The 50,733-nt window shown below is 47.1% G+C and overlaps 2 protein-coding genes across 4 annotated transcripts; one reads left to right on the top strand and one right to left on the bottom strand.

Annotated features, from left to right (window-relative positions):
- The first annotated feature begins 7,379 nt into the window (after window positions 1-7,379).
- HPCA (hippocalcin) lies at window positions 7,380-35,786 on the top strand. Its single transcript, XM_014075852.2, has 4 exons — window positions 7,380-7,535; window positions 22,795-23,191; window positions 29,763-29,868; window positions 34,493-35,786. The coding sequence occupies exons 2-4, from the start codon at window positions 22,814-22,816 to the stop codon at window positions 34,588-34,590; spliced, it is 582 nt and encodes a 193-aa protein (XP_013931327.1). The 5' UTR covers window positions 7,380-7,535; window positions 22,795-22,813; the 3' UTR covers window positions 34,591-35,786.
- A 1,250-nt stretch (window positions 35,787-37,036) lies between these two features.
- Window positions 37,037-47,522, bottom strand: TMEM54 (transmembrane protein 54). 3 transcript variants are annotated; one of them, XM_014075855.2, is made up of 6 exons: window positions 47,033-47,340; window positions 42,536-42,729; window positions 41,851-41,910; window positions 39,660-39,848; window positions 39,241-39,375; window positions 37,037-37,932 (listed from the first exon to the last, which is right to left on the bottom strand). In XM_014075855.2, exons 2-6 carry the CDS (start codon window positions 42,725-42,727, stop codon window positions 37,840-37,842), a joined length of 669 nt encoding a protein of 222 aa, XP_013931330.1. In that variant the 5' UTR covers window positions 42,728-42,729; window positions 47,033-47,340; the 3' UTR covers window positions 37,037-37,839. The 3 variants fall into 3 exon arrangements, with proteins under 3 accessions (XP_013931330.1, XP_013931329.1, XP_087583311.1); XM_014075854.2 differs by lacking the exon at window positions 47,033-47,340 and adding an exon at window positions 46,927-47,023; XM_087727185.1 differs by lacking the exons at window positions 39,241-39,375; window positions 39,660-39,848 and having other exon boundaries at window positions 47,033-47,522.
- Between the last annotated feature and the right edge of the window lie 3,211 nt (window positions 47,523-50,733).

Below are 50,733 nucleotides of genomic sequence, written 5' to 3' on the forward strand. Positions count from 1 at the left end.
TGCTTTTGAATCATGGCAAGTTTGTAAAACCATTGCTCACAGGGGGGCAGGTACATATAATTTTGCCCCTACCCAGGCTAGCCTGGGTACACAGATCTTTGTGAGCTTTTAACCATTCATCATCTTTTAAGGCAGTTCTCAGTTTGTCTAGCATTTCACAGGAAATGTCAGGCTTGGTTTTCCAAAGAGTGCGTGGTTACTGCTGCTGCCAACTGGTTTGCTGGAATAACCAATTGTACTATTGCGGGTCTGGTTGCATTGTGGTAGTCCAGACAAGGCATCTACTAAAAGTTTTCCCCTCCAGGATATAGTGCAGGGTAAAATTAAAATTAATTGAAATACTGTGCCCAGTGGGCTTGTTTAGGGGATAGCTTCTGCAGGTTTTTGAAAGCTTCCAAGTTCTTGTGGTCTGTCCACACTTCAAATGGCTGTTGAGACCCCTCTAGGAAGTGCCGCCATTAGCAATGCACATATGCGAACTGCATAAGCCTCCTTTTCCCACACTGCCCATGTTCATTCTGTGTCAGTTAGCTTTTTGGAAGTGTAGGCTGCTGCGAACAGCAACTTAATTTCTTGAAGGCTGCCTGGCACTCCATAGTCCACTTCAAGGGTTGACTAGGCTTGGGCTTTTCCTCCCTTTTCGTTTTTAATACATTCATGAACTTGTGCAAAGGAGGACATAAACTGCCAGTAAAAGTTTGTGAACCCCAGGAAGCGTTGGAGTTGGAGTTGGTTCCTTGTATGAGGGGGCCCCCACTTGGGGACCCACCCTAGTACTGCTTTTACCTTTTCTGGGTCCATCTCCACCCCCTCATATGAGATCTGATATCCCAGGTATTTGATTTTGTCCTGATGGAATTTGCATTTGGAGAGTTTAGTGTGCATTTCTGCTGCCCACAGTTTCTTTAACACTGCTTGCAGGAGTTTAACATTTTTTCCCTTGTCTCAGTGTAAACCAGAATGTCATCCAGTTACACCAGCACCCCTTTGTATAGGTGTTCATGTAGGATTTCGTTTATTAGCTCATGAATACAACCAGAGCCCCAGGGGTACACCTTGAAGTGGAAGCACCGCAGGGGGCAGTTAAAGGCTTTTTCCACTCATCTCCCTCCTTAATCCTGACATGGTAGTACGTGTCACGTAAGTCCAGTTTTGTAAAAATCTTTCCGTTGGCTAGGTGGTCTAACATATCCTTCATGAGTGGCAAGGGGTAAACTTTCCACACAAACTGCATTAAGCCCATGACAATCCATGCACAAGCAGAGGGAGCCATCTTTCTTTTCTTGGAACAAAATCAGGGCAGCTACCTAGGGCTTGGCCAGCTGGATGAACCCACATAGATTTTTTTCTATAAATGCACAGAGTCACGGAGTACAGCTTAGGTTTTGGCAGTTTTGCTCTGGGGAGGGTCTCAATGGCATAGTCAGTAAGATGAGAGTGTATCAGACCCCTTCTTGCTTAAAGACGTCCCTCAGGTCCCAATATTCCTTGGGGATTCTTGGGTCCCCTTTGGTTGATTCTGTGCACAGCGGCCAATTCCATTGTGCCCCGAAATTCAGACTACTAGTTTTCTGAGGGAAAGTTTCCTCTGATTCTCCCCCCTCGGATCTTTAACCACCAGTTAATGTGCGGGTTCCACTTTTGAAGCCATGCCAGCTCCAGCAAGAGGGGTCTCTCCATTCCCAGAGCCACAATAAAGCTTAGGGTCTTTCCCATCTGCACCTCCACCAGCTCCATAATAAAGTAAGCCGGGGTTTCCCTGGCCATGGTAACACCTAGTTGCCAGAATGCTATAGGTACCTTCAGCTGTCAGAACCTCAGTCTCAGTTTCTCCAGGGCTCACCAGACATCTGGTACATTCTGAGTCCAACGCCTTCCCCTGGGCGCCTGATGACGGCACATTCAGTTCGACTGAGATGGTGGTAGGGCGACTGACTAAGGGTTGGAGTCAGAGTCGGTGTCAGTGTCACTGTTCTCTGGGGTAATTAGAGTTCCCCAATCTCCGTAGTCAGGAGGTGGAGACAACTCATCTATGTTTTTACATCTGAGATAGAGTTGCAATTCATCAATCTTTCCTTTCTGTATTTCGCACTTATAATTTCCCTCCGCACTCGATTTGCTGTCAGTGCCAACAATTTTCTTATCACTTTCATATGTCTCTGTGTTTTTTTGAACTCTGTCCTCAAATTTCATCTTTGAAATCAATATGGTCAAGTGTCTGGCTTTAAAATAAACTTAGGGAAAATGAAAATATTAGCCATGAATATGAATACTAAACAAAAGGAAGAATTAGGAGGAATGTTAGGATGTGAAGTAGTCAAAAAGGTCAAATATCTTGGAGTTAATATTTCAATCTCAAATGGGAAATTATACAAGTATAATTATGAACCACTCTGGCATAGTATACAGATAGAGATGAAAAAATGGGAGAAGTTACATTTATCTTTGCTGGGAAGAATCGCGGCAGTGAAAATGAATATCTTACCAAAATTCTTATTTCTTTTCCAAATGTTACCTATACTTAAAAAGGATGCGAATCTTTTAGAATGGCAGAAGGGTATCAATAAATTTGTATGGGCAGGAAAGAAACCGAGAGTAAAGCTGAAAATAATGCAAGATACACGTGAGAGGGGAGGTTTGAAACTACCCAATCTAAAACTATATTATGATGCAGTGGTATTGTCCGTAATTAGTGATTGGATCAATTTAACCAATGATAGGATATTGAACCTTGAGGGATATGATCTGGTATATGGATGGCATGCTTACCTGTTATTTAACAAAAAACTAGACAAAAACTTTAAAAGTCATATTTTAAGAAATGCTTTACTGCGGGTTTGGAAAAAATATCAACATAAACTAAATGATAAGATACCTATGTGGGCAATTCCTAGACATGCAATTGAAAATATGAATATAGCACAAAAACAGGATAGAATTATTTATAGACAGCTTCTTATTTTGGAAAGGGGGGCACTACAACTAAAATCCTTAGAGGTAATAAAAGAGGAGAAGGCAGTTCAAACATGGTTCCAGTATGGGCAATTACAGGCCAGGTGGAAAATAGATCAAAAAATTGGTTTCATCCAAGTTGAGGATAACCTATTTAAACAAATAAGAGATCAAAGTTTAATGCATATAAAGAGGATATATAATGTATTAATACAGATAGATTCGGAAACAGAGTTAGTTAAAGATTGTATGGTAAAGTGGGCTCAAAATATTGAAGAGCCAATAATGTTGGATACATGGGAAAAAATTTGGGTAAGAAATGTGAAATTTACACAAGTTTAAAACCTGAGAGAAAATTTTTACAAGATGTTCTATAGATGGCATTTAGATCCTAAAAAGTTGGCTTCTATGTATCCGAATTTACAACCCAAATGTTGGAGATGTGGTTCTCTCGATGCTACATATTTCCATATATGGTGGACTTGCCAAAAGGTTAAGGCATTTTGGATAAAAATATGGTGGATTATGCAAAATATCTTTAAAAGAAGGATAAAGTTTACTCCTCAGTTATTTTTGCTAGGTATAAGTACTGACTTTACAGCGGTAGAGACTAACTTGATGCTGTACTTAATAACGGCAGCAAGACTGTTGGTGGCGCAATACTGGAAGAAGAAAGACCTGCCTACAACTCAAGAATGGACATTGAAAGTTACAAATTTAGCCGAGATGGCTAAAATATCGGCATATCCTAAAGACCACTCAAATGAGAGATATAAACGAGACTGGAAAAAATGGATTGACTATATACAAAATAAATATGGGACTAAGAACTTCCAGATAGCATATGCTTAAGATCAGGAATGATTTAAATTGTTTAAAGTTAGCTGAGCAAGAAGAAGCTAAGATCAATGTAGAGATGTTACTAATTTTTTTATTTCTTTTTTCTCAATATATTTTAGACTGTGTTTGTTAAAAATCTATACCGTGTACGGGTTCTGGGAAGTCGGGGGGGGGGGGAAGGAGGTGGGGGGGAGGGGGGAGGGGGGGAAGGGAGGGATAAATATTAGGTTAGATACGATGTGTTAGATCTTAATGTAATGTGACTTCACATGTATACTGTTCTTCTTTAATTTTTCTTTAAAAATAGGATAAGCCAAGTATATTGACATATAGTGGAAATACACCAAGGGGAGGAGGAGTAGGAAAGAAGAAAGGTGGGCAGAGAGGGATGGGAGAGAGGGTAGGGGGGGAAGGTGAGGAGGAAGGGGGGGAGTGGATGTGGAGAGAGGAGTGGAAGAGGGGGAGGGGAAGTAGGGTAGAGGGGGATGATGGAGGGAAGATAGAAAGTTGGAGGGTAGTGGAAGAAAGAGGTGTATGGAGAGTGGAAGAGGTATATTGGGTTTCTATTTTCTGGGGCATTGTTGACAAGAGGAACTGATGCAATTATTGTTTAATGCTGTATGGTGTTGGCTATGCACAGTATACATGTGAGTGTATGAAAATGAAAATAAAAAACATTATTTCAAATATATATATGTATGTATGTATGTATGTATGTATGTGTGTGTTTTTTTATTTGTGCTGATAAATAAATAAAGGGAGACTAATTAGGCCACAGGCTCTTATCCGTTATCAGCGAAGCCAGGGTGAAAGGTATCTATTAGGTTTTTACAACCCCTGATAAGCCCCAATTATGGGAGGGAGCTAACTGCTTCCATCATCTGTCAATCGGCTTGTCACAAGAGTCCATCACGACGGAAACCCAATATTTTTACTGTTGCCTTTAAAATATTGGGTTTCTGCCGTGATGGACTCTTGTGACGAGCCGATTGACAGATGATGGAAGCAGTTAGCTCCCTCCCATAATTGGGGCTTACCAGGGGTTGTAAAAATCTAATAGATACCTTTCACCCTGGCTTCACTGATAATGGATAAGAGCCTGTGGCCTAATGGCTAAGTTCTCTGCCTAGTATGCAATATAGCTCAGGTTCAAATCCCAGTAAGGGTATGGCTAGCTGATGAGAGCTAAATAGCTTGAAATAGATCTATACTAGTCTCCCTTTATTTATTTATCAGCACAAATAAAAAAACACAAATATAACAAAGGCAACAGTAAAAATATTGGGTTTCTGTCGCGATGGAGTCTTGTGACGAGCCGATTGACAGATGATGGAAGCAGTTAGCTCCCTCCCATAATTGGGGCTTACCAGGGGTTGTAAAAATCATATATATATATATATATATATATATATATATATATATATATATATATATATGTATATGTATATGTATATGTATATGTATATGTATATGTATATGTATATGTATATGTATATGTATATGTATATGTATATGTATATGTATATGTATATGTATATGTATATGTATATGTATATGTATATGTATATGTATATGATGTATATGTATATGTATATGTATATGTATATGTATATGTATATGTATATGTATATGTATATGTATATGTATATGTATATGTATATGTATATGTATATGTATATGTATATGTATACATACATACATACATACACATACATACACACATATACAAAAAAAATTTCATCATTGTTTTATAAGTATTCTCAACTCTTCCCTCCGTACTTTCTGTATTTTGATCTATAATTTCAAGTCTCTTTTCAATTCTCTCTGTGATTATTAAGACTTTTTGAATTTCTAACATAATTTTTTGCAATGTTAATTCCTTTTCTTCTTCACATTGCACCATTTTTCCAAGTTATAAACACTGCCACTAAAACATCCAAGACTTTTGCTAGGTTTCAAACAAATTCACCACTAAGGGCCCCCCTTGCCTGGCACACAAACACCCAGGCTCTTCTGGGAAATAGAAAAAGGAGAGGAACAAAAGGATGTCCATGCTTAAATTTATACCATCACAACCAGCCTTTCCTGCCTGGTCACCTGGCAGAAGACCTGTAGATTATTTTTTTGAACAGGTTATTTAGAAAGTCTGCTTGGACTATCATCATCCTGACAGGATTGATGCGGATCAAAATAAGGTGAGTGAGAAAAGGGTGAGTGGAATTAAATTCCAATTGTTCCATATTCTGAAGTTTAATGATGACTACAAAACTACAGGTAGTCCTTGACCTATTACCATAATTGAGTCTGAAATTTCCATTGCTAAGCAAGTTAAGAGAGTTTTGTCCCATGTTTCATCATTTGTGTGGATTCATTTGAAGTTATGAATGCCCTGAAAACAGTGACTTACAGCCTGTCCTTACATGACCATCACAGCATCCTTGCAGTCACATGATCAAAACTTGATCATGTCCAAAAGGTGACCAACTGATTTGCTTAAGACAGCAGCGATTCACTTAACAACTGTGGCAAAAAAGGTAATAAAATCAGGTATGACTCACAATGACCACATCATTTAGCAACAGACATTCTGGTCCCAATTCTGATTGCAATTCAAGGTCTATAGTCACTTTATGCAAAAGGCCGAGGGGAAGCCACTCAGGGACCCCTCTGCTCTGGGCTTCCAGGTGCAATTCAAGGGGCTGGCTGTTACATGGAAAGCCTTCATGGCTCCGGACCCTCTCTCCAACTGGTGCCTACCTGTAGGGGCAGATGAGGCAAGAGCCAGGTGCCCCCTGTAAAAGAACCCACCTGGCCGGACTCCGGAGGGCCTGCGCTGCCCTTTGGAACGTACCCCAACTTTGCTGGCCCCTGCAAGTGATAAAACGTCGCTTCTGGAATCGGTTGCTGGATAGACGGGATTTTTCTCCATTTCAGCTGTTTCTAGTGGTGGCGTTTTACTCCCGTTTTAGCGTTAATCGACAGCCGCCTACTACGCAGCGCCACCGGCCCTTCCCGGGAAGCCACCCTCACTGCCGACGTCGGGCGAGGGGAAGGCAGCCATCCCGGGCGGACCAAGCGGCTAGCGCCACCGGCAGTAGCGCCGAATCCTCCACGGACTCACTCGGGGCCCGTCCGGAGAGCCTGGCCAAGGGCCGTGGGGGCCGGCGGGCGGGATCCGGCGAAGGAGCCTCTTTGGCCGGCGGGGAAGGGCGTCGTACCCTCTGAGCTGCAGCTTCTTTTGCCAGGACCCGGCGCGCCTCCTGCCAGACCCTTCGCGCTCCCGCTCGCCCTCCCGCCTCCGGCCACCCGTGAGCGAGGGAAGGGCTGCCGGCGGCGCGAACCCTCGGCAGGCGCGCGGAGGTGGGGAGGTGGGGACGAGGGCAAGTCTTCCCCGGAGTCATGAGGGGGGGCGCTCCGTTCCCGCCGGACTGTACCACCTCAGCCCGCAGGGAGAGGGGCGCTGGGGGGGGGGAGGTCTGCGGGCTCGGAACTCCCTGGGCGGGACCGGGCTTGGCGGGAGGGGAGATTCCGGGGAGCCCCGCCGGGGGGAGCTGCAGGGACATCCTCCCCCCTTCCCGCTTTTGCGCGAGCCCCTCCTTTTCGCCCCCGCCCAGCAGCCCGGGCGGGCAGCGCGTGCCGCTCCGGCTCCAGCGGTTGTAAGGAGGCGGCGGAAGATGCGGCAGGAGTGGCTGGCGCTCGCTTAGCAGCCGTCGCGATCATCGGGATATCCCAGCCTTGGTCAGGTAGATCGCGCGGGGAGGCGGCGCGCTCTGCTCTCGGCACACCGGCCAGGAGGAGCTGCAGTTGGCGGGGGGCCCCTTTACCCGGGGATGGCCCCGTCGGAGCGCGCGAAAGAGGCAGCGTGCTCCAAACTCCGTCCCCCTCCCGTCCCCCGATACCCCTCCCCGGCCTTGGTTGGGGAAAACGCTTTCCTAGGATCGCTGCGGGAAGCAGCGCAAGGAATGGGGGTCGCCCTTTGCGGAGGGCGGGAGACCCCCGACTGCCCACCTCCGCCGCCACACCGGCCGAAGGGGCGGGAGCGGCGCCTCGCAAGGTGCCCGACTGGCGTTGGCCGCCGTTGCCCCTGCCCGAGAGGAAGCGGGTGGCCGGCTGTCCCCCGGGGACTGCGGGGGGGGACGCCTTTGCAGAGATCCCTGGGGCAGGAGGGTTGGGGAGATCTGCCGCCCTCCGCGGGGACTCTGCTACGGCTGCCTGTCCTGGGGATGGGTGGAAAGTTGAACTGGGGGCCGGGACGAGCAGCGATTTCCACTGCACACAAAGAGATGCGTGCTAATCCGCCCCACCGGGGGCGACTCCAGCTGCAATGGGCTGCCCCTTCCCTGCTCCTGGGCAGCCATCCCCTGGAAGAGCAGGTGAGGGAGAGCCCCATCAGCGCCGCTTGTAGCCGTGTGCTGCCTGCTGGCAGATGGGGAGAACCCGCAGGGGGGGGGCATCCTCATCTCCCCCCTGCCGGTGGAACTGCCCAAAGAAGGAGCGTAAGATCCCCCTCCCGCTGCGCTTGCCTGCCCAGGATCAGCAGCCACAGCTGGAGCTGGACAGAGATCCTCCCTACCCAGCATAGATCAGGGATCATGGCAGGGAGAAGGGGGGGGAGCTGCTGGTGGTACCAGTTCCTGGATGCTTCTGAAAGCATCCTTTGCTTCCACCCCACCCCAGCCTTTCACCCCAGTCCTCTGGAATTTTCATGGTTATTTTTATTACAATATGCCATTTGTGCGTGGGGCATTTTGTAGGGTGAAGAGGGAAAAGCTGGGTTCCTTGCATTTCATGGACAGCTGAAGCAGTTTTCTTGGTAGCTTCAGGGAAACCTGCCTGCCTTTTCACCTCCTCCTTTCTAATTCCCTAGCCTGGCCTTCAGCCGCCTCCCCCTCCCCATTTCCTTCTGAGACTAGCCAGGTCTCGCCCTTCTCCCATCAACTGTGTCAGCCCCAATGGATTGAAATGAGAGCAGGGTCCCCTGCTCCAAAGGGCTTATAATCTCTCCTGCTGGCTCTGCTGGTACTGTGCCTGGTATTTATTGGTTCAATTTGTTCTCTGTGCAAGAGGCGGGGAGGACTTCAGCTTAGGTGGATTGGAAAAGGAGTCTGTACGTTTGTGATTTCCTTATTACATTTGTCTTATTTTTGCCATGGGATTCCCATCCAGTCACTTCTCCCCTGCAAACAGTCCCAGAGGCAGTAATTGTCCTGACAATGAGCATGCCCACTAAGGCATAATGGCCACATCCCTCACCCTGAAGGACCCATTGGTGATGACCGCTGCCCAGATCTCTTTAGAGGACCCAGTTGGGTTCTGCAATTGCTGGGAATGCAGGCAACCTCTGAGGCTCCTTAGAGAAAGGAGAGAAATGAAATTGACCAATTGACAATTGGTTGTGAGACCAGACTTGGATATATGTTGTCCTTGCCTCACACTGGAGAAGTGTGCAGCAAAAGCCCTCTGGAGCCATTTGCATCTGGAGACAAAAAAAAGACCCATTTTGGTCCTTTGGCTTAAGAAAAAACAATTCAGGGTTGGGGAAGGGGTTCTAGAGTTTCACCATGAAAGTGACCTGCAGGGAAAATCATTGATTTTATTCATGTGCTGCCCCAGGATAGATGGATTGCTCTTCTGTTGGATGGTTACAAAATGGATGGCAACCGTTAGCCCCGTAGCTGCAGGTACATCCACCCACCCTCCACGGTCATCATCAGCCCTAGGATTCTATGATCATACAATATTGCATCCTTGAAAAAGAATGGTAGATGGCCACTCCCTCCTTTATTGGCTTTCAACCAGGTTGCAACACCTGCTGACTTGGCTGATCCTGAAGTAGGTGCATGGGTGAGAAGGAGCTGGAGGCCTTTGATGTCATGCATGACCTTTTCATGCAGATAAAGCTTCTGGAATGGCATGATCAAAGAATCTTCTTCTGCTCTTCTTTCTGCCTTGGACTTCCTGAAAGGGGAAAAAAGAGTTTGGTTTGACATTAGGGAGCAGTAATAATTTGCATGTTTCATTTGGAGTGAATTCTGCCTGAAATCAACTTCCTTGAATAGGAATGGCTACATGTTGGTGAGTAAAAATTTTGGAGGGCAATTTCAAATGGGCTTCAGGGAAGGACCAGCATTTTGAAGTAACTATTTCCTCAGGTCTTTTCTCCACTCTCAGAGGGACAATGTTTCTGAAGGAGCAAAGGCTGCCTCCTCATTTCCACCAGAAATGAAAGAATTGCAGTCCAACTTTACTGTAATGTATGCCCTTTTGCATTAATTATGCTTACTCAGGTAAGAAAGTGAGACCATTAAAATTTCTTATTTAAAGGATAGTCTTCATCCTCATCTTTCTGGCTTTAGTTGGAGAGATGCAGAATTGGGGAAGAAAATAGTTGGACACAGCTGGATCTTTATTTTGGGTCCTTCCAGCTCCATCCTGATGCTGAAGGATGCTTTGGATGGCCAGAGTTTCTGTTAATCAAGGAACTGCCTCTGTTTTTCCATAAATTATTACATACCATGTCTTGGTTTCCGAAAAGAGGAGAAATATTGCCGGGGATTCGAGGATCTTCGACTTGTTTATGCTTTCAAGTGCCATAAATATTCATGCCCACTTTCTTAGATAAAGGAGAAATTAAGGCACCACCAAAATTTTAAAAGTCGCCCCCATTCTAACCTCAGACAGTTGGAGAAAAGCAGAACACAAATTGGTATTGAAAAATTGAGAGAAAGAGCATGAACAATTAGAAAAACTGAACAAGTTATGAAAGGAAGTATTCTGCAAATTTGAGAGATATAAACTAACCTCAGTTTTCTCCTTAAGGAGAAAGGAAAGGAGCTGTCTAGAATTTAATAGCTCCAGTTTTATTGTACTACAATTCCAATCAGCCCCTGCCTGCTTAAAAAAAGTATTGATGTGCACTAGGATGAGTTTTGTGACAAGGCATTTCATAATTGTTTCAGACCGAGAAACACTTTAATGGATTTATTTAAACTGCATGAATAAAACATCAGAGATTTGTTTAAAAGAATACAAGAAAGAAAGCAAAAAAAAACTAAACAAAAGTTTTAAAAATCCCCCCCCCACACACACAATAATTTCGGAATAAATAAATTACCTTGTACCTCTAAGGCGAGATGACATCTTATACATCCATGAAAAATATTTTGATCCAGAGGAATTTTTGAATAGTGGAAATAATATTTTAGAAATTTCTTTGGTGATGTAACTAAAACGCCAAGGAGAAGGAGAACATTTTACTGATGTGTAAATTTCTGAGCGACATCTATTTTCCATACCCTGGCAAAGAAAAGTATGTTTTCCTTGTCCTGTGTTGTGCCAACGCCTGGGGGGTGGCATTTTGAGTGGGTGACATGCCACTGTTCATTCTGGGGAAGGAGAGGGGGCTGTGAGGATGGCCCCAAGCCTGATCCCAGGACTTCTGATTTGTGCTTCCATCAACAACCTGCCTGCTCTCGGGGCATCTCCCCTCTTTCACCCTGGGAAAACTCTCAGCATCTGGTAGCACTTTTTTCTTGGCCTGATTTTTGGCTTATTCCCATCCTAAGTGGAGGATGTGCACTTGATGAGGAGAGAAGATATGAGGGTAGCAGATCTGGCATATTGCCGCCATTTGCTGCCACTTGGCATCAATTTTCACTTTTCAGTGCCCAGATTGCTTCCCTCTAGTTCCTCTTCTGTGGGCCAAGGCTGGAAGAGAGCCAAGTAGGCTGCATCCTAAGGAGGGAGCAACCTGTGTCTTGAATACTGAGGACGATCTAGATGTTGGAACAGCTGTGCAGGGTCAGAGAGGCGCTTCTGTGTCCTCTTTGGAGCAGCCACAGTTGAAAAGTCAAGCGTGCAAAGAGGCATATCTAATATATCTAATACGCCCTGAAGGGACGATTGGTTCTGTGAAGACGTGGACCAGGTGGAGAAACACCACTGGAACCTTTTGACTAAGGGCAAAAGAAGCCTTTGCCTCAGTCTGCTCTCCCTGGGCTAGAAAGGGCATGTGGGCCTTAGAGCAATGGGGACCAAAGGAGGCCAGTTTGATGCGAGGGGCTGGTGCGGAGACAAGCAAGCAGGCACCCCTCGGACATTCATGGCTCAGCTGGGGAACCAAACTCAGGATATCTGCCTGTGGAGGGAAATCCCTCTGCCAATATTGGATGCTAGATCAAAAAGAGCAAACCTTTTGCTGAAAGAGAGAGTTGGGTACCAGGCAGGGTGGATGGTTGGGGGAGAGCTGGGATGCCAGGGAATCTGGATTGCCAGGCTGTTCAAAATCACAGCATCCTTCATTGCTCTTTGGATTAACTCCTTGGTCATTTGGACTGCAATTACAGACAGGCTGCAGGGAGCGAAAGTAAAATATTAATGAAGCAGCAGTGCTTCCCCACCCTCCCTCCCTCTCTCTACAGTCTTGCCTTTTTCTGCTGCAAAAAGGTTTCTCAAAAGGGAGGTGACCCACTTAACGCAAGAACACAAAGTGATCGTTCTCAGCTTTCCTCCAGGGTGGGGCCAACCTAGGCTTCTCCCCCAAGGACCACTCAACTGCCCTCATGATACAACTCAAACCTCCCCCTCCAAAATGGGTTTAGAAAGTCCAGAATCCAATCAGCCCAGACTTCCAGGGGGTCAGTGGCCTTCCCTCTTCGAGGGCAAGTGCTTGGGTGACTGGGGGCTGCTGGTTTTCAGAGAGAAGGACTTCCTTTACTTGCAGCTCCAAACACTCTGTTATCAAACTCTGTCATTGAAGTCCCAAAGATGCTTTTCTCAAGAGGCAGCTGGACTTTCTGGTTTTTCTTTGAAGATGTTTCGCTTCTTATCCAAGAAGCTTCTTTAGCTCTCAGAAGCTAAACATTTTCAAAAATAAACCCAGAAAGTCTAGCTGCCTCTTGAAAAAGCATTTTTGGGACAACTATGCCCTGGATGGCTGAGACTCCACATTCTTTCTTCCTCTGGTGGTTGGGTCTCTTGCAGTCTCTGGACTCCAAAGCCAGAAGCTTGACTTTGAACACATCTCATGGTCGCTTAAACTCCAGCCTCACCTGGCTCAGCCTCCGGTCTCCAATGGTGGCCAGTCCTCTGCCTACAGAGGCTCACGGCCAGTGGTTACATCTGGAGCATCCCTGGGTTTGAGCTTTCAGAAAAATGCCAGCCTGGAGAAGGGAAAGCCCCTTTTGGAACCAACTGATGTCACCTTGCACTTCCCAGGAGTGAAAGAGATGCATCTTTGGGGAAAACGGTTCCTGCAGAACAGCAGACTCGGAAATTCTGGACTGGACCTTCAGCAGCACCTCTGGCTGAAAAAGAGCAGTGAGCAGCTGACAGGAAAGCCGCCTCTTGCCTAAGATGGGGGTCCAGCCACTGGGCCTTTCTCTGGCTTGGCCTGGAAAGGGGCCTCCTCCTGCAACTGCCTCAGATGTTCCCCAGTTGAGCATTTGGGGCTGGGCGGTTTCCCCTGTTTAGGGGAGGGAATTCCTGTTCCGAGGATCCCTAGTGCTGCTTGTAAACTGAATAGTAGCTGCAGTTGAAATGGGCTCCCAGTGGATGGGGAGAAGCCTCCTTGTGTGGATCAGCCCAAACCACACTGGTCCCACAGTCATCCTTTCCCTTTTGCAATCTCTCTCTACGGAATTCCTATGGGAATGGTCAAAAAATCATGGTGGTGGTTGCAACCTTGTGTTAATGTCTAGCTACCCTCTGTGCTTTCTGGCTGGAGCCCATGTTCCCCCCCCCCTCAAAAGCCCCCTCCCACGCTTTGCGCAGCACGTCTCCGGTTCCACTCCAAAAGCAGGTAGATCCAGGGGCCATTATAGGAGGGGGCTTCATAGGGTGAAATGGATGAGTCCATTCCCAGGTGCCCAAGGGAGGGGGGCATGCGCTTTAGCTCCCTGTCTTCAGCTGACATTTCAGGTGAAAGTTCTGCCTGTCTTGTTCTCCTGGCTGCTATTTTCAGTCCTTGGCCATCAGGGTGCCCATCTGCTGCCTGGGTGAGTGAGGAGCCGTGCTGCCACCCTTTCCTAGAGCAGGATTTTGCAACGGGGGAAGGTCTGGAGGGAGATACTGCGGAAAGTCTTCCCGAGACTTTCAGGCTGGAGAAGCCAGAGCCATTTTTGCTTTGTTTCCAATAAGAAACATTGCCTGAGCTTCCAAACTCTCAACTTTGAAACAGCTTCCGGAATGGGGGGCTTTTGCCAACTCCACTCAATTGAGCGCCTTCTGTCATTCCCCTTTTCATCCCTTCCTTTTCTTGCATCCAGGATTATCTGCAAGGGCTGATTTAAAAAAAAACCCAAAATGGTGGGCACCACACCATGATGCAAGTTAAGCTCATGTTTTTTTTAATGTGTGTTGCATGTCTGTTTTGACCCACTTGTGGATTCCCTGCTGAAATCCCTCCTCACTGTTCCTCAGAGGGGTTCTTGCAGCAGAACAAGCAGCAAAGGGCAGCTCCCAAGAAAAGCTCCTTTAGGTGGGACACCCTTTACAGATCCCTGACAAATGATCTTGGCTGCCAGATGGGCAATACTCTCCATTACATTGGAATCAGAATACCAATTATTTGATAAGAGCAATAGCAACAACAACAAAAACACCAAATGTTGTAATGGTTATAAAACAAGACAATCCCCTGACCGACCTGATCTTTTTGCAGTGAATGCCATGGCTATAAAGCCAATGCCATGGTGGTTAAGCAAACCAATGCTTCACTGTAGGCATGGTTTTCTTGAAAATCACAAGTGCTGGTTTTCAGCAAAAGTGTTATAAAATGTGGTCATACAACCGTGGGACACTGCAAACGGCCCTAAATGCAGTTAGAATAGAATCGCATGGAATGGCATGGAATAGAATAGAATAACAGAGTTGGAAGGGACCTTGGAGGTCTTCTCGTCCAACCCCCTGCTTAGGCAGGAGAACCCTATAGCATTTCAGCCAAAGGGTTATCCAACCTCTTCTTAATAACGTCCAGTGTTGAAGCATTGTGTTTCTAAGTGCTCAAAGTCGGACATGTGATGGTGGAGAGGGCCCTAAATGCCCTTTTTCAGGTTAGTCATAACTTCAATTGCTAAGCAACTGGCCATAAGTTGAAAATTACCTGTAAACTAAGCAAATAGTTTGCAAACTATCAAATGCAGATGATTGCGAGGAAGGGTCAGACAAAAGAAAACGCTGGCAGCTAGATCATTTTTTTTCAAAACTGATAACCAGAAGACAATGCTCATTCACAGAGTATGGTCAGAAACATCCAGATGGTCACTCCTAAGAAAGAGGGAGAGCATTGACTGCACATCAATGCTCTTGGCTTTGTTGTGGAGACGCCTGCAGAAGAGGGGCCTCTGGGAGCCCAGGAGAATAATGCAGGTTAGAAAGCTCACCCTGGTCAGCCTGGAACATAAAACACAGAACCATAAAGCTGCAAGGGACCTTCTAGTCCAACTACCTACTCAAGGAGGAGACTTTATACCATCCCAGTTAGATGGCTGCCCAGTCTATTTTTGGAAGCCTCCCGGGATGGAGCACTCACAACCCCAGGAGGACAGCTATTCTGTTGATTAATTGTGCTCACTGTCAGAAAATTTGGTCTTCTAGGTTGGATCTCTGTTTAATAAGCTTCCACTCATTACTTCTTGTCCTGCCCTCAGGTGCTTTGGAGAATAAGTCAATCCCTTTTTCTCTGCAACAATCCCACAAGGACTGGAAGACAGTTATGATCCCTCCCAATCCTTCTCTTTGATAGGATAGACATAACTAGCTGCCTCAACTGTTCATCATACGGCTTGGCCTCCAGCCTTTGCCATCTTTGTTGCTTTTCCCTCCAGTCTTTTTAGAGTCGTATCAGAATATTCAGAACTGTACAGAATATTCAGGTATGGCCTCTCCAGCGCAGGGTAACGTAGGGCTATCACTTGATTCTATTGCTCTGTTGATGCAGCCCAGGATGGCATTGGCTTTTTCTGCAGCTGCAGCACACGGCTGGCTCATATTTAAGTGGTTGCCTACTAGGACTCCTACCTTGTGTGTGAGAGGGACGTTGGGGAGGGAAACCTCACCATTCGCCTGCTGATAAATAGGTATCTATAATGGACTTTTTGTGAAAATGTGAACAGGCCCTGCTTCCTCCCACCGCTGGGCAGAGCTGTCCTTCATGGTTCCAGCATTCAGTCGTGCTTTTCACCCTTACACAGATGTGATCCAAGGACGGAGGGAGGGGCCCATTTTCTTGCAGGGGAAAAGCATTAGAGGCCAGGATAGGATCCTCAATGGGGCTTCAGGCCAGCCTTTTCTGCTGAGATGAAGTTAACCCTGTCAGGGCAGGAAACCATTGCCCAGGCCGCCTTTGGCCCAAGGTTTCCATTTCTGAGCTCTTTGCCTCTCTCTGGTGACTGTCAGGGTCTGCCAATGCACAGCAGGCTTGGATGGTGCCGTTTTGATTTCCTCTTGGCCACACCAACCCACTGGGCTTTAACTTTGCTGGAACTATGAATCTGCAAACTTCATAGAGAGAAACAAAAGTTAGAAAATGGGGAAAAATTGTTTTTCCCTTCTGGTTTGAAGGTAATAAACACAGGTGGAGGGGATATCAGTTCAAAGGACAGCAGCTGAGTTGGTAGATATCCTGGCCCTGGGCTGAGGGGAAACGGTGGGCTCATGAGGAAGAGCCAGTTTGGTCTCTAATGGTTAAGATTTGTTTTTTTTTAATTCATGTCAGAAGCATCACAATAAAAATAAGGAATACCATGTGACATAAAATTTAAAATATAAAGTACAAGATTAAATTATGTACAAATTAAACAGATCTTGCCCTGATTAGTTAAGCAGTTAAAATGATGGCCTAGAAACCAGGAGTCAGTGAATTTTAGTCCTGCCTTAGGCATGAGAGTGAAATCTCAATATCTCCCTCCCTCCCTCCCTCCCTCCCTCCCTCCCTCTCTCTCTCTCTCTCTCTCTCTCCCCAACTCACTTCACAGGGTTGTTGTGAGGAGAATAGAAGGAGGATTAGGTAACTGCCTTGAGTTGTTTATAAAGTAATAAAGCTAGAGTCAAAATCTAATAAATAAATAACCAGGAATAAATGCAAATAATATTAGGTATTTTGCTACCTAGAGCTATCTATAGAAGTAATAAAAACGGGATAAAAATAAATAAATAATCTGGTACACTTCTAACATTAATGGTACATTGTAATCATGTTTCTAAATGCTTTGCACTCTGTGGTCAGAAAGCCAGAAGCTGGCAGAGGAGCCAAGTGACACAAAATGTCCTCTGTCTTCTTATCTCCACGGACAGGAGGCTAATTTCTGAAATACCACAAATCCAGAGCAGATTTCCAATCAGTCCATGACCTCCTTTTGGAAAGCTGAGCTACCGGCAGCAAAATGTTCTCTCCAGTCGGTTCTGCTTCAAGCGCAAGCAGGAGTTGAGCATTGTGGACACATCCTGCACACGCATTTCCCAGAATCCCCCCACTCTAACGAGTGCTCTGAAGGGAAGTTGTGACACAGGAAAGTGGGAGCTGGGCAGTTGTCTGGGATTGGCAATGGGGCCCATTTCCCATTTCTGTTCTGGATGGGTAGGCACCTCCCCCCCACCCCTTAGCCTAATCAAAGGCAAATGTTGTTTTTTGTTGAGGAGATCAACATTTGGGGGCTGGCATGTGGAGCTAGTTGTGCTGGGCTAGCACAGCTGAGCTTTTATGAAATGCAGCGCAACAGCTGCTGAGAGAAATTGATGGAGAGGAAGTGAATGTGCTGGGAAAGGCTGCATTTTCTCCCTTCCCAAAAGAATCAGAAAGCTGGTCAGCGCAGGAGAAGCAAAGCTTTCCATCTCCCACCCCCACCATCCTTGGTGTTATGCAACGGTTTTGCTGATGAGTCCAAATGAGGCAACAACCTGTGAGGACACAAGATGGCCACGTCTCCATTCCGGAATGTGATAAGGATCAGGGCAACAAAAGAGCCATGGCTAACCAAAAAAAGTGACCAGCGGCCTTTTAAGTGTGCATGGTGGGGCTCTTCTTCCCCAAATCTCTGCAAAGGGGTGGGGTGGGGAGCTCCTGCAGGGACAGCCCTCAAGGACTGGCAACCAAATTTGCCAACTCTTGGCCCCCATCACCGCAAGGGCAAAATCAGAGAATAGGATCTTGTGTAGTCAAGAGTCAGGTCATAACTTAAAAATTTGAACCTAACTACTGTAGATGTAGTTAATACATAATAGCTACCTTTGTACTGTGGGGAGATAGAAAAATGTTTTTTTTCCCTTTCCCTTTATTCTTTTTACAGTATACATCATATTTCTGGTTAGTTTTATCACTATTTTATTTCACATATTTATAAAATTTACAGACCACTCATCTTACTTCAATATAACTTCATGGCCGTTTGCTAGTTTGTTATTCATAGATTATATATAATGTTTGTTCAGGTTTTATACTTTTTATTTACAGTACTTATATTAAAAATAAGTTTTGTTGGTCTTGCAATTCAGCTCCCAATAAGGTGGATGGAATATTTTTTTAGTGCTTCACTTTTCTGAAGTATGTATATTGTTGAATAGTAATGAATGGATACCAAGAGCAGAGAGAATGTTTAGGAAATTTGAATGTTTCCTGTGTGATTTTCCCCAGCAGATTTGTTAGTGATCGCAACTTGCAAAGTTCCGATGCAAATTGCTCCATGACAAAAAGTACAGCTTGCCTAAGGTATTTTTTCCAGAAGAAATTCCACAGAGCAACAAAAATTATTAGGAGCCTAGAGGCTAAAACATGAACAGTTGCAGAAAGTGGGTATGTCTAGTTTAATGAAAAGAAGGAGTACTGGCGACAGGATAGCAGTGTTTCAATATTTGAGGGGCTGCCATAAAGAAGTGGGGGGAGGATCAACCTATTTTCCATAGCTCCAGAAGGCAGGACGGAAAGCAATGGATGGAAACTAATCAAGGAGAAAACCATCGTAGAACTAAGGAGAAATTTCCTGACAGAACAATTTCTGACAGTGAAAACCAACTTTTGCCTTCAGAGGTTGTGGGTGCTCCATCATTGGAGGCTTTCAAGGAGAGTGGACAGCCATTTGTTCGGAATGGTATAGGGTCTCTTGCCTGAGGTTGGACTAGATGACCGCCTAGGCACCTCCTATTCTGTTATACTATGTTCTATGTCCATTCCACCAACCCTTAGCAATAATTAGCTATTGCAAATTGTTTTTCAAGGCAGCCAGTGGCAGATCAAGACTCACTGGTGTCTTAAGCACTGACAAATCTTGATGACCCTCCTTTGTATATACTGTACAAATCTTCATTGTTTTTTTTTTTCTTTCTCATCTTTGTGGTGCCCCCTTTGGGCCTGATGCTCTAAGCACATGCTTAGTCTGCTTAATGGCTAATACACCACTGAAGGCAGCGGAGCAGCCTCTGGTCCCCTTCATTGGGAAGGAAGAGCCTCTGCCCCTTAAAGAGAGAAAGCTGCAGATTCTAGCTTCACCCCATCAGAACTCTGCCTGCCTGGCTTAGAGGGAAATATTAGGGGACCATTACTTAAACAATTTGTTAACAGCTAATAGGACAGTCAGTGATAAGTAAGTGTGTGTGTGTGTTTGTGTGTGTGTGTGTGTGTGTGTTGGCCAGGAACAAGGGAAAGTTGGCTGTCCCTTGTAACACTTTGCACACGGAAAACTCAGATCCTTCTTTGCTTCTTCTGTACCCACGTTGGCTTTAGTAAAGCATACTTTTGGTTAACCATGGATAGAATGTTTTTAAGTCAAGGGCACGTGTAAATAAATAATATAATGAGCAATATAGAGAAGTTAAAAGAAATTAAACAACACTGTTGTTCCAAAATAACAGGAAACCTGGTTGTCTATGGAGATTTTCTGTCATCCAGGCCATGATTGTCCCAAAGCCCAAAGGTGCTTTTTCAAGAGGCAACTGGACTTCCTTGTTTTTCTTTGAAGAGCTGAAGAAACTTCTTGGATGAGAAGCAAAACGTCTTCAAAGCAAGGCAAGAAAGTCCAGTTGCCTCTTGAAAAAGTACTTTTAGAAAATCTGGTTCTTTTTCAAAATTGGGAATACTACTACTTTTCCAGTTTCTTAAAGCAATTTTCTTAACAGTAACCTCTGCCTGATACAGCTGTAATTCCATACAGTCAAATTTCAAAGTATGAGGATAAAATTTACTATGAAATTAACCTTTCTAATGTTCAGATCTTTATAATACTTGTAGACCAGTTTAAAGAAGGTGAGGTACAGTAAAAATATAAATATAAAAAACCCCTATAAAATGCTAGAAGACATAAAATATACATGAATTAAAAACTGAAAGTATATAAAAGGTACTGGATGATCATGTAAAAAAGGGAAAGGCTTCCCTGTCGTGTCTGACTCTAAAGGGTGTGTGTGCTTATCTCTGTTTCCTAGCCAAGGGAGCCAGCGGGTTCCAAAGACATTTCTGTGGTCATGTGGCCACCATGACTGTATGCCAGAGGTGCACAGAACGCTATTACATCCACACCGAAGTGGTACCTATTTATCTACTCACACTTGCATGCTTTTGAACTGATAGGTTGGTAGGAACTGGAGCTCACCCCATCGAATGGCGCTCAGGTCTCAAACCTAGGCTGCTGGCTTTTCAATTGACAACCTCACCTTTAACCGCTAAGCCATCACAGCCCCCTTGGATTTAGGGGAGCATAAAGGCTTCTATGTGGAAGGATATCAAGTTACAAGGCATTCTAATGTGGCAAACTAGGAGCCCATTAAATCCAGTTTATAACACAAGTCACCACCCAACCAATTTTGAGCAATGCTGCACAGAACTCGGCAATACCGTATGTTATACAGCTAGACAGGATAGTCATAAAGTGGGTCAACCAGATGACCACCCCAATTTTACAGCCTTTTTAGCAGCAGTTATTAAGTGCATGCAGCGGTCGTAATGTGAAGCCATTGTTCACAGTGAGGCATTTTTATCAAGAACCCAAAGTAAACATCAGTTTTTGTCAAATTGTGGCCATGTTACCACTGAATGCTGCAAGTGAGCATAAATGAGGGCCAGTTGTGGGGCTCCCAAAATGCAGTCCCATGACCGTGGGGGGGAGGGGGGATCATTGGAACTAAGTGGTAAGTAGCCTTACCAGAAGTCCCTCATAACTTTAAACAGTCGCTAACCAATTGGTCATAAGTCAAGGACCACCTATAGCAGGGTTAATGACTGAAAAAAAATGTTAAAATATTTGTCCATAAATGTACATACAGTATTATTTTAAAAAGGTGTCAAACTCTCATAAGACCAAATCAAATGAATCAATGAGTCCACAAATGTTTTGCATCACCAACCCAAAAAAAATCTAGCATTTGTCTTGTATAAATTTTAAGTTTTAAAAAGAACATAAAACCTATGGACAAAGACAGAGAGAGGGAGAGAAAGAAAAAGAAAGAAGGAAGGAAGGAAATATTCAGAAAGAAGGAATAAAAAAGAAATAGAAGCTCCCAATTTCCTTTGCAGCAAATATAAATCCAATTTACAAAATTTTCTCTTATTCTATGATTACAAAAAAGCTCACTTTTTTCCTATTATCTAGTGTTTTCTTCTAATCAAAACCACAAATCATTAATGCATTTTTTCTGTTTCATGCAAAAGGATTATAAGGGTTTCCAGTCAGCCATCAATGTAGATATTGTGTTTTCTCTGATCAAGGTCAACTCAAGTTCTTCCACCCTCACCAACCTTTCCTCCATTGTGGGTAGGATTGAACCTTTTCTTTAATAGTGCCACTGCAGTTATCATACATAAAAAAAAACAAAGTTCTATGACTTTTCTAGTTACTTATCCACTAGTTCAAAAAGTTTCTGGTTTCAATTGAACTTTAAAATGTTCTGAATTAATATGTGTATTTGTATCCTTGGGGAGGGGGGGGGGAATAGGACATCTGTCCTTCCAGATCTGTGTTTTGCAATCTCAGCAATTCTGGGAGTTGAAGTTGATATATCTTAAAACTGCTGAGGCTGAGAAACATGGTTGTAAAGGAATTCTTTGGATCATCCAGCAAACTTGAAATAAAATCAAATGAATCCATTTTAGCCATCAAGACTAAATTCCATACAGGATGGATTCACATAGCTGTGGATGCAGTGGGGAGCCCCCCCCCCCCAAACCTGCGGTTGGGTCCCCAGGAACCAACAGTTTTGAAGGATTTGGGGCTGGTTCAGATTCTGGTGCTTCTGGTTTGTTGTCTCCTGGGGCAGAAAGTGGCCAGGATTGTCAGTTTTGTGGGAGCCCAGCAATCCTGGCCAGGTCAGGCTGCTGGGTTCCCTCAGGCATGAAGCCAAGACGGCTTTATTTTTGTAAGCCTGAGATGTGCCTTGCATAAAATATTTCTATTAATTTTGCTGCTGCTGCTTCTGATGCCATGGTGAGAGCTTGTTTCTGGCTGTTTCTATTGGACTGCATTTTATTCATCCACACTGATTTCTTTTGCATTCCCAAGTCACGAATTGCCTGTGAAAATTCTGAGTAAAACAAACACAATTCCTTGCAGGAGGGAGAGCCAGGGTGCATTTTGTGGTGGATGCGTTGAAGTTTCTTCTCCAGAATGGGGATGAGGTAGAGGTATTTTCTGCTGGAGGAAGATGCTGTGTGTTTTTCCTCCAAAGGACCAAAATCGATGGATCAGACATAGCGTTTTTAGCCTTTCAAAGAGTCGTGATGTTCCTTCCTGCTTTCTTCAAAGCACATTTGATAATCTAACAGAAACAGGAATTCTCATATTTTCTGGCCTGTCTGTGTTCTGTGTCCTATGACCTCATAGAGCACAGAGCTGAGTTGTTGAACATCCAAATTACATTTTAAAACCCAGAAGCAAGTTTCTAGCACTCAATGTTGCCCACAGAAGTCCATATAAACAAGCGTGCAACCTGCGTGGGGTTCCCCTGGAGAGTCGGCCAGAGAAATGGCCAGGTTTGTGGGCCTAGTCGATGCCAAGGTTCTCTTTGCTCCTTATGTTTCAGCTCGCAACCCGCTTCAGTCATGGGGAAGCAGAACAGCAAACTGCGTCCAGAAATGCTCCAAGACCTGCGGGAGAACACCGAATTCTCCGACCTGGAGCTCCAGGAGTGGTACAAGGGCTTCTTGAAAGATTGCCCCACGGGCATCCTCAACGTGGAGGAGTTCAAGAAAATCTATGCCAACTTCTTCCCTTACGGGGATGCCTCCAAGTTTGCCGAGCACGTCTTCCGCACTTTTGACACCAATGGCGACGGCACCATCGACTTCCGAGAGTTCATCATCGCGCTGAGCGTCACTTCCCGGGGGAAATTGGAGCAGAAACTGATGTGGGCATTCAGCATGTACGACCTCGATGGCAATGGCTACATCAGCAGGGAAGAGATGCTGGAGATTGTCCAGGTGAGCCACCAGCCCTCCTTCTCCCCCAGCAAAGTCCTGACACCTCCCAAGAGAAACCTTGGCTGATCTCTTTGGCCAACCCACAATAGCAGAATCTTCATGGGTTGCTAGAGCTGAAGTCAGAGGCCCAGATCTGTGAGCCAGCCAGGGAGGCATCTTTCAACAGCTTTTAGCATAAGGCTGACGGCAAGATGCAAACACCCATAGCATCCCAGCTCCCAGAGGATTGCAAGCCTGAAATACGGGGGTGGGGGTTGCTAGTTTTTAAAAGAGGCATAGTAAAATTTAACATGTTATGTGAACTCAACACAGGGCATGAAGGTTCAGTGAACTGGCAGTCATGAAATCATAAATTACACTGTAGGGCTCACCCATTCATTCGTTCCCTCCCTTCCTCCTTCCTTCCCACAAGCTCTGGGCAGCTGCCCCAACAGCAGGCTCTTCTGCAGTCAAGATGAAAGGGGAAAGGATGAATGGTGGGAAGAACTGAGGAATTCATAGCCCCTTTTGGCCTAATTTTTGAATCTTGTCCTTTTAAAACAGCATCTTCCTGACTTCCGGGAACCCCAATATACAGCTAAAACAGACATCATCAGTGAATGGGCCATGAAGTTGGCCATCCTGGTTCTTAAAATTGTTATTTCCACCTACCCCCCCCAAAAGATCTTCTCCTCCACAATTAATCAACTAAAGCCATGGGTTAATATGCTGAGTGAAGTGATTAAAGCGGGGACCCTAATTACTGAGTGGGAAAATCTAGTCTGCAAAGGGTAACTAATCTTAAATGTGCTGTTAATGTCGCAATTAAACTGATGAAAGCTTTTAGCTTTCAGGCTGAGCCAGAGCCGGTCAGAAGAGGGCTGGGAGCTGCAGAGGTTTCTACCAATTTTCCTCTGGTTTGTTCTCCCTCTCAGCTGTTTTGCCTCTGGCTGCTTCCATTGCAGAGGTGCCAGCCCTGTCGGCTGAGGGGGATGCGGCTCTTGTGCCATTCCTTCCTTCAAGACTTCTGGGGAATGAAAGGAGAAGCAGAAGCTGCGTGGGAGAACAGGATGCTGAGGGTGGGAGGCAGCAGAGCCATCTAGAAATTCCCTGGAAAAAATGTCTTTGGATACCCCTGAGACTCTCTTCATTGGCTCAGAAGGAAAGCCCCTCCTCCTTCGCCCCTGGGAGCTCCGTAAATGCAGGTTGCGTTGGGTGGAGGCAGAGCTGCAGGCAGAGGGGGGCAGATTAGAGGAAGGGAATTGGGGGAGAGTATAGGGCACTCATGTTCTCGCTCTCCTACAGTTCTCCTCTGCTCCCTCAAATGAGCTTTTGCAGGCAGTAGAGGTTCAGTTTATGCACATGCAGAATGGAATAGACTTGCAAAGGGTCCAAGGTTATATCTCTGGATATTGGCAGCTTCCAGAACTGATTCCCAGGTAGGAACAGGGATGACAGAGGCATCACCTGAAGCCAGGGGGCCTCAAATGTTTTAAACGGGGCCAATTCACAGTCTTTCAGATTGTTGGGGGGGGCAGACCGGCTGGGTGGGCGTGGCTAGGTGGTCATGTAACTGGATGGGCATGACTAGGTCATGTGACTAGGTGGGTGCGTCCAGTTTAACAACACATCAAACAATGCACACAAATTAAACTTTAATTTGTTTTAGCAAATCTTCTCAGCCCCAAGGAGCTTCAGAAATATCTATCAATCAATCAATCAATCAATCAATCTATCTATCTATCTCTGTCTGTCTGTCTATCTATCTATCTATCTATCTATCTATCTATCTATCTATCTATCTATCTATCTATCTATCTATCTATCTATCTATCTATCTATCTTCTGGAGGCAGGGGAGGTGAAAAACAGGCCATTTTCACCTGTTTTTTGACCTCTTGTGACCTCCTATGCATCCCTTTTTTCACCTCCCCTGCCTCCAGAGTGTCTCTGCAGGCGAAAGTTGTTGGCCTTACCTTTCCAGCCCACAGGGCTCCTGAAGGTAAGTCTTGTGCTTGGCTGAAGGGTGGGTGGGGCGATGTGGGTGAGGCAGCGTTGTCCTGGGCAGGCCAGATTAATGGCTTCAATGGGCCACATGTGGCCCCCGGGCCGTAGTTTGAGGACCCATACATTAAGCTATAATTTGTTTAGGGCTGGTTTAAGCACCGTTAATGTACACGGTGCCAAGCATGCAGTTTAATACATTCTGTGAACAATGTTGCATCAATGAACCTTCCCTTGGTGATATTTTCCAGAAAAAAAACATGTTTTGTTGTTTTCTAAAAACAGTATATTCTGTGAATATTCCCCCACCTGCCCAGAAGATGAACAGAGATGCTTTGAAAGTCAAATTCAATTTATGGATTCTTTTTTATTCCACGCTGAGATACAATTTGTTGATTTTAATCACATCTAAGCTAAGACAGCTACTGGTAGATTTCTGGGGAATGCCAGAAATAATTCAGATTGCTGCAAGTCGGCTGTGAATCTTTTGGACTGTGGGTTGTAACTGAATTTTAATAGTGATGAGGTCTCTGAGGAAGACAAAAAAAAGCCTTCTTAGTGCAGGTAGATGGAAACGGAGGAGCCTTCTGTATCAAGTTTTTGTTTTACACGTCTAAAGCATTTGAATGGACATTGCAAAACACGCCAAGATGAGGGCTGGGTCCTCCAGTCCCGCCTGGGATCTCTTTGCATCCATGTGAAGTTGAAAAAGGGAAGGTTTTTTATGTGGTGGGGGGGAGTTTGCAGCATTGGGGTGGGAACCTTGGGAACCTGTAGTTGGAGGTGGCTTGTCCTTCCCATAATGGCTACCCAAACTGTTTGCAAAGCGTGGTTTTGTTAGATCTGCCCCTCCTGATTGCCACCATCCCTGCTTCCCTTTGCCCTTTATCTGGGCACATGGGCACAGTTCCAGAGAAAACGAAAGGCAAGGGTTGCCCATCCTTTCAATTTTCTAAGAAAGCTCATGAGTCTCAGTGGGGCATTCTTGGACATGGAAGTCTCCTGGAAACCACTGGGCACTCATTGTTTTGCATATGGCTCTCCAGTTCAGACAAGTCCCAAGTTTGGAGTATAATTTTGAGTCAGCCAAGGAAGGACACTGAATGACCAAGAGAATCATTCAGTGGCCGTGTTAATTTGGGAGTTGAATTAAGTGGTCTGAATTTCCATAATCTGCCAAACAGTAAGCAAATCAAATATGCTAGATTCCTACCACACTGAAGGTATCTCTTGCATGCTGTGTGGATGCATCTGCTGACTCTCTGCCTAGCTAAATACATTTGTGAGTGTCATTAATAAATTTGCCCGGTTCACAATCAGGGCATTGGATTTATTGCCACGGAGTAACCCAGATGCCCCTGGCCATTCAAAAGCAGATGGCAGACAGACTTGCTGCTTTCCTTTCAGCATCCAGTATAGAAGTTCTGGGTTGAGTTCCAGAAGACCAGCCAGAAGAGATGGGTAGGTCTCTTGGTCTCACTTTCCATCTTACTCTCTTACTCCTGCCCTTATCTGTAGTGTCCTCTGCTGGAAGTTGATCAACATTGCAAGCCCATCATGCTGGCTATCCTCACTGTTACTGTTTTGGTCTCACCAAGGATGATTGCAAGATACCGTATAAAAAGGCATTGCACATAAAATGCATTGCATATAAAAAGAGGTGCAGCTGTAACCACAGTCACCATCTTAATTTGGCCATTACCCTCTGGAAACGTGTGTCTCCGAAGTGTTCAATTTGGGTTCATTTGAACAAAAGGTTTATTTTTTGCTGCCCAGTCTTGTCCTTGTGCTACTCTGTGGACTGTTGCTTTTCCCAAAGGATCAGCCTGCTTGAGCTGTCTGCTGCTATTCTGGTTGACTCCCCTTCTATTGTTAACACCCCAGCTATCAAGTTGTGTATGCAGATTGTCAAGGTATTCAGCCACGGTCTGCTGGCAAATAACAGACTGGCTGAATATTGCAGGAAAAAAGTGGTTCTGCTCCATCAGATCTCTCCTGAGCTGCCTGGAGGCCCAGAGAACCAGACTGGCCGGTGGTAAATGCATCTTTCTCAGCCTCTGGAGCAGGAAAGGAGAGGAGGAAGCCCTCTCGGGGCAGGGAGAGAGATGAAAGCCAACAGGCTAAGAGTGGCTTTCCTCCTTTGGTCTCCAGAGCGGGGATGACCACATCTTCTCCCTATAGAATAACAACAACCGGGCTGGCTGGGGATGATGGAAAGTCTAGTCATAAATGTTTTCAAAGGAAAAGACCGTAAAGGTAGGCATGGACTTAAGACAAGTAGCTTTAGCAACCATTCACAGTTTTCATGAGCCTTGGAGTGCTTACGACCTGGATTCAAAGCTCGGACAGTCAGCCTGTGATCACATGACTGGACATCAGGTGCCAGGATCACATTTACAGACGTTTGCAATGTCTCCTAATCAGGTGACCTTGTTTTACAAAGGTTTTGATGAAAACTGGCAGTTACTTCCGGGTTTTGGCAAAATTGCATCTAAGGCGAACTATTGGTTCACAACAACCGTGCATTTTGCTTAACTTCTACTTCAAAGAGTCCTAAAATCAGGTCAATCACGTGACCAACCTGCTTTGCAAGCATCATGAGTTACAATTGTGATGCTCCCATTAGTGTCATAAGTATTATCATCCATTTGTGGCTGGAATAGCCCAAACCCTAGATGATAGGCTGAAAAACCAGGTGGATCTTGACAGACTTAAACACTGGGCCCTAGCTAACAAAATGAAATTCAACGTAGAGAAAAGTAAAGCAAGAAAAACTAAAAGGACACATATAGACTGGGTGAAACCAGGCTTAATAGAATGACTGTGAGTGGGATCTTGGAGTCTTAGTGGACAATCAAATATGAGCCAGCTGTGTGCAGTGGCAGCCAAAAAAGTCAATGTAATCCTAAATTGCATTAACAGATGGAATCAATCAAGATCAAGAGAGATACTAATACCACTCTATAAAGCCTTAGTAAAACCACACCTAGAATACTGCATCAGTTTTGGACCCCACACTATAAAAAAGATGTTGAGACTCTAGAAAAAGTGCAGAGAAGAGCAACCAGGATGATGAGGGGACTGGGGGCTAAAACATATGAAGAACGGTTGCAGGACCTGGGCCTGGCTAGTCTAGAGAAAAGGACCAGGGGAGACATGATGGCAGTGTTCTAATATTTAAAGGGCTGCCAGAGAGGAGGGGAGTCAAGCTATTTTCCAAGGCACCTGAAGGTGAAACAAGGAATATTGGATGGAAACTGACCAAGGAGAGATTCAACCTGGAAATAAGGAGGAATTTTCTGACAGTGAGAACAATCAACCCATGGAACAGAAGTTGCCTTTGGACGTTGTAGGAGCTTCATTACTGGAGGCTTTCAAGAAGAAACTGGACTGCCATTTGTCAGAAATGGTGTACGGCAGGGATATCAAACTAAATTTCTTCAAGGACTGGATCAGCATTGTAGCTCTCCTCTGCGGGCCAGCAGGGTGGTGGGGATACGGGACAGACGCCTCCCGCAGCACCCTGCCGGCCAAAAACGAACTATGCAACCTGTTTTTGGCCACAGAGGCACCATAGGCCAGTCCTTTGATATTTCCAGGCTGGCCCCATGGGCCAGATTTAAGCACCCTACAGGCCAGATCCGGCCAAGGGCCTTGAGTTTGACACCCCTGGTGTAGATGCTCCTGCTTGGGCGGGGGGTTGGACTAGATGACCTGCAAGGTCTGTTCCAACTCTGTTAATCTGTTAATTTCCAAGGCACGATAAGACTGTACCATTCACACTGAACATTTTATTTTCCAAATTGCACATAGACAATTTAACAGCAACAACTGCAAGAAAAATGTATTTCTAATACTGGTAGACTTCTATTTATCATTTAGTGACTGTTCAGGGTTATAACAGCACTGAAAAAAGTGACTGATGACTGTTTTTCACCTGACCATTGCAGCATCTCCACGGACACATGATTTACATTCGGATGCTTGACAACCGACTCATACTTATGACGGTTGCAGTGTCCAGGAGTCACATGATCACTTTTTGCAACCTTCTGACAAGCAAAGTCCAAGGGGAAGCCAGATTCGCTCAACAACTGGGTTACTAACTTAGTAACTGCAGTGATGCACTTAACTGTGACAAGAAAAGTCATAAAATGTGGCAAAACTCAACTGTTTTGCTTAGTAATAAATTTTGGGATCAATTATGTCCATAAGTTGAGGACTACCTGTAATACTGAAGAATATTGAATTTTTCTCTTGTTTTCCCTTTCCATACTGGGATAAGCAGTGGGAGTTGCAAACCAATTTATTGGAAGGGAGAAGCGTGTTGAGTTGGTTGGTGGGATAGAGGGGTCTCGATTGCCCATGTCAAGAGCAGAGGCAGAGGTTGTAGATCCAAAGTGGGGCTGCCAACTGGGAGCGGATTGCTCCAATAGGCCAGGCTTACCTGCGGGCGTGCAGCAGGGATGCCCCCCTCCAGCCCATCTGTGCCAGTCTCATTCAGTGCAAGGCCCGTTTCGCATCATGGGAAGCTTGTGGGGTCCTTGGCAGAATCCTCTACAGACTTTGCTGCTGTTATTTTTCTCCAGGCTATCTACAAAATGGTCTCATCAGTGATGAAGATGCCAGATGATGAATCAACTCCCGAGAAACGGACGGAAAAAATCTTCCGACAGATGGATACCAATAATGATGGTAAATGAGGAGACAGAGAGATTAAGACACAAGCGCATCACTAATCCAGAGCTTTTAAGCAAGAAGGCAGGAAAGCTGATTAAATACAGTGACAAGGGGCTGTGGGGGGAGGGAGGTTGCCCCACAGCTCTGCCAGGCTGGACAAGAGGGAGGCACTTCTGGCTAGTAATTTCTGGCATTTTACCTTTATATAGCCTTCTTTCCTTCCTTCCTCTATGTGTCTCTTTCTTTCTCTTTCTCTTCTTTTCCTGTCTTTCCTTCCTTCCTTCCTTCTTCTATGTGTCTCTTTCTCTTCCTTTCCCTCTGTCTTTCTTTCCTTCCTTCTTCTGCGTGTCTCTTTCTTTCTCTTCCTTTCCCTGTCTTTCTTTCCTTCCTTCCCCCTTCTTCTATGTGTCTCTTTCTTTCTTTCTCTTCCTTTCCCTTTGTCTTTTTTCTTTCCTTCCTTCTTCTATGAGTCTCTTTCTCTTCCTTTCCCTCTGTCTTTCCTCCCTCCCTTCCTTCCTTCCTCCCTCCCCCCCTCCCTCCCTTCCTTCCTTCCTTCCTTCCTTCCTTCCAACACAAGCATATTACATTTGATGAAGAATAAGAAAAATAAGGTGATCAGATGCTGCCCTTAAAAAAAAGATCTTGCAGGTTACTTTTGCATCACTGCCCAGCATATGTTAGGCTTCTTGCAGGAAAATGCCCACATGCTCAGAGCAATGAATGGCTCTGTCCATTGGAGGAAGCCAGAGGGAGATGAGGGTCTGAGCTCAGTGAGCATTGGAAGTGCAAATGTCCCCTTCCTGCAAAAGCAGAAGCAGGAAAGGCTAGCGGAGAATGGCTTTGGGCCTCGGGGCTCTTTTTCCACCCCATCTTCCAGGCTGAGGGGTGGCTGCTCCTCCTGGTTGTGGGCTCAGCCTCTGCCATCATGCTCCAGAAGTCAGCATGTCTGCACCCAAGACAGGTAATCCTCAACTCACATCCATTCATTTAGCAACAATTCAAAGTTAAAACAGTGCTGGAAAAAGTGACTTATCAACCGGTCCTCACGCAACTGTCACTGGGTCTCCACGGTCACATGATCACAATTTGGGTGCCTGGCAACCGCATGTGTTCATTGCTGTTGCAGCATCCTGGGCTTGCGTGGTTGCCATTTGCAAGCTTCCAACAGACAAAGTCGATGAGAAAGCTACCCAGAAGGTTGCAAGTGGCATTCAGGCAATGCCTCGCTTAAAAACCTCCCCCCAAAAGTTCACAAAATAAGGTGCAATTGAGCGATGCCTTGCTTAACAACTGCACCTCTTAATGATTAATTTTATGGCCTTTTTTATGGTTGTAAGTCAAGGGTACCTGCATAAGAGTTCAGTTTGCCACATTCTCTCATTGTGTGTAGAGATCAAGAGGCAGTCATGGGCCCAAAAAGATGTGCCTGCTTAAAAGCAGCAGTGGCATTCCAGCATTAGGAGCTCACTCCCCAGTGCAGTGAGGGGTCTTCTCCATCTGAGGAGTCCTTTGTGCCTCCCTGGGAGCCGTGGGCTGAAGCGGCAAAAAATTGGCTGGGCTGAAATGTTTTTCTGTCAGATTTCCCAATTTTGGAAGAGGCCAAGGATTGTAGTTGGGATCTTAAGGTTGCACTCATTTTGCCTGGGAGGCAGGAAATCTGCAGGCAGGCAGCCACAAGAGTCAGGATGGTGGCCCAAACCATCAGGGCTGTGACCAACTACTGGGCCACGACCTATTTGAAACTGAGCTGCAGGAGAGATGGGCAAGTGTGTGTGATGCTGTACTTGTGCGAGCATCAGGCATTTGCATGAGCAGAGGGCACTAGCCCTTGCGTGTGCTTCATTTGCACAAATGGAGGGCACACGCACCTGCCACTCACACAAATGTATGGATGCCTGCCACTCACACGCCTCCCCCCCCCTCCCAGTGCTGGGCCGGGCTGCCAAGCCGGAAAGGTTGGGGGCCGCTGCTTTAAAGGTAAAGTAAAGGTTCCACGCACATATGTGCTAGTTGTTCCCAATTCTAGGGGGCGATGCTCATCTCTGTTTGAAAGCCGAAGAGCCAGCACTGTCTGAAGACGTCTCCGGGGTCATGTGACTAGCATGAATCAAAGGCGCAGGGAACACTGTTACCTTCCCACCAAAGGTGGGTCCTATTTTTCTACTTGCATTTTTACATGCTTTCAAACTGCTAGGTTGGCAGAACCTGGGACAAGTTACAGGAGCTCACGCCATTTACACAGTGCTAGGGATTCAAACTGCCAAACTGCCGACCTTTCTTAGCCACTGAGCCACCATTGCTTTAGGCCAGTGTAAATCTGGCCCATCCCTCTTGATCAAAAAGCTTGAGTTACTACTACCGGGGGGGGGGGGGGGCTACAATTGTTACCTATCTTGATTTTTTTACATGTCCCCCTCCCCCGTGGTGGGCAGTCTTCCGTGGCTAAGCCCAGCCAGCCACCCCCTCTGCCTCTGCAGCTGCTCAAGAGAAATGGATGGATGTTTCAGCCGACTGAATCTTTAATGTGGGGAGATGACTCTGCTCCCCACCCCATTAAAGAGAGACCTAAATGATGGGTGTGAGGTACACCGGAAGCATCTCGCCCCTTCTGCAGGTCAAGAGAAGGGCCTCTAACCAGAAACAGGCCTAAAATAACTAATGGGTAAAAGAAGGCATTTGATACTCTGGGTATTCCTCACCTTACAACCATTCTTTTAGCAGCCATTCAAGGTTACGGCGGCACTAAAAAAAAGTGACTTACAACTGGTCCTCGCCCTTATGACTGTCTCAGTCTCCCCATGGTCATATGATTGAAACGGACACATGGCAATGGGCATGTGCTTACACGGCTGCAGGGTCCTGCAATTGCCAGGCGCCACCTTCTCTGCCCACTTCCGACAAGCAAAGCAACCACATGATGTGCTTAACACTGGTAGTGTTTCGTTTAACAACCATACCAAGAAAGTCTGTAGAACCAGGCACAATGCACTTAGTGACGGCCTTGCTTAGCAGTGGAAAATCTGGTCCCAAATAGGATTATACGGCAAGGACTACCGGGACTATTTCTCAATCTTGGCAGCTTGAAGGCGACTGTTAACTATGTTGGAGCAGCCGTCTCCGGCCTTTCCAGCTTGGTGGCCCAGTCCAGGGCAGGGGCTTATGAGTGGCAGGTGCATGCGTACACATACAGCTCCATTTGTGTGAGTGGCAGGCACACATGCCCTCCACTTGTGCAAATAGAGCTTTGTGCACAAGTGGAGGCCAATTATGTTCACACGCGAAGCTCTACTCTGCAGGGACTTGCACTCATGTGCAAAGCTCTACTGGTGCAAACATCGTATGCCCTTGAGGGGAGAGTGCTTGTGTTCATATGCAAAGCTCCACATGAGGAAAACTTGGACATTTGCATGAGTGGAGCTTCGTGTCTGAGCACGTGGAGCTTCACATGTGTGCATGCTTTCCCATCCCTCCTGCAGCCCGGTTTCAAACGGGCCAGGGCTTGGTAGTGGGCTGCAGCCCAGGGGTTGAACTCATTCCCACCAAATATCCCATTGGTTGAAATCAAGGGGCAGCTTTTCTGCGGTGCAGATCTGCTCCACTCTTTGCCACCAAAGGTTGTGCAACTGAATCAGCACTTTTCACCTTTTGGGTATTTATTGAAAGCATTGATCCTCCTTCAGAGGGACGGAGCTCCACTTCTGGCCTTGGCTGGTAGCAGGTTTCATCCAGAGCAGCTCTTTCCTTCTCACCAAGAGGTCATCCGGAGGAAATGTTGACAGCTTCCAAATGCCTGGCCAGCTGCTCCCTGCCCAGGATGCCCACCCACCCTTGGCCCCCTCCCTTCAGAAAACCGTGCCGTGAGGGGCCACCAGGAGAGCAAAGGAGTCTGAGTGGTGGAACTACATCATGAGCAAAGTCGCTCGTGTTCAAGTGACCACGGTTGAGAAACACTGGTACAGCAGGTGGTCCTTGACTAATGACCGGTTGCTTAGCATCCCTTCAAAGTTGCAACAGACACCCCACTCCCCAAGGGTATTTATGACCTGGTTCCAAAGTTCTGACAGCCAGGCTTCCTCCCGTGGTCATGTGACCACCTGCCAGGTGCTCAGCCATTGGGTGGTACAGCTGCAGCACTACCTCAACTTCCCCTTGAACCCCCTTCTCTGCACCTGGAAGGCTCCCTAAGCGCCCACCTTCATCAGAGGCCGAGGATGGTTGCTCACGTGCCCAGAAGCTCTTCATTTGTGTCGGGAAGAGCCCAGGCCAGCCTGGAAGGATGAGATGGACAACGGAAAAACAAGACATCAATATAGGGAGTTTGACAGGAAAACCTCATTGACACATGAGAAGGAGGGGGGGATCCCATGCTAGCTCTGCTGAAGCTCTGCTAAAACCATGACACACCTTTGTAGGAATCCTTGATCAAAAGACAAGGTAGATGAGCTTGGCCCAAGGAGGCCTGGAGGGTCAGGTGAGGATGGAGGGCTCAGAGTGGTTAGGCAGTTGGGCAGTAGAAAACTCTCAGGGAAGAAGCAAGCAAGCAGGGCCTCTCAGGGGTCCCTTCTGGGAATTCTGCCCGTCTGGGGCTGGCAGCTCCCTTTCCTTTGCTGTGCCTGACAGCCCCCTTTCTCCTTTCCAGGAAAACTGTCCCTGGAGGAGTTCATCAAAGGTGCCAAGAGCGACCCGTCCATCGTGAGGCTGCTGCAGTGCGATCCCAGCAGTGCCTCCCAGTTCTGAGCACCTCCCCACTGCCCAGGAGGCTCTGGGTGTGCCCACCTCCCCAAACAGCACCCACCTTCACCGGGCGTCTCCGAGGAAGTCACCAGCCTCCTCCCGTTCCTGCTTGGACATCGAAGCGAGGAGCACCTGCCAGTCGACTGAATTTTCTTCTGACTCACAGATCTTTCCTTTCTCCCCTCCCTCAACACTGTAGCTTGATGTGAATGTGACACGATGTGGGGTGCACTTGAGGGGGGCGGGCAAAGCCGGAGTCTGACCAGCCAGTCTTCTGTCACCCACCCACCCCGGTTGGGGTCAGCCGAAAGGGGCCGCTCGCCTGCTGCTGGCTCATGGCCCACTCATATTCCCACTGCAGGGCTCCGAGTGTGAGCGCAGCTTTTGCTGGTGAAAGTGAGGTCTGTAGCCTGAGGCTCCGGTTGCAAATGCCAACGAAGCCGAAAGGCCACTGAGAGGGACCCCAGCATATGCCTGGACAACTCCTGGTCGGGCAGCGTATAAATTTAACAGATTAGCATAATAAATTATTAAAATGCCACTAAGCCAGATCAGTTATGTATACGAAGTACATGTCTCTGCTTTGCATTGTTTAGGAGGCCCTCAGTGGAGCAGCTCTGGCATTTCCAAGCAGAGTCTGTAATGCTGAGGATCATTTGGATAAGCACCCTTAGGGCTGGGCAGCTGTCAAAAGCGCTTTCAGGGTTTTTTTTTGTTGCTTCTGCTCCTTCCTTCCTTCCTTCCTTCCCAGGAGCAGAGAAGCACCAGAGGTCCAAAACATTTTGTTCCTGCCCAGCTTTGATCTACATTCAGTACCATTTAATGCAAATGACCTTAGCTCATTTTCCACAGCCCACAGCAGACCCCTCCAGAGTCACAGCCACACACACACACACCTTCTGCCCCAGCCGCATCAGACCCCCCCCCTTGCCAGCCCATTTGATTCTGGTTTGCAGCAGAGGGGGAGGAGGGGTCGTATCTCACCCAGGGTGCATTCAATAGCCCAGCTCCCTCTCCAAGGAACAGAGCACCCCCAAAGCTTTGGGAGCAGCAGAGGGGCTGAGCCCAGAGGGGGGAAGGGACCAGCATGCAGAAGCTGCCAACCAGAGCTTGGTGTGAAAAATGTATGTGTAGAATTATTTGTTGATTGTCTTACCTGCTTTTCATTATAAAATGATCCCAACGCAGCCGCGAAAGAATCACAGCTTGCAGATTTCTTTTGTGCTTGGATGTCCACTCAGAGTTCATTTCCTCCCAAATTACAGAGCCAAATTCTCTGATTTATTGCCACTTGCTTTGGGAGGGACCAAAGAAGCCAGGATGTTGCTGGGTGGTAACTTGTGCCCCCCACCCCATGATGGTTAAATGGTTTTGCCCGCCTCTCCCTGCTTCTTAGGGAAGGTGGCTGGGGGTGCAAGTGTGAGCTTCCTGGGGTGGATGTAGACGTTCGTGCAGGGTTTTAGCCTAGCCAGAGCTCTCCAGCTGCATCGTATCCTGGCTGCAACCTCCCTGCAAGGTGGGCCAAGGCTGAGGGTAACACTTCCCAGAGGAACATCCAGAACGGAGACTGGGGGAGCCATGGGCCCCCATTCAGACTCTAGCCTTCCTGCAGAGGCTGTCCATCAGGTAGGGAGGTCAGAAACCCAGATGGCCACAGCCATCCAGTCAAAGCCTGGCCCCACCCAGGCTCAGGTACCCGTGATGGCTGCCCAGGAAATCCTGCTCCTGGTGAGGAAAGGCCCCACTCCTCTCACAGCACTTGCCAGTCACAAGAAGCCCAAATGCAAGGTGGAATTTTCTGGCTTCAGGTGGGGGATGGACCAGGGGGAGGGGAAATTTAGGAACGGTGCAGAAAGCCAGTGGCCCTGCCCAGTTTCCCACCAGCAGCCAAGGCCCCCTGCCCTCCCTCCCCTTTCAGCCACTGAGTTCCTCCCCATTTCCTGAAGCCAAGGGGGGCAGGCAGGGCACCAAAGCCCGGGCCTCCCATCTGGCAGAAGTGGGGGAAGGCCCTGCTCTCTGAGTGCTGGCCAGCTCTCTTACTCACAAGGGCCCCCCCAGCCATGCATTACCCACCCACCCTGTTTTTTGGACTACTAGCGTCACGCTATGGCCGAGAGGACAGGATCTGTAATAGGGAGGACCACAGTTTGGAGAGAAACATCACAGCAATTTATGAAGCCATCTAGAAATGATGCCCCTCTGGGTCAAACGGGAGCCCTTGATGAGAGAAGCTTTTCCAGGATGCTGGAATTCTAGGCGCTGCAATCCAAGAGGCAGCTCTGCATTTGGGCTCCTGGCTCTTCAAGCAGCAGCGTACATGGACAGCCTTGTTCTCTGTGAATGAACCCCCAGAAGCTCAAATGAGGGAACGGCCTGCAAGCTACAGAAAGTGGGAAGCTGAGAAGGAACTCACAAGCCAGCAGGAAAGGAAGGGCCGGGTCTCTGCCAGTTCTTTCAATTAATTGGTTAGATCTTTATTCCATCTTTGGTCCAGGAGTTTAAGGCAGAAAACAATACTCCATCCTCCTGGCATTCCCCACAACAACCCTGTGAGGTAGGTTGGCTGAGAGTATATTGCTGGACCAACATTCCCCCCTCCCCCCAGGGAGCCTCTGGGGCTGAAACTGGCCTGGCATCTCCATTCCTCAGGACGCCAGCTGAGACCCCCCCAATCAGCCTCCTTTGCAGCTGGTTGATCCATTGCCCCTCCCTCCAATCCATTATTTCAGTAGATTTGCATATTTACAGATATAAGCAAAGTGAGGGAGGATTTGCAGTTTTGTCAACAAACCAATAATCTAAAGGCCATTTTCCATGATTTTCAATGGAAACAACTACATGTTTTAAGCTGTGATAACAAAATACAAACTTGGTGAAAGCAACATGTCAGAGAAGTCCGTCCTCTCCCCTGAGTGGCCCAGCTGGAGTCTCTTCTCTGGCCATCAGGCTCCCATCACTAGGAGAGTCGCACATGAGGGTAGGCATATGGGTGCATCAGAATAAAAGAGGAAGAAGTCAGAGCTAGAAACCTCACCCAGAGGACGAGCTGGAGAAATGCACAAACACAAGATGGTCCATTGCTTGGTAGAAACCGCGGCAGCAGACCTCAGCCATTTCTCCCGGCAGGCTCCAGCCCTCCCAGCGATCAGGGAAGTCAGATGGTGACACTGACCAGGGACGGTCGGAAAGGTGCCACAGAAGAGTCCGTGAAGGTTTCGCCTGCCAGGCTCCTCTGAGCAACACGCTTGGCCTCTACAGCTGCACAACGCCCAAGCGCTCCATCCTCAGCAGATCCCGTCCCTCGCGGGAGTCTCTGCTCTGGGCGGTGACGAACGCCAGCGAGATCTTTAAAGCAAAGCAGCGCCATCAGTCAAAAAGGAGGCCAACCCCCTACCTTCCACCCCATTGCAGGACACAAGCATCTAGGGTGGGCTCTGGGGATTGGCTCCGGCCAATGTACTAGGTAGGACTTGGAGATGACCCGCAGCTGTGCCTCTCCTACCCATTAACGACTCCCGCAGGGCACATGAACGGCATCCAGAATCAAAGTCTGCAAGACGCAGCCACAGTGCTGCAACTGACACCCTGCATTGCACTGAAATGACAAGAGGGTCCAGGCCCCCCCTCTTGTAAATGTTGACACAGAAGCACTCCCCAATTTACAATCATTCACTTAGCGACTGAAGTTACAACACCACCACCGAGAAAAGTGACTTACAACCAGCTCTTGCAACTCAACAACTATTGCAGCACCCATACAGCCTTGAGGTCAGAATTCGGCTATTTGGCAACCAGCCTGCATTTCCAATGGCGGAAGCTTCCCAGGGTCATGTGATCCCCATTTGCGGCCTTCCCGATCGGCTTCTCACAAGCAAAGCCAATGGGGAGGATGCGCCCACTTAAAGACAATGCGATTCGCTTAACAACTGTAGCAGAAAGATTGTACAATCCAGCCTGACCCACCTAACATCCACCTTGCTTAGCCACAGAAACTCTGGTGCCAATTGTGGTTGTGAGTCAAGGACTACCTGCACCCCTCCCCCCATTGGTGTCAAGCCAGCCTCTCCTCATTCATGTCTTGGTGTTTCAGCTGATGCGTATTTTAGAAGCCTTTGCTTTCCCTCCTAACCATGAAGGACCACAAGGCTGAGCCCGGTCCCTGTCCTTCCTCTGCTGACCTGTCTGGCTGAGTCAAGTCAGCAGCAGTGGAGTTGCTGGCTTGTTTTCAACAGGTATTTTTGGTAAGGCCAGATTTAATGAGATGCAAACTGATGAGTAGGTTGCAAACAACCAATTATTTAAATCTGGCCTGATTACTAAGCCATGATTCAAAAGCCTCAAAGGCTCAAATCTAAACCAGAATGCCCGATAAATGCATAATCAGATCCTGCAGAAGCCCAGCATTAGGCCTTCTGGGGAACTACTCTGGGTCTCAACATGAGGAAGCCCCCACCCAGTCTTTGACCATAAACAGAATGTGGCAATTTGGCTGTGTATTACGAAGGGGAAGAAGGGAATGGAAGCTTATAATAGACCTTTCTCCAAAGCACAGAGGAGGACCTGGGCTAGATCCGGTAGGTCCTAGGAAGCCCTCTCTTCTTTTTCCCCAACTGTCCTCCTCCAACTTTCCGGTGGGCAGGGGGGAAGATTTACCTTCTTCTTGCGCTTCCCCCTGCAACAAAGCTTCAAGTTCAGGATCGTAAGAGTGATAAGAAAGCAGCGGATGCTGAAGATGATCTCCACAGAGTCCAAGAGAAAGGAGATTCCCCAGAGGACCAGGGCAGAACTCTGAGGAGAGGGAAGGGAAGGTCAGAAATACGTCCATCCACTTTCAGAGGTAGAAACCACGGCTCAACTGATGGAGCCACCCACCCAGGCCAACTTCCAGCCACCAAGGATAAGCCATCCTCCCCAGGGTGCTGAGCAACCCAATTGCAGTGCAAAAATGACACCCCCAAAGTATTGCTGAGCCTTTTCCCCTGGGAGCCACTTCAGGGAGACGAAGCCCCCAGTTCTAGAGAAACCCCTTCCCCACCACAGCAGGAGCTCCGGGTCCCTTTTGGCAGACTTACATAGATCCGTGTGGGGTCGAAGGGACACTCGTGGGTGATCTGAATGACCTCCATGTCAGCAAAGGTGCAGAGGGACAAAAGGGCGTGGCCCTTGTTGGCAAAGGTCAGGCCAATGGCCACCGCCAGCCCCACCAGGCAGAAAAGCGAGAGGAGGCTGCTGCTGATGCTGAGGGAGAAAACAGCCCATGCCTGCAGAGAGAGAACTCGGGAGCTCTGGTGCAAATCCTCATTTGGCTAGCAAGACCACACACTAACCGTTACATTTATTTATTTTATTCTTACATTGGTTTTATAAGTTCTCCCATCTCCCAGATGTAATTCTGGGAAGTCATCAGGAAACAACAGGAAAAATATATCAACAGAATAACCAACGGTTGCTGAGGACAAACACATAAAACTTCACAATAACAATCTCACAGGGCATCTAATCTCCCAACCTTCCAGAGGGCAGGGGTTGCCACAAAAGATATAGGGAGCAGGAGGGTTCAGAAAAGATGATAAGCCACAGGCCAGAGCTTACAAAACACAATGGATGGGTTCACTCATTACACAAAACCTTAATCCTTTCTGCTTCAGTGTTAAAACAATTAGCTTAGCAACGTCACAAAATTAATGCAACTTTCCAAATTCATACAATACACAACATACTATGTTACAGTGGTGGGTTCCTACCGGTTCGGACTGGTTTGGCCAAACTATTAGTGCTGACTGCAAGCCGAGAGCGAACCAGTTCTCTGTTTCCATAAAAGTGGGCCCGCCCACCCACCTGCCCCTGGGTTAAACTGAAGTCCAGCTGATCAGTGGTGGCAGATTGAATTGCTGCCCCTCAGCTGTTTCCCTTGCTCTTTTCTTTGTTTGCAATGCGGAAGTTCCCTTTTGCCTAAACTGCGCACGCACCTGAGTTAAAATATGGCTTCTTTATTTCGGGTTGAGTTTGTGAAGGGAACATAGAGTGATAGATACCTAGGTGAAACTGGCAAAATGGCTTTCTATAGACAGAGGTCAAACTCAGAATAATTCAGAAGTCACTTGAACTTTGGGGAAGAGAAGTCAATTCCACCTCATGTGTGAACTAGAAGCAAGCAATATTATGAATGCCATTTGAGAATTTCAAAGGGTGTTACATGTGATACCACCCAAATGTGTTGGGTTTCGATTCCAACAGTCCTTGGACTGTAAATTCTAGGAAATGGAGTCCAACACAAATGGAAGGAAGGAGACCTGGGAACTGGTGTCCAAACCATTTAAAGCAAGTTTTTCCCCCCAATCTTACCAATTTTGAGCTGTCCCCCATGTTGGCTAAGAAACCTTGATCTAAAGGGCTTCATGTTCACAGAATGAAGAAATTGTTCCCCAGCAAACTAAAGTTTTGGAGCAGGCAGCTATAATACATGTAATCAATCAATCAATCAATCATCCTGCCAGAAATGGCACTTAAGTTCTTCCAGCATGGATAATGGCAAACTGAATGTTTCTTAAGGAAACTATTGCAGAATGGAAGGAAGCCTTTCAGGATGATTTTTATGCTTCCTGGATATTGATCTGCATTTTGGATAGTCTAATTAGTGCATTTTTATATAAGTGACACAATTCTGTGCAATTTTTTCCACTACAGCAGCATTTAGAATTTTCATGTTAGGGAAATAATTTGCATAGATAGATGTTAGATAATTGCACATCTTCCATATGACTTCCCTATATTTTAGTTCATTGTTTTTCTTATTCTATTTGTAGAGGCATTTATATTAAACAGTTCTGTAGTCTGCCTAAAACTCTCCTTACTGGGCATTTCAAAATATAGTAAATAAACCAAGCAGAGCTACATGCAAAGACCCACTTATGGTTCCTTCCCAATAAAAATTTATAAGGGAACTACACAAATGCCCTCCATAGTTGGGAAAGCTGTTTACTTAAAGCATCATTTTATGGAGTTATTGCATGCTCTTGGGTGGGACAGGGAGTGAAGAGCCTGATGACCCTGAAGATAAGCAGGTTATGGGTGTAGTGAAGGTGTGGTAAGGAGAAAAAAATGAGGCTCAAGGTTAATCCATTCTTTCCTAGCAGAATTAGTAAGAGAATCTTCAAACAGTTGGGGGTCTAGCCTATTATGGAATTCTTATCCAGGAACCTAGCTCATTTTCTGACTGCAGGGATTTCTGCTCTAAATTGCCACAGGGACAAGATTGCTTACCAGTGGTTTTTGGGACAGGTATCTGGAAAGCACAATAGCTGCTATTCCACAGGTTATTGTCTGTAAAGGGAAAACCAGGAAATTACCCCATGCAAAGACCAGCAGCAACAGCAGATCACAGTACAGCAATGCAATTCCCCCCTCCAGATGTTGTCTTCAAGATAGAATTCTAGCAAATTGAGAACAGCTGATGGCTTTGCAGGAATTAGTTTTGATGATTTCAAGATCTAAAGTGATAGTTCTATTATTCGAAGGAATTTGAAATCTCTGGCAAGGTAATAGCTTTAGAATTATGCTTGCCTTTTGCTACTGCAGAATCATTCCAACTTCAGTCACAACGCATTAATACCACATTTGGCACAATTCCCAACTTTATCATTAAGAGAGAAAGAAGATCAGACGGCACTTATTTTGTGGGTGCCCATCAGAACCAGTAACTGATTTTTGCTCTGTTTCTGACTTTAAAGTAGCAAAGTATGGCAGTTAAAGTGATAATTATTTACATCTTACATTTTTGATTGGAGGCTAACTTATCCAGGGACCCTGCATCATCTGGGGGGAAGAATGAGCTTGCCTCTGGTACACCCTGTGGGCCAAGCCTGCTTCTGCAAGGCAGCAGAACAGGGAGATGGACCGGTTGTTCCTTCCACCAATCCCTCTGTATCATATAAACCAAGCTACCTACCAAGATGGCCGAGATGGCCAAAATGATGTTAGAAATGGCATACTGCAACGAAATGGTATCTTGAGGGTTGGCAATGTGGCGCAAGACCGTCCCATTGACCAGGGCTCCCGAAATGAAGTTCAGGTGACCAATGACAATCAGTATGAGTCCTGTTTTCATCAAGAGTTTCTGGGAGCTGCTGATGTCAATCATATCTGAGAAAGAAACATATTTGTTCCAGTACACAGTTTTGCATCACAAGAAAGGAGGAGAGAACTAGACAAACTGCACAATGTGAAGTTTTGGGTAGCAAGAGCAGGCCTGCTGAGTCAAATCCAAGAGGCATCTCTGATCCTAATGCAGGGGCCAACCTTATCCCTCTGGGAAGCATCTCCCCCTGGTGCTCCTCATCACACAACTCTCAAAGATTTGCTGACTCCTCCCTCCCTCCCTCCCTAACTCTTTTCTGAAGCAACCTCAGCTACAAGGAGGATTTCACTTTCAGATGATCATCCCAAGGGTTGGTGAAACATGGTGAAAATATTTTGGAGGAAAGTCACATCTCACAGATCTTGGAGAGCAAAGTGAAGGGGGACCTACCAACAGAGATCATCTGATGAACATAGTTTACTTGGACCTCGGGACTTACTTGTCAAAATCCCTCCCCAAAGGCTCCTCTATGGATTAAGGCAATCTGGGTTATGTGAGGGGGCTTCTGAGGGTCAATAAAGGTGCCGAAAACATTAAAAGCAGGGATGTTGTATAATGAAAGCTGTCCAGATGTTTCCCCCCTAACAATTTATACTAGGATTGCTCTTCTCAGCTTAGTTACAAATGATTTGGCCAAATTTCAGGGAACATCAAATATTTTAGACTGATTAAAGCAAAAAAAAAAAAAATTGTAAATGCAATTTAGGGTAAGCTTTAAAAAGCAAGCTATGGTAAATGCTCTGATGCTGCTAGATGTACAGAGAAAAGGAGTTGTTCCCTGAGAGAAATATGCAAGAAACATTGGTTTGGTTTGGTTTATTTGATTTATATGCCGCCCTTCTCCCAAGGACTCAGGGCGGTATACAACATTAAAAGAAACACATAATACAAAAGTAAAAAAAAATATTAAATAGAATATCCCAAACAAACTCAATTAGAATTGACAATAACATTTTTTTAAAAAATTGAATTAAAATTAACAATGATCAATAATTTATTTTGTTTTGTTTAGGCCAGGCTGGCTTGCTGGAAAAACCAACTTTTTAGGGTGCATCGGAATGACCGGAGGTCGGGGATTATATGAAGCTCTGGGGGCAGCTCATTCCAGAGGGAAGGCGCTCCCACAGAGAAGGCTCTCCCCCTGGGGGTCGCTAGCCGACACTGTCTGGCCGAAGGCACCCTGAGAAGGCCAACTCTGTGGGATTGCACTGGACGGTGGGAGGCTACCGGTAGCAGTAGGTGGTCTTGCAGGCATCCTGGGCCTAAGCCATGAAGTGCTTTAAAGGTCATAATTAGTACCTTAAATCGCACCCAGAAGATAACCGGCAACCAGTGCAAGCCGCCTAAAAGGGGTGTAACATGGGAGCACCTAGGTGCCCCCATGATAACCCATGCAGCTGCATTCTGGACCAGTTGAAGCTTCCGGGTGCTCTTCAAGGCAGCCCCATGTAGAGAGCATTACAGTAGTCCAGGCGAGAAAGGACGAGGGCATGAGTAACTGTGCACAGAGCATCCCGATGCAGGAAGGGGCGCAACTAACATATCAGGCGAACTTGGTAAAAGGCCCCCCTGGTCATGGCCATCAGGTGTTCTTCAAAATTAAGCTGCATATCCAGGAGGACGCCCAGATTGCGGGCCCTTTCTGAGGGGGCTAAAATTTCTCCCCCTATCATCAAAGATGGAACAAGATGCACAAATCGGGATGACGGAAACCACAGCCATTCCGTCTTGGAGGGACTGAGCTTGAGCCTGTTCCTCCCCATCCACATCCGCACAGACTCCAGGCATCAGGACATCATGTCGAGGGCATCGTTTGGGTGGCTTGGGGTAGAGATGAAAAGTTGGGTATCATCAGCATATTGATAATACCATACCCCAAAACCACAGATGATCTCACCCAGTGGTGTCATATATATGTTGAACAGGATGGGTGAGAGAACCGACCCCTGGGGCACACCACAAGTGACGCACCTCAGGGTCGATCCTGGCCCTCCAGCCAACACAAACTGCGACCGATCCGACAGGTAGGAGGAGAACCACCGTAAAACGGTGCTCCCCACTCCCAACCCCCCCCCGAGTCGTTGCAGTAGGATACCATGGTCGATGGTATCGAAAGCCGCTGAGAAGTCTAATAGGACCAGGACAGAGGAGCAGCCCCTGTCCCGCGCCCGCCAGAGATCATCGACCAACGCGACCAATGCTGTCTCCGTGCTGTACCCGGGCCTGAAACCCAACTGACACGGATCCAGGTAGACAGCTTCATCCAGGAACTGGGGAAGCTGACGTGCTATCGCACTCTCAACAACCTTTGCTACAAAGCGAAGGTTGGAGACCGGACGATAGTTGGCTAAAGAAGCTGGGTCCAGGGAAGGCTTCTTAAGGAGGGGCCTCACCACCGCCTCCTTCAAGGTGGTGGGAAAGAACCCCTCTCTCAACGAAGCGTTGGTAATCGCCTGGAGCCAGCCTCGTGTCACCTCCCGGGAAGCCGAGACTAACCAAGAGGGACACGGGTCCAGCACACAAGTGGCAGCACTGAGTCTCCCCATAATCCTGTCCATGCCCTCGGGGATCACAGGGTCAAACTCATCCCAGATGGTCTCCACAAGATTCATCCCCGTCGACTTGCCTGAATCTACCCAGTCAGAGTCCAAGCCTGTGCGGATCTGAGTGATTTTATCCTGCAGATACTGAACAAATTCTTCAGCCCTACCCTGCAAGGGGTCTTTCCCAGTTCCTTGGTTAAGTAAGAAGCGGGTCACCCTAAATAGGGCGGCTGAGCAGTTATCTGCGGACGCGATAAGAGCGGAAAAATGTTGCTGTTTTGCCGCTTTTATCGCCACTAAGTAGGATTTAATATGAATTCTTACTAGTGTTCGATGACATTCGGACCGGCTGGCCCTCCAACCACTCTCTAGGTGTCTTTTCCGGTGTTTCATCTCCCGGAGCTCCTCGGTAAACCTGGGAGCTACCCGGGATCAACACCGGGTCAGAGGCTGCAAAGGCACAACACGATCCAAAGCCCCAGTGGCCGCCCTATCCCAGGCTTCCACTAGAGCTTCGGTCGAGTTGTGAGCAAGGGATTCAGGAAAAGTCCCAAGCTCCATCAGGAACCTTTCAGGGTCCATCAGGCGCCTGGGGCGGAACCATCTAGTCGGTTCCGCCTCCCTGCGGTGAGAGGTAGCAGTAGGGAAGTCAAGCCTGATGAGGAAATGATCCGACCACGACAAGGGTTGGATAGAACTATCCCCTAAATCTAGATCATTCATCCCCTTGCCCAGAGACAAAAAGCAGGTCGAGCGTGTGTCCCCATTATGGATGGGGTCTTGAATTAACTGAGTTAGGTCCATAGCTGTCATGGAAGCCATGAACTCCCAAGCTGACTCGGATGTCTCGCCAATGGAAGGCAGATTGAAATCCCCCAGGATTGGGGGGATTATTGGATTGAAAAGAATTATACTAAATAAATCAAGCATAGACCTGTCTGCAAATTCCTTTAAGGGAGAGGTTGTTTGTAGCAGAATTGCTCCCAGTAAGTGTTAAAAAAGATAACTACAACAAAAATAACCATATTTGGAAAAGGCTGTTTGCAGTTTTTGGTGTTAACCAAAATAGTAAATAAAGATAATTTTGTTTTGAAAGAGCAAACATTTCCATTAACTAACCACTTTCTCCCAACACTCAACTGGGGTTTAACGCATAAGAACCTTTCATATTAATTGCAACGCTTACATTTGTCCCCCTGCTCTGCATGATCTCCCAATTACAAATTTAAGACCAGCTAAATGTATTTTGGAAATACTCATTCAAACTCCTCCTAATGTGCTAAAAGACAGAGACAGAGGGGTCTGCCCAATTTCCAGCCCCTTTCCTCCCCCGCCGGAATGCCAATCACGCCCAGCGCCCGTTTTTCCCGAAGAGCCCCGGGACCGGGCGGGCCCCGCGGAAAAGACCTCTGGAAGACCGATCCGCCCCCCACCCCCCAACGGCGGCGCGCATCTCCCGCCTCCCCTCGGCCGGAGGGAGCGGGCGCCGCGGGGCTCCCCTCACCCAGGAGACCCCTGGGTGCCGTGCGGAAGTCGGGCCACCCCCACTGGGACGGGCGCCGCTCAACCCCCGCCTGGCCGCGCCGTCGCCGTTGCAGGAGCCCCGAGAACGGCGCGCCTCTCCCGGCCACCTGTCCCGGCTCCGCGGCACTCGGATACCTGCTCCTCCCGCTCCGGCCCTTCGCCCCTTCCTGTTTGGCCGGCGGACCCCGAACAAAAGGCCCGGCTCCACCTTCGGCCTCCGAGAGCGGCAGACGTGACTCACCTGCCGGCCACACCCGGCCCAGCCGCTCCCTCCTGTCGCCGCCGCCGTGCTGGGCGCGCCCCGGGCCAGGCGAGCAGGCGACCGCGGGGAAGCAGAGGAGGCCGGGCCTGGCCGGGAGCGGATTTGGGGTCCAGGCAGGGGAAGCCGCAGCTTCGATGGACGTTTGCGCGAAGGCGCCCTGGCAGCGGCCCCTCAAATAGCCCCTTAGCCGCCGTTGCGGAGCCTCGGTTTGCCGAGTCAGCCCTCTGGCTGCTTTTGGCCAAGGGGGCCGTGGGAAGCCAGCCAGCCTCAGCCGGGGCAACTCTACACTAGGCAGATGCCAGCCTCGCTCTCTGGGGGATCCTGGGATTCGCATCAAAGTTGCCAGGCTGAGAAAGGCAGGAGGAGCAGCAGCAGCAGCCCCGGGGTTAGATAGGAGAGTTAGATAGGAGGCGTGAAAAAGTCCAGTTTCCTCTGCAGCTTTTGCGCCTGTGGTGCATCTTTCTGGAATCTGGCTCCTGGTCTTGGGCTGATCTGGTGGTCTCCCATCCAGATTCTTTCAAGGACTCCCCACCCACAGCTTTCAGAAGTTAGCCAAGCTTGGTTGGTGCCATTTCGTCTAAGAGAAGGAGCCAAAGGCTGGGGAAATCCAGACAGATGTTGAAATCAGTCTTTTGTCCCAAAGGCCCCAGCTGTTTGCCAGAGTCCTTTTCCAGATGCCCCGGCAGCAATAGTGGCATCCGGTCTGTGGAGGGACGGGATGCAAACAGCCCATTGAGATTATTTTCAGAACATCTATTGGTATTTTATACTGTAGTTACTTCTACTTTATTGCTGTTCCTGATGGTTTGGTATGCCATTGTTTAGGTCAGGGGTCACCAACCTTTCGGACCTAAGGGACCACTAAATTCATAATTTTAAATCCCACAGACCACTAATATGAAAAATATAAAAATATAAATAGTATTTAGTGCAATATAAAAATGCAAATAATTTTTCTGCGGACCACCAAAATTTTCTCACAGACCAACAGCTGGTGACTGCTGGTTTAGGCTTTTTTTTACAGTGCTGTATATACTTTTTAATAGATTTTATCTGCTTGATCTATAAAACATATTTTATAATATAAAAGAACAACTTCCTGGGTACTTTTAAAAGTAAAATCTCTCTTGAGCTTCAGGGTGATCCCCATGTAATTTTTTATGTCAACAGCATGCAAGAGGTTTGTTCTCTTCCTCCAATTTTATTTTAAAAAATTCCTAGCCTATTTTACAGTGCTGGGATTTCCCAGTAGTGTCCAGAATTGACAACTGATTTATTTTTGAGCCAAAAGCCATGGGCAGATCTTTCCCCTGAAAGGGAGATGGGAGAAGAAATTTAATTATCCCAGCATCTCTTGGGAGACAAACCTTTTCCAGTTCCTTCCGGGAAATCCATAGCTCCTCTCCCTTAACACTTTCTTCTTCAGAGCCAGGAGGAAGGCACAGGATATTAAGCAATGGGATGACATTGGAGGGCTCCATTTGAAGGGACTGAAAAGCCGAGGACAATCGAACATTCCCCGTGGGGTTCAAGAACATGGAGCAATGATGGTTTGGTGGCAGGAGAAGCTAGCGAAGGAGGGCCTCAAAAGGGATCTGGTCATTGCAGAATAGAACCACGGAGTAATGAATTGAATTAGAAAAAAGAGATTCTGAAGGAAAAGTTCCCTAGCAGGAAGAGCAGCCTGGCAGGGAGAATGACTCCTTCTCCGGAGTCCAGATATTGGATTCCTGTTCTGAGCAGGGGGTCCACAGCCTTGGGGCCTTCGGGCTCAGAGCCAATGGCTTGGTACCACTTGGGATGTGATGGTAGTGAGGGGTCCTTGGTGCTCTCTAAGCTTCATTAGCATGGTCACTTAATTTGGGAAATAAAACATCTGCAAGAAAACCACCAAGCTCAGAGAGTATAAAGGACCTCCCAGTTCAAACCAAAGCTACTACCGTGTTTCCCCGAAAATACGACCTGCCCTGAAACTAAAGGCTTTCGGGTCGGCAAAAATATTAGCAACCCCCCTGAAAATAAGCCCCCTGGACAATCCCCCCCCTCCGGGCAGGCAGAGTACCCATTCGCTGACCTAGCGGTATCCTGAAAGTGCCAAACCGCAGGAACGAGGTGGGGGCAAAGGTGCCCGCGTTGCTTGGTGCCTTCCAGGTACCGCTAGGTCGGTCAGTGGCCCTGTGCCCAGCTGGAATGGGAGGTTGCCAGGCAGCTGCTCGCAAGCGTGGTCACTTCATGGCTGCTGTGTTTCTACTGCGGCAGCGCAACACAGCCATTCGACCCTGAGGCTGTGCCCAGCTCTTCGGGAGCCCGGTTGCAAGGGAGCAGCCGCCCGCAACCCAAAAACAATAAGCCCTCCCCTTTAATAAGCCCAAGGCCATATTTCGTGGGTGAAAAAAAAAAATAAGACTCTGTCGTATTTTTGGGGAAACATGATAATATTCTGCTGTATTGAGATGGAAATATTAAGTTTTGAAATACCCACCACAAACTCCCTGCAGGCAGATGGTAGCATACAATTCTTCTTTATATACAAGATATTTTCAACATTCAAACTTTGTAATATGTGCATCCTTCTGAAAGAATGAACTGCACCTCTTGGTTCCCTTCAATATCTTTGCTTGTCCTCCTCGTAATGACAGGTTTAACTGAAGAAGTGGACGAGCAACAATGCCCTCTTATTCCAGGACAAAGAAAAGGGGGAAGAAAATGGGAACTCAGAGCTTGCTAAAGTGCTGCACCATCTCTTTACTCTTTGCTCTTTCTAACAAACATTTATTTTATGCTATTTAGCAGTACCTGGGAGTTAAAAAGCAAAGGGCCTATTCCTTGGCTCCATATTCCTACCCTTTTTGGAGGGAGCACAAAGTATTTAAAAAGAAGTGGAAACTCAACGCACGTACTCATTATATGATAGTTCCACAACATAAATCTTTTCCCTTCTTGCATTTCATGTAACCTTCTGAAATATTCCTCCTTTCTGCAGCTGAAAGTCAGGAGCTCATGTATTTTAAATATTTGTATTACTTATAGCTGAATTCATACAGCTTACTAGACTACGATGAAATGAGGTTAAAACACTTGCAGCTTACTGAAATCCAGTTTTTGTCTTAGAATGTTGTGTGCCTCCCTTTGTAGGCCTCTAAGGTGTTACTGGTTTGGGCAAATACATCAACAGTTTCAGGGTTAACCTGTTAGGCAATTCCAATCTCCAAATCTGAAAACAGGGAATCCCAGGCAAGAGGAATAGGCAATCTGTTGCCCTCTAATTCCTCCAAACCCTCTACAACAGGAGTGTCAAACTCAAGGCCCAGGGGCTGGATCCTGCCCACAGTTGCTTAGACCTGGCCCGCCTGGCCGCCCTGGAAATAGCAAAGGACAGCCCCGTGGTGCCTCTGCCAGGGAAAACAGAGCTCAGGGGGCTGTGGGTGGCCCTCTCAAGCTTCCATTTTTGCTGGCAGAGGGTTGCAGGAAGCCATCACAGCCGAAAATGGAGCTCGGGGGGCCTTTTGGCAGAGCGCTTTGGCCACCACAGGCACCCCCGACACGAGTGACATCGAGCTGACCATGCCCCCCCCCCCGAGATAAAAAACAACCCTGATGCAGCCCTCCATGAAATCGAGTTTGACACCCCTGCTCTAGAGGCCCCAGATCACCTAGCCCCAACCCAGCCCCAGGGTCCT

This window comes from Thamnophis sirtalis, unplaced genomic scaffold (genome assembly GCF_051295495.1).
Source record: "Thamnophis sirtalis isolate CommonGarterSnake01/CBP01778 unplaced genomic scaffold, rThaSir2_p1.2 scaffold_13, whole genome shotgun sequence".
NCBI classification, from domain to species: domain Eukaryota; kingdom Metazoa; phylum Chordata; class Lepidosauria; order Squamata; family Natricidae; genus Thamnophis; species Thamnophis sirtalis.

What these genes read in the sequence shown, in the direction of transcription:
- HPCA (XM_014075852.2), top strand. Translation starts at nt 22,814, where the DNA reads ATGGGGAAGCAGAACAGCAAACTGCGTCCAGAAATGCTCCAAGACCTG. An exon ending in AGATGCTGGAGATTGTCCAG is followed by an intron (nt 23,192 to 29,762) that starts GTGAGCCACCAG and finishes ATTTTTCTCCAG; the next exon opens with GCTATCTACAAAATGGTCTC. An exon ending in GATGGATACCAATAATGATG is followed by an intron (nt 29,869 to 34,492) that starts GTAAATGAGGAG and finishes TCTCCTTTCCAG; the next exon opens with GAAAACTGTCCCTGGAGGAG.
- TMEM54 (XM_087727185.1), bottom strand. Translation starts at nt 47,387, where the DNA reads ATGCGAATCCCAGGATCCCCCAGAGAGCGAGGCTGGCATCTGCCTAGT. An exon ending in GGGCCGGGTGTGGCCGGCAG is followed by an intron (nt 42,730 to 47,032) that starts GTGAGTCACGTC and finishes TTTCTTTCTCAG; the next exon opens with ATATGATTGACATCAGCAGC. An exon ending in TGGCCATCTCGGCCATCTTG is followed by an intron (nt 41,911 to 42,535) that starts GTAGGTAGCTTG and finishes TTCCCTTTACAG; the next exon opens with ACAATAACCTGTGGAATAGC.